This window comes from Papaver somniferum, chromosome 10 (assembly GCF_003573695.1).
Source record: "Papaver somniferum cultivar HN1 chromosome 10, ASM357369v1, whole genome shotgun sequence".
Taxonomy (NCBI): domain Eukaryota; kingdom Viridiplantae; phylum Streptophyta; class Magnoliopsida; order Ranunculales; family Papaveraceae; genus Papaver; species Papaver somniferum.
Genome location: NC_039367.1, coordinates 140,664,961 through 140,737,049, shown reverse-complemented (window position 1 = coordinate 140,737,049; position 72,089 = coordinate 140,664,961). Strand labels below are relative to the sequence as shown.

General features: G+C 37.7%; 1 protein-coding gene, 1 non-coding gene and 2 pseudogenes across 2 annotated transcripts; 2 read left to right on the top strand and 2 right to left on the bottom strand.

The window, feature by feature from the left end:
- The first annotated feature begins 24,654 nt into the window (after positions 1–24,654).
- Positions 24,655–37,282, top strand: LOC113316343 (annotated as a pseudogene).
- A 296-nt stretch (positions 37,283–37,578) lies between these two features.
- On the bottom strand, positions 37,579–37,650 carry TRNAM-CAU. The gene has a single exon. It is a non-coding gene; the product is annotated as a tRNA-Met (tRNA).
- Positions 37,651–37,956: 306 nt separating this feature from the next.
- On the top strand, positions 37,957–39,400 carry LOC113316342 (annotated as a pseudogene).
- A 1,813-nt stretch (positions 39,401–41,213) lies between these two features.
- On the bottom strand, positions 41,214–42,281 carry LOC113316341 (uncharacterized mitochondrial protein AtMg00810-like). Its single transcript, XM_026564544.1, has one exon. It carries the CDS (start codon positions 42,279–42,281, stop codon positions 41,214–41,216), a length of 1,068 nt encoding a protein of 355 aa, XP_026420329.1.
- Between the last annotated feature and the right edge of the window lie 29,808 nt (positions 42,282–72,089).

Sequence of the window (72,089 nt, the reverse complement as noted above, 5' to 3'; positions counted from 1 at the left end):
ATTTGGTAATTAAGAACAAGTTCAATTAAGAACTCTCCCCCATAAAATGTCATTCCAAAAGGAACTACAAGAGTGACCTTACTTTTACAAGAAAATAAGAATTTCTTTGGACATTAACAAATCTCATGAAATATGAATTTTGTATCAAAAATACTCAATCAAATTAACCACAAGAGAACCCATGATTAATTTAATCGGAAATGCTCACATAAGAAAACTTACGGAGTCGCACAGTATTGACACAAAGATGTGGATCAGGAAAAGACCAATACTGCAGAATATTCAAAGATTCTTTCTATTTTTCATCACTATTTGCATAGAGACATATAATAGCCTTAACTTTTGACCATGTATGGGACAATCATAGTTCACAGACGCAAACACACATATCCCATAACAAGTTGCAATATATAAAACCATAAAGATTAATACTGCAAAATCATCTTCCAAATAAACTTTAGAATTTAAATAAATAAATCTAAAAACATTGTAAGATGAAAATCGTTGGAAATAACTATGTGTACTCAAAATAATTGGTATTCCAAACCTTGGTTATCCTTCTTATAACACAAGAATAAATTCTCATAAGAAGTTTCCTAGACAAAATAGATAAGGTACGAAAATCTAATCATCATCTTCATCATCGGAGACCATAAATGTGGTACGAATCTTATCCATTTCCTCCTTGATTTCAGTAAACTTAGTTGCAATCACTTGTAATTGTTCTTTCAAACATCTTATCTTGGCTTTAATTTTGCAAACACCCTTGTGAATTTGATGAACAAGCTTCACGGATGAATAATCACATGAGTCACCTTTGTCTCTTGCAAGCATTTTTCTTCATAAGTTTGAAAGTACAAGGACGAACAAGCTTGGGAGTTCCAATAGAGTTTCCAATGGGAGCAATAGAGAAAGTGCGACAAATTCGCTCAATCAAGCAAGGATATCCTAAATTATTGTTGGAAGAAGTCATCGACAACATTTGATAAATGATAAACCCATAAATGTCGATACTTTGATTTCCAACTCAAGGAAATAGACCAATTCCGCAAACTCACGACTCCAACGAGAATCCTCAATCATGGAGGAACAAAAGTTTTCGAAAAGACATCATCAAGGAAAGACTAAGATGAGTAGTTGGAAATTTCCCTTCATTCCAAACAACACTCATACCAAAAAGACCATTAGAAATGGTTTCATATGATGGTCTTTCACAACTAGGTCTTCGAAGGCGAAAACTCCCTAGGGGAATTTTAGTGATACTTGAAATCAACTCTCTATTAACAAGAATCCTTTTTCTATTTATCATGGTCTTGAATTCCATGTCATCATGATTAACATCATAGATGTTAGCATAGACGATTCTTGTAAGAGTGTCAAAACCTTCACCAAGACCATCAAACATGTTTCCAAGATTAAACTTTTCAAAACATGCCAAATCTTCTTTATGTCCACTAAAAAAATCCAATATCTTTTCTAGAATAAACCCATTAGATGAAATTCTTTCAAAAACCTTTCCACATGAATCATTGACAAATCTAATCCTAATGGAATTTTGGTCTATAGGTAAGTTCATGCTAGAAGAAGATGAAGAACTCAAGATTTTTCAACCTTCTTTTGAAACCTTGAAATTCCTCATGAGATTTAGAAACTGAGAGAAAATAGAGGAAGAGAAGACTTACTTGATATGGCCCTTGAAAAAACCTTTTCACCTTATGATCTCCAATGAAGATCAAATGGAAAAAACGCATGAACCCTAAAAAGTTCACGTCCGCGGAAAAGAAAGGAGGAAGAAGAAGGGTACGCGTACCACTACTCTTATAAACCCAAAGATGGGCTTGGACGCGTTTCTGAACCACGACCCACAAAGGATAAATGTAGGATTTTAAGTGTTCAGTACCAAGGATCACAACCTTTATCCTCGGATGAACTGACTGAAAAGAAATCAGTCAAGGAGTTTTTTAAAAAAAGAAAAATAAACCCACTGTTCAAAACAAAATATACCGTTACTTGCCCCATCTCAAGATATATACAAATCGGGTAGATCCAAACTTGTTACCAAGAGGCAGTATGTGCAAAGACAGTCTCATGCACAGGTTCTGGTTGGTATTTGTGAACAGTACCAGTGATATAATCATAATAATGATGATAATCAGGGTTAATATAGCTTTTTAACTCCCTTTTCTTATGATTAGGAGGAAATGTTTTTTGACATTTAAAACCTGCATCAAACCGATAAGAATTCCGTTTCTTGAATTCGTATGGAGTGACTGTGTTTTTAGTGCGTACATCATGCTTGCATGATTTGACAGATGCAGAACTTTTATCAGAACAATTCCTTTCCTCAATCGAATTGAGTTTTTCTAAGAATTTGAAAACCCCTTCAAAAGCTTTAAATAGATATTTGTTAATAGATCCATCATGATAGTATTCCTCAAAAAGATTAAGAAGCAATCCAGTGAGATTCCATACCTTTGAGCTTCGACTTAGTTTTCTTGAGTGATTTTTCTTAGAAGAACTTTTAATTTTTCCTTTAGACTGTTTTTCATCATCTAGGATTTCCAATGTCTTAGATGAGGAAGAATTATCTAGGGAGACCAGAGGTCTAGTAGATAATAAGATTTGAACAATCTTTAAGGACTTCTGGCGTGTGTTACAGATGCTCAGAACGAGTTTCCCAAAGTAGTTTCCCTTAGGGACAAACTTTCAGGATCAAACAAACACAAATTAACTTATTAGGTTTATGGTGTTTGCCTGCTCTGATACCAAATGAAAAGGCGGGGGTCTAACAACCTCACCTAATATTTCGCTTAGAAATTTGTATGGACTAACTCCAATATACTTTCAATAAAATCAACTATACAGTCAGACTCAATCTTAAGAAAAAGTAGATTAAAGAGTTATATCTCAATTTCTCAATTCAATCCGCAATCAAGCAAATAGGAATTTTCTAGCTTGATTGAATATAAGAGAAATAACTTGAATGGTACCAAAGACCAATGTTCAAGGATCGATCAATTTCAATCAATAACCAAAGGTTGGATTTACCAATTGATCGATTCAACGCACAACCTGTGATATTTCAATTATATAACAAAATATAATGCGGAAAAGAAATAACACAGACACCAGAAGTTTTGTTAACGAGGAAACCGCAAGTGCAGAAAAACCCCAAGACCTAGTCCAGATTTGAACACCACACCATATTAAACCGCTACAGACACTAGCCTACTCCAAGTTAACTTCGGACTGGAATGTAGTTGAGCCCTAATGAATCTCACACTGATCAAGGTACAGTTGCATTCCTTGCGCCTCAAAAACCATGCCGAATTTTACGCACTTGATTCCCTTAGTTGATATCACCCACAACTAAGAGTTTCTACGAACCAAAGTCGAAGACTTGATAAACAAATTTGTATCACACAGAAAAGTCTATTGAATAGATAAATATGTCTCCCACAGAAATACCTACAAGTTTTGTTCTGTCTTTCGAAAAATCAAGGTGAAAAGGAACCAATTGATAAACCGGACTTACATTCCCGAAGAACAGCCTAGTACGTATTATCAATAAGCTCACAACAATCTTAATCGATTTTAACGAAACAAGATATTGTGGAATCACAAATGATGAGAAGATAGTGTTTGTGACTAATTTTCAATCTTGCCTATTGGAGATAAAATCTCGTGCAAATCTTAAAGAGATAGTACTTAATCACGATGGAAAACAGCAAGACAGAACACACAATTACAGAGAAAATAGTTGGGTCTGGCCTCAAAATCCCAATGAAGTCTTTAAGTCGTTAACCTACAGGGTTTCGTGATAAACCTAAGGTTAAAGGAGAATGGACTCTACCTTATGCGACTAGTATCACACAGAAGGTATGGGGATTAGGTTTCCCAGTTGCTAGAGTTCTCCTTTATATAGATTTCATATCAAAGTTTGCAATATAAGTTACCTTGGTAACAAAACATTCAATATTCATCGTTAGATGAAAACCGTATTAGATTCATGCTAATATCTTTCAACAGTTGGATCGCACTTGACTAGTTATACACAAATGAAATGTACTTTCATTTAGGTTTGAGTAACCATACCTAAATATGCACACTTAGTCGGTTCAACAATAGTTAACCGATGGTTAGCCATATGAGCAATTTCATATCAACCTTATTCATCTTCACCATAACTAGTTCAGATGACTCATATGAAACTAGTTAGAGAGTTGTTCAATTTCCTAGATCTAATAGAAGTATACAAGACACAGTTGAAGCAAAATCGATTTTGATTCACTCAAATCAATTCATGAACATCATAGCCACGGTTTGCAAAAGATTGCATTCCTTATTATAAATATATGTTTTAGTTCATGAACAAACTGATTTTCGAAAGTAACTGATAAGAACTTAATAGTTCTTACCCACGGCCAACAGAGTAGACTTTAAAAGAACACAGAAACTTAGAACAAACTTATAATTCTCATAGATAATCAAACTAATAACACTAGACCTTCTTATATAGGCCACTGAACTATAAAATTAAGGAAAGGTAACCTAGAAAGGAAACTACTTCTATAACTAGGAATCTAAAATAAAATTCTTAAAACAGAACAATTTCCAAAAATAAACTAATGCCTAAAACAAGAGAATTTAGGGATTTCTAACCCTAACCCTAATTTTAATTAAGAATTCTAAGAAATTGGGGATTTCTTATCATTCCCTCCCCTTAAGATTTTCCTTGACCTCAAGGATCAGTTCAACCATGGACATTACTGGATCAACCTCATTTTCTTCTTCTGGTATATTATCCTCAACAACTGTGTTAGGAAACAAAGCCTTCTTCAGAAACAATACATGAAATACCGAATGTATCTTTGACTCCTTAGGCAAGTCCAATAGATAAGACACATGTCCTATATGCTACAAAATCTTATCAGGTCCAAAATATCGTGGAGATAATTTCTGGTTCTTCCTTTACACATTAGAATTTTATCGATATGGCTGTAACTTCAGATACACATAATCCCCAACTTGATATACAACGTCCCGACGTCCTTCATCTGCCCTTAGCTTCATTTTATTCTGCACCACTTTAAGTTGATCCTTAAGCATTGATAAAACTTCATTCCTCTTGGTTATTGCCTCATCCAAAGTTGTGGTTTTCGCTTCTCCTGGTAAATAAGTTGCTAATACCGAAGGAGGAATGCCATACAAAGCCTCAAACGGTGTAGTATTAGTTGAAGTATGATAGGATGTATTATACCAATACTCTGCCCATGGTAACCAAGATGACCATCCTTTTGGTTTATTTCCAGCGAAACACCGTAAGTAACCTTCCAAACATCTGTTAACCACTTCAGTTTGACCGTCGGTTTGCGGATGATAGGAGGAACTCATTCTTAACTGAGTTCCATGTAGGCGAAACAACTCTTGCCAAAAATTACTTGTAAATACAACATCCCTATCAGAAACTATAGATTGAGGAAATCCATGAAGTTGGATGATTGTTTCTAAAAACTTCTGGGCTACCGATGTGGCTGTATATGGATGCTTTAATGCAAGAAAATGGGCATATTTAGTTAGTCGATCCACCACTACAAGAATCACAGTTTTCCCTTTAGACTTTGGCAACCCTTCAACAAATCCATGGATATATCTGTCCGTACTGTAGTAGGAATCAGCAATGGTTGAAGATATCCTGCTGGAGAAAGAGTACTATATTTTTTCCTTTGGCAAACATCACAGCAAGCAATGTAGTCTCTCACCTCTTTATGCAATCTAGACCAGTAGAACAACTTAGATAAACGTTTTACTGTCTTCAAATATCCGGCATGACCAGCAATTGGAGAGTCATGAAACTCAGCTAGTAGTAGTGCCTTCCACCTTGATGTAGGACTTATCACTAGTTGATGTTGTTTATAGTAAATTAAACCATCTCGTACGGTAAAGTTATTCTTGCCGAAAGAAGGCTGACTCACTTTAAAGATGAAATTTGTGATCCATGGATTTGTTTTTAGTTCAGCCAGTAGGTCTTCCATCCAAGAACAACTAACATAAGTTACGGAACAAATTTCACCGTTTTCAAATTTTCGAGAAAGTGCATCAGCAACCTTGTTAGACGATCCCTTCTTGTACTCAATCGCGTAGTCATAGCCTAATAATTTTGTTAACCATTTTTGTTGTGCCGGTGTTACATCTCTAGCATCCAAAAAATACTTCAAACTTTGTTGGTCTGCCCGAATAAGAAATCTTCTTCCAATTAGATAAGGTCGCCATTTAGTAACCGCATGAACTACTGCTAACAACTCTTTCTCATAAGTTGACAAACCCATATGACGAGGTCCAAGTGGCTTACTTGTGAAAGAAATTGTCCTACCTTCTTGCATCAAAACCGCACCTATTCCTACTCCACAAGCATCACTTTCAATAATGAAGGTCTTTGTAAAGTCAGGTAATGCTAGCACGGGTGTGGATGTCATTACACTTTTCAATTTAACAAATGCGTTTGTTGCTTCATCTGTCCACAAAAAACCGTTTCTTTTAGCAATTTTGTAAGTGGTGATGCAATATTAGCATAACCTTGTACAAATTTCCTATAATATCCTGTCAAACCTAGGAATCCTCGTAATGCCTTGACAGTTCTCGGTAACGGCCAGTCCAACATATCCCGTATCTTGCTAGGATCAGCTTCCACTCCTCCTCTTGAGATGATATGACCCAAATACTCAACCCTCTCAATACCAAAAGAACATTTACTTAATTTGACCTTAAGTTGATGGCTTTCTAATATCAGGAATACTTCACGAATGTGCAATAAATGTGCTTCCCAGGTAGGACTATATATCAGAATATCATCAAAGAAAACCAAAACAGATTTTCTTAATTGATTTCTAAACACATCATTCATAAGATGTTGAAATGTAAATGGAGCATTAGTTAATCCAAATGGAATCACTAGGAATTCATAGTGTCCGTCATGGGTTCGAAAAGCTGTTTTGTAGATATCTTGTTCATGCATCCTAATTTGATGATAACCCGATCTTAAATCTAGCTTTGAAAAAAATAAAGCTCCATGTAGTTCATCTAATAACTCATCAATGACTGGAATATGAAACTTATCCTTGACAGTAGCCTGGTTTAAAGCTCTATAATCAACACACATACGCCAAGTGCCATCTTTTTTCATAACTAACAAAACAGGAGAAGAGAAAGGACTCGTGCTTGGCCTAACTAATCCTGAGTCTAGCAACTCTTTAACAATATTTTCGATCTTACCTTTCTGGTAATGTGCGTAACTGTAAGGTCGTACATTGATTGGAGCACTCCCAGGTTGTAACGTTATGCGGTGAACATGGCTTCTCACAGGTGGCAGCATTGTGGGTACCGAGAACACCTCACCAAACACTTCAATTAATTCTTGTATCTCCCCTGGTGTTTCTTGACTAATTTGTGCTTCTGAACATTGGTTGATTTTGCAAAAGAACCCAGTTGATCCCTTATTTAAGAGTTTCTGGATGCTATTGATGTTGGCTAACTTTAGTTTATTTTTCTTGTCTCCTTCTAGTCGAATATGTTCACCATCCCTCTTAAAATCCATGGTTAAATGTTTGAAATTCCAAGTTATGGGACCCAACGTTTCTAACCATTGGACTCCCTGAACCACATCGCATCCCCCAAGTGGCAATACATAAAAAGTTCCTTTGAACCCATGTTTATTTAACTTATAATCCAGATCCAAGCATCTTCCTTCACAAGTAATTCTAGCACCATTAGCTACCAACACCTCAAAAGTCTCATCTTTAATTATCTTAATTCCCATTCTTTTAGGTATCGCATAATCAACAAAATTATGGGTACTTCCAGAATCGATAAATATGGTAACTTTAGCCTTCTTAATTTCTCCTTGTACCCGCATGGTTTGTGGAGCTAATGATCCATCCAGTGCATGTATAGAAATCTCGACGGTTTCTTTTTCAGATTCTTCTTTTATAACAACTTCATATGTACCTTCATCTTCATCCTGATTTTCATATCTATCAATTAAGAACAATATCTGATTTCTACAGCGATGACCTCGGTGCCACTTTTCATCACAGTTATAACATAGTTGTTGCTTTCTTCTTTCTTCAGCTTCAGCCTGAGTTAATCTTCTAACAACTGGAGTTTCTGTCATGGGTTTTGAAGATGATATAGGTGCTTTAGAATTAAAAGGTCTACTAGTATTAACAACACTAGGTGTCTTTGGTGCTATTCTATATGATTGTTTTCGCAATGTGAACTTCTCATCTTGTAACCTTCCAATTGCCATTGCATCATGTAAATTAATAGGAGTGTGGGATTGAGTTTCTAGTCTTACCTCGTCTTTTAATCCACTTAGAAAACAGCTCACTAAATTTTTTTCAGGTAAATTATCCACCAAATTTGATAATCGTTCAAATTCTTCACAATTTTCTACATATAAACTGACTGCTTAATTTTAGCGAGTTTTTCTCCTGCATCTTAATATGAAGTAATACCGAAACGGCTAATAATGGCTTTCTCAAATTCTCCCCAAGTAACTACAGGTTTAGTTCTCTTCAACCACCTATACCATTGTAAAGATTTACCATCTAAATTACATGTTGCCAACTTGATTTTCTGATTCGCAGGTGTTTCATAATACTCAAAATATTGTGCAGCCTTAAAGAGCCAACCTTCTACATCAGATCCATCAAACTTAGAAACATATAATCGCTCACCTCCTCTTTTTGATTGGTTTTGTCCCTCATTATTCCCAACTTCTTTGCTTTCCACAAGCTGGCCGATCCTCTCAATTAACAAAGCTTGATTTGATGTCATCTCAGCCATCTTCTCCATTCGCTCACCTAATTGCTTCTCCATAATTACTTGTTTTTGTTTTCGAGTTTTGGTCATAAACAGGATACTCCTGCTCTGATACCAATTTATAAGAACTTAATAGTTCTTACCCACGGCCAGCTGAGTAGACTTTAAAAGAACACAGAAACTTAGAACAAACTTATAATTCTCATAGATAATCAAACTAATAACACTAGACCTTCTTATATAGGCCACTGAACTATAAAATTAAGGAAAGGTAACCTAGAAAGGAAACTACTTCTATAACTAGGAATCTAAAATAAAATTCTTAAAACAAAACAACATCCAAAAATAAAATAATGCCTAAAACAAGAGAATTTAGGGATTTCTAACCCTAACCCTAATTTTAATTAATAATTCTAAGTAATTGGGGATTTCTTATCAGTAACCTACTTAAGTATGCAAACGGATACGCATACCTAAGGAGCCGGACCGAGTTTGTTTATGCCAGTACGCGTACGGGTAAACATACCAATTCACACTTCCAAACTCCAGCAGAAATTCACGGAACCCAAACTTCCGCCGGTACGCGTACGTGTACGCATACCTAGATTCCGGACTTCCAACAACCAACCAGTATGCGTACAGGTACGCATACTTAGGTTCCCGGTTTTGTATTTTTACACAAATGTGAATACACACTATGTTCATATGCAAACTTGGTTACTTGTTATGAACTCTCATTTCAATCATTGAAACTTTCTTAGAGGGATGACAATAGTTGTTATCCACAAACTATTAACATCAAAGCGATTTTCAAGTTATTGAAATAATCAATATGACTTTCGTCAAGAGTAGAGATGAACTTGGTTAAAGCGAAAGCTTACCAACACATATTTCGAGAAATAGATAAGTGAGTTAAACTCAGCTCGAAATAGCAAATGTGTATAAATGAAGTCTATATAGCAATACGACTTTTGTCTCAAATAGGAGATAAAATAGATAGACTTTTGAGTGATAGATAAGTTCAAGTCTCCACATACCTTTTGTTGATGAAGTTCCATAAGTTCCCTTGAGTAGTTCTTCGTCTTCATTCGATGAACAACGTGGAGTCTAAAGCTCAACTACACTTACTATCCTAATCTGAGACTTAATTATAAGTACACTAGAAATCAAGAATTATAGTTTTGGAACCTAAACTTGAAAAACAAGCTTGAGATAACAACGCTTGGGAGTTCGACCGAGCAGTGCTCTAACAATTACTATACATAGGCATGGGTTCTTTGGCGGTGGTTTCATCCAAGAGAAATGTGATTGTAGAGCCGTCCTTGCATGGTTGTAGTTTCATCAACATTTTAGTATTAGTTCTAGTTTTAGATAGATTAACAAGTTTGAAATTATCTATATGGTTTCTATCTTTCACTAATGTTTCTTATCTTTCACTATTTTTTTTTTTGAACATCTTCAAGCGTTTTAGTTTATCTTAAGATTCCACGTCTTTTCATTAATGTTTCTTCTTCTTGGTTCATCTCCTATTTGTATTGCATGTCATCAAATTTGGTTTTTATTATTCCTTTTCACTGAATAAGTTATTAATAAGGAGCAAGTAAAGAGGAACAATTCATATAATTTTTTTTAAACAACAACTATAATATTTTTATCTTGTTTAGTAAGTAATTTCTTTTTAACGCATCTCGAATACTTATTAGTTATTTAGTTTTTTATGGTTAGTATGGAATAGGGCGTTTGACGGTAAATTGTATAAAACTGAAAGCAGGACAAGTTTGTTAGTTTGTAGGTTTATTTTACTCATTTTTTTTTATGTGAAAAACTTGAAGTTGTATAAGAAAGTACTCGAGAAGTCACATCACAGACAAAGTCTAAAATGTTAAGAGATGTATGAAATTTAAAGATAGTGCATATAGTTATACACATTTAATAAAGCATGATATCATCTGAAAGTAATCTATAATGAAACAACAAACACTACCTGCGGTTTTGAACATGTAAAAGGTTCTCGAAGAAAGTTACAACCCTTGATGCATAAATTTTTATCTTACTAAAGCTATTCTGTTTCCATCTATACAAATGTCAGATTCTTTAGGAAATATATTTCAATATAAGAGGTTAGGATTATCAAGTATATTCCTAGTGAAACATAATCAAAAGTATAACCAAACTAATCTGCAGGTAGCCCAATAATTACTTCGGTCTAAGATTTATCGAGTTCTTCTTATTTCTGCCATCATCAAATAGTTAGAACTTAGGGGCCGGTGTAGCCATCCATTCCAATTTATCATTAATGAGATATTTGAAGGACAAAGGTTTGTGGAATTTCTTAGAGTCCTTGAATCTATACTTACAGTCTCCTATCGTATGACTATTTATCGACATGTTTTTCCAAGAGTTTATTGATTTCTTCTTGTTTCTAACATTAGAAAATTGCCATAACTTACGGGTTTAACCATCCTTTTGAATTTATTATTAACAATATGTTTGGATGACAAATGCTTAAAGAACTTTTTAGAGTCCTTAAAACTAGATTTATCATATGAATACATACTTGTTGAGATATCTTTCCAAAGAAGGATCAGCTGAAAAATATTTCAGGGTGAACACCATTATTAGCTTGGTGTTGCAAGAAGTATGAAATGCATAAGTTTTCTCACCAAAAAAATGCCCTGTTCATGCCAAAACCTATACCTTTAGTTATGTATATGTACCATTAATATCAAGATAAACCATAGGAACATGTAGACAATGTCTTGCACTACACAAGAGGGAAAAAAAGGATTTTCATTTAAAATAAAAATCTCAAAAGGGCTATAAGTATGTTTGAACAAAACACATTTTCTTGCTTCTTTTTATTAAACATAGCCATAGTCATAAGAAACTGAAAAAAATAATTATATAACTCAATTAATAAGGGGGCTCGTTTTCTTGTCTTCTTCCTTTATTTTTATATTGCTATGTTTATAAGTTAGTTAAATAATATTAGTGGTTATCCCTAGTTTTGTTTGAAACATCCGTTTTGTGATTTTACAAGATTTTGTATGTATAAATATAAGAAGAAAATCAATGCTCAAGATTATGTTTTGGTATTGATGCCGGTTTCTCAGGGTAAGTGAAGTAAAAAAAAATACACCTAAGCTTTGGGTATCAGGTGAAAATAAAAACAATAAGAACTCAAAAAGTTCTTGGACTGAGGTTATTATTCAGCTACCTTATGCTTTGGATGGAGATCGATGTGATTTTTCTTTTGATCCAGTTTCAGGGACAGAACAGATAATCCTAACCTCAAATGTGTAAACATACGATGGTGAAGTATCTGACTCTACGTGTCATTCATATAATTTGAAAAAAAAAGGATATCCCGTGCACTTGAATTCTGGGGGATAGTTTTTCCTCTTTTTCAAATATTTGAACCATCTTCGAGAGCATTTTGCTTGTGTAAAAGTGCAGGTAAGATGAAATTTTTGCTATCTATTTGATATATATATCAACAATCTAGACATTGCAACTTGCATACGTAAGAGTCATGTACCCTCATTAGGTTTTGTTTGTAATACAAGAAACACAATCATTTAGTATTAAACTTCACTGTAAGCTTTCAAGTGAATCTTATTCAGTTTAAAAAAAAAACATATTTTCCTTCTTAAAAGAAAAATAGTCGTAAGGTTAAAGGAAATGGGGAAACACTCTTGTGTTTTAAATATGTTTAACTTGTCTTCTGCTGATTATTATATATCTTTTTCTGAACTCTTGAATCAAAGTTGTCTGAGAGTGGATTCTCCTTGTTTTATTTTCATTTTCATTTTCAATTGCTTATGTGTGTCCCATCAGAACATTCCACCAAAGAAAGACATCTTATGTACGTAGTCAACTACACTGTATGTCTCTAGTTTTCCAATCACAAAATTGGTTAAAAAGACCAAAATCAACAATTCCTGGGTGAAATGGACAATTAGATTTTGATACTGTTTAAATGGACAAATGGAAAAATAGGCAGGATGTAACCAGTTTCATCGTGCCCATTTTCAAATCTTTTTTCTTATTTTTAATTTACACAGGATGTATCCAGTTTCATCCTTGCTATTTTTTAAATTTAACCTAGGATGAATGCAGTTTCATCCTTGCTATTTTTTTTTTGCCATTTCACCCAAACTATTTTTTACTCGTCCATTTGAACCGTGATTTAAAAATATTTGGACAAATGACCCATTTTCCGTTTTCCAATCCTCTACTTAATTATCTTCTGAAAGTTTCTAAGTAAGCCTAAAAAATATCACATATTGAATACCTATGCACACTCATTCAAGAAAAGATTTATTTGGGATATGAACAGATCTAAACTGCAAATGTTCTAGATTTGTTGTCCTAACAATTTTTAATCAGCGCTTGAAAATTGTATAACGATTTCTAGTCTTCAAAACTTATAGATATACCTAATCTTCAAACTACACAAGAATCGCAATTAGATCTTAATCTAAGATGTATTTTTATGGAAAACTCACAAACGAGATTTTAATATATAAGAGTTATAATCAATCGTGTCTGTAGTTTTCTTTCAAATCTGGATTTTATATTCAATTCTTAAACGACCTTATATCACAAGGGAAGGACGTATAAATCAATTTTCACATCATGAACAAAGAAGCAAGATATTTATGTTGGTTCTTTTCTGCCGAAAAAATCTTCCATCTCTACTACTGTTTATGGTTGCCCCAATTGATGTCCAATGAGTATTATTCATCTTCATTGAGATAATAGTATCCATAAAAATCAAAATCAATACGTACTTTAATTATGTCTCTAATTAAAATCAGATCGAATGACCAATTGCTTGTAACATTTAATCAATTAAGATCGTTCATAATAATTTTCAAATTAAAATGACAAAGAATCACAAGATTACAGTGAATGACGCTCACATATTGTAGGTACACATTTCATCTTCCGCCATGTGCCCACAAAGACACACGTGGAGGACATGCGGCTAAGGGCATCAAGATATAATATCACGCGTGGACATCCAAGAGTCACTTTATCCTATCCCTAGAAAGATTTAAGATCTACGGATGGGGATAGTCAGACTGACGCAGACAAGACAGGGGCAGAGGACAGCTGTCTACCGCGGACAGACATCTCAACTACCCGCATTAAATACCCTCAAACATCATACGTGTCAGTCAGCCTGTATAGGAAGCGCACATAATACTGCGTATCCAGACAGAACACGCAGATGCAGCCGAGAACACGAAGACTTCTGCGTGAGTGGCACAAAACACAAGAGGATAAGGTTATAACGGGCTTCAGAAGTGGACCCCACGTAACCTCCCTATAAATACCCCTCTCTCCCAAGTGAAGAGGAGGGCCGAAAAACATTGAGGGGATAATAGGATAGAGACAAAGATAGAGAGTGTAAGTGAAGTTCTTCCTGCTACGCAGGCTTATGTTGATCTCAAAGTCATTCGACTATTTCTGTAACCTTCATACCTATAATGAAAAACCCAAACCCGCAGACAGATATCTGAGTGATGAATCATATAAGTTAATCGTTTCATCTATATTCATGCATTTGTACTTTATGTTCAATTCGATACTTATGGTATATCATGGTCGTACATTTTATACCTCATCCACTATTTTATCTTATTGTATGAGTTAAGAACAATGATTGTAGTTGATGAGATGAGGAAGAGTATTAGAACTCTGAGTCAAGGATTCGACATAACCAATCCATTCCCCTCACGCAGCTTATTTACTGTATTATCACGAGTCTGCGCGCATTATTTGTGAATACTCAGATGACAATGATCTTTGTGTTCACAATCTGGCACTAGAAACAGGGATCTTCATCCCGGTAAAAGATTTATCTTCTCCTGTGTTTTGTTTCAGGCTTCGTTTTCTGAAAATAACGATGCATGAAACACTACGGTTTTTTCCGTTCATGACAAAAACCAAAATTATGAACAGATCCGCGTTTATCTAAGTAGATTTGATTTTTCATGCATTTTCACATCTTTGAAAACCAAAATTATGAACAGATCCGCGTTTATCTAAGTAGATATAATTCTTCATACATTTTCTAAGTTTTCACGGCTGTGAAAATCAAAACTTCGAACAAATCTGCGCTCCTCTATATAGATGGGCGCCTTTAGTATCTTCAAGATTTTACACTTTTGAGAACTCAAAACACTAATAGATATCACGTGGGTCCCATTGTCTTCATGATTTTTTCTCTCTCTTTCAGGAAAATATTAAAGATAGAGAAAAGAAAAGATGTCGGGAAGGCAAAAGCTTAGTCAAAAGAGATGCCAAGGACAACCCCGGTGATAACTAGGAGTAAGCAGAGAGGTGAAAAGCTGAAGGCAGCGGATAGGGCGCAGGATAATGCAGAAAGCACGACCCCCATCAATGCCAACATCATTGCCGCCAACGCAGTAAATGCCGCGACAGCCAAATCAGGAGCTTCAAGAGCTGGCGGATCCAAAGTTGGAGCTCCCAGAGTAACCAATGCTCAACTACATGAACATCAGGAAGTCATAGCGGAGTCAGGAATACAACAACCCCTCTATGGGATGCCCTTAACCAACGAACAGAACATACCTTTTCCGGCCAAGCAACCGCTTGTAATATCAGGTCAACCCTCACAACAACCGTCAGGGTCCCAAGGTGCACGGTTAGATCCACCATAACCAGCAATACAAATCGTGGATGAGGAACAAACCATAGCCGTTGATGAGCAATTGCGAGAAGGAACACCAAATCAAGGGTCGAATCATTCCGATCAGATGATGGCGGAGTTGACAGAATTAAGGAAGAACTAGAAGGCATACGCGGATGCTGTGGCGATATTAGCACAAGAGAACCAAACACTCAAGAAAAGAATCATTCATAGCGCAGAGGTAGAAAACCAACGCGACAAAGCTAACTCCAAGGTTGTAGCACCTAATCAAGATAGGATAATGGTGATTGCAAACAACCCACTTCCATTAAATCGAAGAGGAGCAAGGAGCAGCCAAAGATCAGACCCTGATTACAATCCCGAGAACTCGGACTACCACGACGGTACCACCCTCCTACGAGCAAAATCTACCATTCATGAAGAGCACCAGATTGCAATGGAAAATCTGCGTTCTGAGATGCTGGCAGAAATCAAGGAGCTAAAGACTAGGCAGGGAGGCGAAAGACTAGAGAAAGTGATGAAGGAAGAAAATACTACCCCGCTGACGCCACACTTGGCCAGGGATTCCATACCGCAGAAATGTTCGGTTCCTGCTTTCGATTGCTATGACAGATCAACTGATTCTGCGGCTCATCTTCGATATTATAATAGAATGATGGCCCGTTGTGATAACGAAGACTCCATACTGTGCAGATAATTCCCATCAAGTCTAAAAGGGTCCGAGTTATCATGGTTTGATAACCTGCCATCAAACTCCTACGACCAACTCACAGAAAAATTTCTAGCAACATACATGTACAACAAGGTTGTCAATACCGGCATGGACAAGCTATTCTCGCTGGAGATGAAATACAAAGAGACCATCAGAGAATATACTGATAGATGGCACAAGATTTTCCAAGCTATTGGCAAGGTTAGTATCAACTACTACAAATGGGGGATGGACAGGATGAGTCCTTTGTTTGTCGAGATCCACGGGACCATCCCTACCACCGAAGGAGATCTCCGGATAATCATAGAAAAGCATGCAAGGTTAGAAGAAATTCAGCGTGAAAATCCCAGAGCTCATACTCAACGTCCCACACGCACAAATTCTGTGGATTAAGCCAGCGGGTCCAAAAGAGGAATCACAGAAGAGCGTACCAACGCAGAAAGGAAAGAACGAAGGGATGATTGACGAAGAGATGATCGAAAATTTGAAGATCAAGTTTATACCAAGCTGAATACCAGTTATCCGCGCATCCTGAGGGAGATCAAAGGGAGGGAGAACTTCGATTGGCCATGGTCCAAGGGAAAGCAGCCTCCTAGTTCAGAAAAATCCAAGGAATACTGTGAATACCACTGTTTCAACGGTCATCAAACAGAAAAGTGCAAAAATCTCAAGATAATGATTCAAAAACTAATCGACGCAGGAGACCTGAAGCAATATATACAGAAGATTGATAACGAAGATAGAACCAAGAGAGGAAAGAAGGTTCAATTACCAGAAGGCAACCGCACCCTCAACACGATTTCATGTTCGGAGATTCAAGGACCATCCCTAACTGCCCAGATTGGGAAGAGATTGAGAAAACAATTCGAAGATTATTGTGACCTTTATAAGATCGATGGGAAAGAGGTAAACGAGCACGAACAATGGATGGACGTGATGTAACTCAAATGTTTGTTGTAGTGATAGTGGTAAAAAAATTCGTTTCGGACTTGTGAAGGAAATGGAATTTTAGATTTAATAAAAATATATATACACAAATATTAACAATGGGCAAGAGGTACTGGGACTAAGGATTTGGCCGAATTCACTACACAGGGTTCATTCATATATTCTTTGACAATTTAAAACTCAATAAAATTAACATGGACTCTGATTTTTCCAAGATAGATTCTCAAAACATCGATTGTAAGTCATAAGCATGATGTATCAAAACACCTAAGCTAAGCATACATCATCAAATTAAATAACAACCAATTAATTCAAATCATATTTCAATTTTAAATTAATGCAAAAGTCATAAAAAAGAATAAAATAAATTTACCCGTGTATGAAATTCACCCTCCTCCGTCGTCCCAGTGTTGGGTTTAGCTCATCATGATAAAAACACGCTCAAAATATTTATTTATTGCTCAAATGGTGTTTACAATGAAAAGATGAAGAGAAATGGTGTGAAACTGTAATCTGCGACGCACAAAAAGCGTCACAGAATGAACGATAAAACACAAGTGTTGCTGCTGTTTAGACTGCACTGCGACCCACGGCTGTGCGTCTTATACACTGTTGATAAACGACTGTGCTTGCGAGTCTGTTCTTCGTGTTCTTCATCAGCAGCAGCAGCAGAAACAGAGTTTCATCAACTCTTGATTTCTGCTTCTCTGGACCTCTTCTCGACCCCAAACTCTCGACACCCCTTTCTATGTGATACCAGAAATCTATTTATACTCCTCAGCCTCATTTAATCACGCCATAACTCAAGATAATTCTCTCTTTACTAGGCTTAAAGAGAAAATATTTTTTGGATATTTTCTTCCTTTAATTAGCTCTCCACGCGCTGAAATGATGTATAAACACTCCAAACATGATCTTACACGCTGTAGAATTGATTCAACACTCTCCAAACACATGAGTACACGTCTAAATTTGATGTGATCGTGTGATATTCATTTCTTGAACGTGCTTCCTGATTTCTTGATTGCGATAATTCCAGCCAATTGGATCCTAACACCCAAAATGTCTTCCTCTATCCATATCACAAATACCCATTGAAAATCATAGGTTTAATCGAACTCTAACCCCTCCAAAAATCGATCGACCCAACTGCCAGTGAGAAGAAATATTTTCCCGCCTTTTTCAAAAATTTGAATTATGAGAAGAAAAGTGTCCTCCCCCTAATCCTGTACGGGTGTCCCTTTAGCAATTGGGGTGGAAATACTAATTTTTCTGGGATCCTCCGGTACATTTATGGGACGCTTCCGGTGCATTTCTGAGGTGCCTCCGGTACATTATCCTGGGGTGTAAAACACTACTTTTCGAGCTCATTTCGCCGCAAAGGCTTATTTCTCTAAAAACATCTACAAAAACACAAAATAACACAATAAGTACTTAATCGAGTCTAACAATACAGAATATTGAGAACAAAATAGACACATAAATGCGTCTATCAAATACCCCCAAACTTATTATTTGCTAGTCCTCGAGCAAAAATAAAATCCTAACTCACTAGGTGTCCCTAGTGACCGAGTTAATCTCGGGAGGGTTTACCAGAGGTGTACCCACAAAACCTTTACTCAAGACCCTAGCTATCTATGTCGAACCTTGGAAGGCACTAAAGAATCTCCTTGGTTGGCTTACTTATTGATTATGGGAGGAAGAACCCTGATGCGAAATTCCAATTGTTGTACACGAGTTTGCACTCAAGCATACTAAAATTCATATAAAGTGACAGAGCTCTACTCAGATAGTTGCACTATGGACATCATATTCGGAGTCAAACTAATCATATGGATAGAAAAAGGAGATGGAAATAGAAAAATGTAGATGGTTTTGATGTTAACCAAATGATCGATGTTTCACATATCTGTCTGAAGGCCACTTCCAGAATGAACCTATCCTAATGGACTGAGATACCGGGCTGACTAATATCAACACAACTGGCATATACAAGGGAACCAGTGGTCAATAACTTAAATCTAGATCAACAAACTGGAAAATACAAGGGAACCAGCAGTTGACTACACAGAACAATAACCAATTTTTTTTAAACTTAACGACATGAATAGATCTTTTTGATCCAAGCGCATGCTTCTTGTCAGCAGATTACAGGATAGTTCCCACGGCTTCTGCATTCCACGCTTGGTTAGGCGACGAAAACAGGGAGAACACACGCATATTGCTATCCAAGTGTTAATATTTATTCCGATTGGTCTAATTGGTCCGGTCTCAACTTTTTTTTTTTTTTTTTTATATAGTAACTCAATCACTCTAATTCACCCTAGCAGTGGTAACAACTTGAATCGTGTGCCCCACCTAATCACTTAGAGAAACATAGTTTAAAATGAAAATAAAATAAAAATAGAAGTGAAAAGGACTCAACGAAATATGGTGAAACTATCATGTTATTTCTAACACCTGAGCTCTGTGCTTTTATGAATATACTCTTTAGATGTTTCCATCTATTCAGATTGGTTCCTCAACTCCTACGATCAAAATTCTTCCATCCACTTAGATTAGTTAGTGCAATCCTAAATAGGAATAAATTTCTAAGCTCTGGAGTTTATTTATTGCAACTAAAAAGTTTCTCCCATACCCCCAAACTTAAATCTAACATTGTCCTCAATGTTCTAAAGATGAAACTAAAAGCATGAACAAGGAGAAACTGTTGCCATTTGAAGCGAAAGAGTTAAGGAAAGATATTACCGTGTTGCATGAGCATGGGATACCTCCCAAGAAGTTATAAGTTTAAAGTTTTCAGCCAGACTTAGGAAAGGATTAGTCAACTCGAACCATAAAGTGACAGTCGAAATAACTGTGGGTCTTCAAAACTAAATAGAGCTGACCAAAGGAAACTGCAATGAACCAAGAAAGTGAACAAGACTAGCATGCCCTTACTTAGTTTCCTGATTAATAAATTTATATCTAATTGTGGTTCAGGTTCAGGTTCTATGAAAGGGTCTAAATAGAAAATATTCATTGGCTGCGTTTCTTCATAGGTGGGATCCGAATCATTAGGTCATAGAGTCTGGAAAAACTCAAATATGATCTTTGAAGCGCGCAATAATAACCTAAATAACTGAGGATCCTCTAAGTCAATAATATTTGACTTACGTAATTGACCACAATGAGAGTAGTGGTCATTCTTAAGCAAATGTGTTGATTCTAATTTCCTAAAGCATTTAGATTTAGTCTCACAACTTAATATTCGACACATTTGGAATATAAACGTTCCTACAGTTGGAAGAAAACTATTTGGTGGGAAAACAAAGTCAATCTGGGTATCATAGCCTGGGAAAACCACATCAACCACAGGATGGGTTTCTAACGACTGAACTTCTTCCTGGACATCATTAGGTTCGGGAAAACGAGTATGAAGGTAATCTTGTAAAATTGTCGAGGCAAAGATATCAAGTCCTAAGTGAAGGGACTTTCTAAGAGTTAAAGCACATGGAGAATGATAATCACCCCAAAACTTAGAGTTTTCTGTGTCTCTAGAAAGACTAGTCACAACTTCCCTAATTTCTAGGTCATCAGATTCCTGGAAATGGTCAATAGATTCTTCTAAGTTGGGTTCATCCTCACTCATTTCTACGAGTTCATCTTCTTTTTCTAAGTCTAATGTTTCTAAATTTCTAGACTCTAAAACAATATTCTTCGAATAAACTCGTTCCTCAAAACTATCATTGGCTTCGTAGACAGGAAATACTACATCCTCTAAAACGAGGGTATCTCTAGTCAAATCCTTGTCCTTTTGAATAGGTGAATAATTATTAAAATTATTTGGATTTGAAATAGAAATAATATTATCATTGTAAAGCTCAATTGGAGTATCCATTTCCTGATCACTATTCCTACATAAGTATGATTCTCCATCAACACTATCCTCATCATAATAACATGAAAAAGATCGAACCTCATCAAAACTAGTAGTGCTACCAATTCTATCCTTGTTATCTTGATTATGTAAATAACTATCTTCATTCTCAAGGGTATTATTGGATACACTATATTGACAATTCACGTAATTCCGAGCAATTCTTTCGTTCGTCTCAGCTATCCGCTTGAGGTGGTCTTCTAAAGAAGGTTCACTCATTATTGTAGTTCTTTCGTCTATAATTATACTATTCATCTCAGCTAACTTACGCGTCGACTCAGCTAATTTACGTGTTGACTCTAGTAAAGAGGAATTATCATAAGGATCATAAAAAGGACTACTTTTCAATAGTTTCATTGCATCCTCCAAAGACGAGGAACTAGTGCTATAGTCTTCTTGCTCGTATGACCGGTGCGCATGTGGATAGTAATTGGGCTCACCATGGTATGACCCGTAACCTTCAAAAGTTTCGCGTTCCCAACCACTATTCCCAACATGGTCATAGAAAGGATGATGTCCATATTCAAATTCAGGTCGATAATCATTGTATTGGCTTCTATCATACCAGTTCGACATTCTTAATTGCAAGGGAATTCTACACAATCACAAACAAGGCTGACTCGACCAAATCAAACCTATAAAATCCAGCAAACAACAAGCATGATGGCTCCACTTAAATTGTTTCTAGACCAGCTTCTAATCCTTCGAAAGGGAATTCGTTACAATTTAAGCAAACCCCTCTGGAATCAATCCGAGTCAAAGTAAGTTGAATTGAGGTGAGGGAAGCTCAGTGGAGCTTTGATACCCAAGGCCTCACCGCTATCACAAGGCGGCGCAGTCACGCATTCAACTCATAGAAACCATCATGAACTTCGAAGTATGCTAAAAAGAGTAACCAATATTTTTCAAAAGATTTTCCTACCAAGCTCGTTACCCTACCGGTCTCGTTCTAATCAAATTTTAAGCTTGGGTTCGCGTTAGGTTTCATTTTCCTAAGGCGGGCAAGAAGGGAGCGGTGATGAAATCCGAACCCTTATCTTGTATTGGCCAGGCCTTTCCCTTTACTAGGAATTTAAAAACAGTCCAAATTCTTCCTCAATCAATGAATCACCTTAAGGAATACAGTAACTCGCTTACAGGAGATTCGCGAGTGTTTCGATGGACTTACCTCCCGTACCAGACGGGGGATGAACCGTTGAAGTCGACTCGGGCCACGACTTCTATGTCATGTACGAACCCGAGGGGCCGAGACGATATAGTAATCGTCGTCCTTCCCTGCAAACAGTTTGTATTTAAGGGTATCCTTCCGTAGGGTTTAAATAAATAAAAATAATGTCTCGATTGTCCAGTCCAAAGAAAAGAAAAAAAAATAATATTAATAATTACAAAAAAAAATGGAAAGTCTCTTAAAAAAGATAAATAATTCTCTCTTTTTTTCTTTTTCTCTCTTTTTTTTTCTTTTTTCTTTTTTTTTTTGCTTCGTCTTTTTTCCTTCTCTTTTAGCTTTAAGCTTTGATTCCAAGGTCTTTAGTATCCAACTTCAAACCTGTAATACAAAGACATACCAAAGAGACGTAAAAAGAACAAATGGAATAATAAAAAAAATAATAAAAACCTAAAAATTCTACCTAAACACAAATCCCCGGCAGCGGCGCCAAAAATTTGATGTAACTCAAATGTTTGTGATAGTGGTAAAAAGATTCGTTTCGGACTTGTGAAGGAAATGGAATTTTAGATTTAATAAAAATATATATACAAAAATATTAACAATGGGAGAGAGGTACTGAGACTAAGGATTTGGCCGAATTCACTACACAGGGTTTATTCATATATTCTTTGACAATTTAAAACTCAATAAAATTAACATGGACTCTGATTTTTCCAAGATAGATTCTCAAAACATCGATTGTAAGTCCTAATCATGATGTATCAAAACACCTAAGCTAAGCATACATCATCAAATTAAATAACAACCAATTAATTCAAATCATATTTCAATTTTAAATTAATGCAAAAGTCATAAAAAAGAATAAAATAAATTTACCCGTGTATGAAATTCACCCTCCTCCGTCGTCCCAGTGTTGGGTTTAGCTCATCATGATAAAAACACGCTCAAAATATTTATTTATTGCTCAAATGGTGTTTACAATGAAAAGAAGAAGAGAAAATGGTGTGAAACTGTAATCTGCGACGCACAAAAAGCGTCACAGAATGAACGATAAAACACAAGTGCTGCTGCTGTTTAGACTGCACTGCGACCCACGGCTGTGCGTCTTAGACACTGTTGATAAACGACTGTGCTTGCGAGTCTGTTCTTCGTGTTCTTGGTGTTCTTCATCATCAGCAGCAGCAGAAACAGAGTTTCATCAACTCTTGATTTCTGCTTCTCTGGACCTCTTCTCGACCCCAAACTCTCGACACCCCTTCTCTGTGATACCAGAAATCTATTTATACTCCTCAGCATCATTTAATCACACCATAACTCAAGATAATTCTCTCTTTACTCGGCTTAAAGAGAAAATATTTTTTGGATATTTTCTTCCTTTAATTAGCTCTCCACGCGCTGTAATGATGTATAAACACTCCAAACATGATCTTACACGCTGTAGAATTGATTCAACACTCTCCAAACACATGAATACACGTCTAAATTTGATGTGATCGTGTGATATTCATTTCTTGAACGTGCTTCCTGATTTCTTGATTGCGATGATTCTAGCCAATTATGATCGATCCTAACACCCAAAATGTCTTCCTCTATCCATATCACAAATACCCATTGAAAATCAGAGGTTTAATCGAACTCTAACCCCTCCAAAAATCGATCGACCCAACTGCCAGTGAGAAGAAATATTTTCCCGCCTTTTTCCAAAATTTGAATTATGAGAAGAAAAGTGTCCTCCCCCTAATCTTGTACGGGTGTCCCTTTAGCAATTGGGGTGGAAATAGTAATTTTTCTGGGTTCCTCCGGTACATTTCTGAGGTGCCTCCGGTACATTATCCTGGGGTGTAAAACACTACTTTTCGAGCTCATTTCGCCGCAAAGGCTTATTTCTCTAAAAACATCTACAAAAATACAAAATAACACAATAAGTACTTAATCCAGTCTAACAATACAGAATATTGAGAACAAAATAGACACATAAATGCGTCTATCATGACGCCCCCATGAATTTCGATGTAGACGATGTGGAAGAAGACATGGAAGACCATAATGATCCCCTAGTCCTCACACTCCCAATAGCAGGGTGCAATGTCAAGAAAATTCTCATCGATGAAGGAAGCTCAGTCAACGTCCTGTTCTATGACACGTTCAAACGTATGGAACTCAACGACGAGCAACTGCTGTCATCTTACTACACCATCTACGGATTCAACGACGCAGCTACAAATCCCCTAGGGGACATTGTCTTACAAGTAGACGCAGGGCCCATGAAAGTGGACACTCGATTCAGCATCGTAGATGCACCTTCACCCTACAATGCCATCATCGGAAGGAGATGGGTTCACAAGCTCAAGGGAGTAGCTGCAACCTACCATCAATATCTCAGATTCCCAACACCCCTGGGAGTCATGGAAATTAAAGGAGATCAAGTAACTGCGCAGGAATGTCAGACCTTACAGAATCAGATCAATAATGAGCGGGAAGAAAAGCACCGGTCCCGAAGAGCCAGAAGTAAGGATATAACCATAGATACATATCTGGAAGAAATCTCCGGAAAAAGCCTTCTAAACGTAAGCTCCACTGGCAGCGCAGAAGCAAGCACCTCCGTGACAAAAGAAGATGGAGAGCCCACCAAATAACAATCAAAGAATGTTCTTCTCTTGGGGGAACCAAAACCCACGTTTACACCTGTCGAAGCAGCTAAAGAAGTCAACATAGGTACTGAGGAAAACCCGAAGATTATCAGAATAGGCACCTTGATGGATGAAGAAAGAGAAGCTGCGCTAATCAAACTTCTAAAGGAATACGCGGACATTTTTTCTTGGAAATTGGGGGACATGCCGGGAATTGACCCAAAATTAGTTCATCACGAACTTCGAATAAAACCAGGTACCCCCCCTTTTAGGCAGAAGGTGCGCAAAGTAGCTCCAGAATACCATCGAGCAGTTGAAGTGGAACTCCGCAAACTACTGGACGCTGGATTCATCAAAGAAGTTAAGTACCCAACATGGATCTCTAACATGGTCATCGTACCAAAGACAAATGGCGGAGTAAGGATATGCATCGACTTCACGAACCTCAATAAGGCTTGCCCTAAAGATAGCTATTCACTTCCAAGCATTGACCAACTTGTCGAGGCAGTCGAAGGATACGAATAAATGTCATTCATGGATGGATTCTCTGGATACAATCAATTATTTCTAGCAGAAGAAGATCAGCAACATACAACATTCTATACACCACACGGCCTCTATTGCTACGTAAGAATGCCCTTTGGACTACGAAACGCAGGGGAAACCTACCAAAGAATGGTGGATGCAATTTTCAAACCGTGGATTGGAAGTACATTGGAAGTATATGTGGATGATATGCTCGTCAAAAGCAAGATGCGCAAAGATCATCACCAAGACCTAAAAGATATTTTCCAAGCAATGAGAGTGCACAACATGAAGGTAAACCCAGAGAAGTGCACTTTGGTGTCACTTCCGGAAAGTTCCTCGGATATTTGGTGACGAAGAGGGGCATTGAAGTCGATCCCGCTAAAATTGAAGTCATCGTAAGAATGTCATCCCCAAAGAATTTAAAAGAGGTTCAGAAACTCAATGGTTCGTTGGCTGCGCTGGGGAGGTTCATATCCAGGTCCTCAGATAGATGTAAGCACTTTTTTAACATCCTCAAAAAAAGAAGCAAATTCGAATGGACGACAGAGTGCGAGGAAGCTTTTCGAAATATCAAAGAATACATGGCTGAGATCCCTATATTACAAAAACCAGACCCTGATGAAGTGTTGGCACTATACATAGCAGCAACAAAAGATGCAGTCAGCGCAGTATTGGTTAAAACCAACACGAAGATAGAGCATCCCATCTATTACATCAGCAAGACTCTGAACGCAGCAGAAAGGAACTACACGAAGATCGAGCATCTCATCTTGTCATTAGTATGGGCAACCCTGAAACTCAGAACTTACTTTTTGACTCACTACGTCTGCGTCCCATGCAAAGCTCCGCTAGAAGCAGACCTTAAAAACGTAGGGAAAGTAGGAAGAATTGCAAAATGGAATACTCACCTAGATTAATTCAATATCATCCATGAGCTACATCACTCTCTGAAGTCACAAGTATTAGCAGATTTCCTAGCAGACTTACCATTGGATAAATGCGAAGAAGTCATCATCGAAGGACGAAAGGCAGCAGGACTACCAGAAATGGACGAAGGTAAAGACCCTATAGACATCTTGGAACCAAAAAATCCTAGGCAATGGGAAGTATTCGTATATGGGTCGAAAAATAAACAAGCGGCAGGGATAGGCATCGTAATCACCACCCCAACAGGAGACATGATCATACATGCTTTCAGGTTAGAATTCAAGGGGCATACCAACAACATAGTTAAATATGAAGCAGTGGTGCATTCCCTTCAGTTGATAATAGAAATGGCCATAACTGACGTGCGTATGACAAGTGATTCACAGCTGGTCATCCGACAAATAGGGTTGCAATATAATGTTTATGACAGAACATTGTCAGCATACATGGAATTGGTGCAAACACTGGCATCACAAATTCCAAACATCAAATTCCGACACCTGGCACGGAAGGAACTCAGGCACGCGGATGCCCTGGCCTACATATCATCGATGCTCAGAAACGAGGACGTCAAAGCAATCAAAGTAACCAGAATTTACGAGCCTTCAATTGATATTCAAGAACTCTGCGCTGCACAACAGAGGAACCACGCAGAAGAAGATATTGCAGATGATGACGTGGGAGAATTCATCGCGGATGATTTCCAAGAAGACGACATCATGGCTAAGGCAGATCAATATGAAGACTTCAGCAAAGAAGAAGATTGGAGATCTAAGATTCATCTTTTCCTAAAAGAAGGAATACTACCCTCGGATCTAAAGCAAGCCAGAAAAATACAGTCAAAGGCAGGAAAATATGATCTGAGAAAACAAATTGTGTACAAAAAAATTTTCTCGGACCATTATTACGTTGCCTATCCAGATCCGAAGGACATTTGATTTTGAAATACATACACCGCGGCGACGCAGGCAATCACAGCGGAATGAGATCCCTAGCAGATAAGGCGAAAAATCAAGGTTATTACTAGACAACAATGATACGAGACGCTGCAAGAATGTCACGAAGATGTGAAGAATGTCAGCGTTTCGCCAAAAAAATCCACGCACCCGCAACAATTTTGAACCCAGTAGACATCCCTTGGCCATTCTCAAAATGGGGCATAGACATCGTGGGTCCCCTAATCGAAGGATCAGGGAAGAGAAGATTTTTGATAGTGGCCACAGACTATTTCAGCAAATGGGTAGAGGCTAAAGCCCTGTCAAGGATCCGAGACGCAGATGTCTTCACATTCATCTTTCAAAACATCATTTGCAGGTTTGGCATACCAGCTGAGATTGTATCCTACAATGGCAAGTAATTCTAGGGAAAGAACATCGACTTACTCTTCGATACTTTCAAAATTCGAAAGAACAAGTCAACACCAATTTACCCTCAAAGCAATGGTCAGGCAGAAGCCACAAACAAAACCCTCGCACTCATCCTCAAAAAGCAGTTTGACGAATACAAGAAGCGTTGGTGTGAGCAACTACACAACGTTTTGTGGGCTTATAGAACAACTCGAAGATCAGCCACGGGAGAATCCCCATTCTTACTCACCTATGGAGCCGAAGATATTATCCCAACAGAAATAATCATGCCAACTACGAAGACTGAAGCATGAAAGAAGAACCTCACAGCGTACATGATGTTGGAAAGGTTGGATGATCTAAAAGAGAGGAGGGAGGAAGCACTACAAAAAATGGAAAAATATCAAAGGAAAATAGCAAGGGAGTATAACAAGAGGGTTAATCTTAGAAATTTCGTAGAAGGGCAGTATGTGCTGAGGACCATTCCCTAATACCAATGAGAAAACAAGTGGGGCAAATTAGCACCAACATGGGGAGGACCCTTCGTCATACATGATGTTGCAGGAAATGGGTCTTATTATCTGCGCAACCTAAAAGGGGAGATCCTCAAACACCCATGGAATGCAAAATATCTCAAGCCATACTACCCGTAGAGGGAAACGCAGACCTGCATCTGCGTGAAGAGTGCCAGAAGAAGAAAACGACGCTTGCGATCGACATGTTTCTATCTCTGAGAGAGGAATAGCAAACCTCAACCTATCAATCAAGCAAACTTTTGGCAAAAAAAATAGTCACAATACATGGAGCAACATAGTAACAAGACAACCGCGTGTAAATACAACACCTCACGAGAACCCTACACCTGTAAATAAAGCCTCCGCGTCAATACTTCATCCTCCTGTTTTTTACTGTTTACTACCTCAGAGGTTCCATCAATGGAATTCTTCTAAATGTAACTCAACAAACTGAATAAACACTTTAACCCTCTTTCACCCGTGGACGTAGACACTCTGCTGTCGAACCACGTAAACACTTGTGTTAATTGTTGTTCTATTTTACTTGGGGAAAGTAGTCACCTACAATCTCTCGGGACTCCCCTATCAACGTCTATAAGTGTAGGACCATGGGGAAGGCATCCAGCTGAAAGATATACCCAACCAATCTTATGGCAGCGGGTTGACGGAATGAACGTACATTCCAAACAACTCATATCCTAGAACGCTTCCCCGACCCCCACCGTCTGGGAATACTCTGGCCCAGGATTAGCCAGCGGGGTGACACGTCTCAAGACGTTCACGAAGATACACATACTTCGGGTTCGCACTCAAATACTTCGCTATCCTTGATTACATTCAATTACATTCCAAATTAACCATAACAATAAAAGAAGTTGGACAACACAGATAAAAATTAAAACAATGATCAATTCATTAAAAGTTGATTACAGGCTTGGCAATGATACGCGGAAACAAGAAAATACAAAAGGAATCTCACGAAGCCTTATAATCAACAAAGATCAACTCTCTACAATAATCTACTCGGATGGTTCAACCCCAACAGCAGGTTTAGCAATCTTCCCCTTCTGCGTTGAAGGTACGCTCCCACCTGAGGAAGGCCCTGAAGAACCAGATGTAGGGGCGGGGGTTTCTCACGGCGCGGATAGCTCTTGATAAGGACATGGTCGGTCTTAAGATCATACTCGATGCTATCCAGAATTTTGTTAGTCTCTTCCACTAGTTGACACCGAGCCTTGTACGCAATAACAGTGTTCATCATCTCAGCCTTTGACAACAACGAGGAAAGGCGACTCACTTCCTTCGAAGCGGCTTGGGAAGACTCGTCCCTTGCTGTAGCTAAACCTTTGTGATAATTAATCTGGCTTTCCTGATGCACTAATTGAGATTGAGCCTTCACAAGCTCTTCATTTGCAGTGCGAAGCTGTCCCTGGAGCTCTGCAAGGAAAATAAAAATGCAGATGGTTAGGTCCAGGAAACTACAGAATCACACTCGATAATATAAGCATATACCTTCGACTCTCGCCGAAGCTATTTCATATTCGTTAACAACAGCATCACGGGCTTCATAAAGAAAATCATACTCATCTGACTTCTTATAATCCGCTTGAAGGGTTGAAAGGGCGTACTGACTCGCATCTAATTCTACTTGTTTCATTGAATCCAAGTGACGAAGATGGTTGAACTCATTGTTTAAACCCTCCATACCCTTTTTGAGCCGATACGTATTTATTTCAAGATTTCTCTCAGACTCAGCTTGGCATACCACATCAACCCTAGACGCAGCTAAAGTTTTGCTAAGAGCACCAGCCTCAGCCCTAGCGTCATCTCTCTCCCTAGCAAGACGCTGAATGTAATCTTTAACATCAGAAGACTGAGAAGAACGATCTTGACGCAATTCTTCTTCCAAGAGATTGATTTTAGCTTCCAATGATGATACCTGTTCTCGGGAGTCACGAAGATTATCACGCGTCCACAATAATGTTCCATTAAACAAACGACGATCATTGTTATATTTGTTCTGCATATCAATCATTTGGACTCGTCTGCCCCGCCACTCCTCTGCCAGAGCATTATGTTCATCGGCACGAGCATTCCACTTATCATCCTCGCTCTTTATCTTCTCTACCAACTCTGTGATGTGAGATTTCTGACGCTGCCGCTCTTTCTGAAGCCATACTAACTCAGGAACTCCACCCACTGAAGATAGGGTGGGGAGGGAGACTCAGACAGAACACTAATTACAGTAAAGGACAACAGCAAGGAAGAGAACAGATAATCAAACCTGTAACAGCCGAAGAATTCTTCTTGGCCTCTTCCAACTCACTACGAGCCATAGCAAGATCCAGGCTAAGCTTCTCCTCCTCCTTGCCTTGTTTCTCCTTAGCCTTGAGGAGACTCTTCAACTCACATATCTCCCTATCCCTATCATAAATGACAGTCTCAGCCGCAGTAAGCTCCTCTTCCCGAAGACGAAGCTTAGCCTCCAACTTAAGGGATTTGGCCTTAAAAAACGGGTACAACATGTGATTTCAATGCTCACTCCTCATCATCTGCAAATCAGAAGATTAGAACACCCTGACTCTAAAAATTGCTAAAAATTGATACAAGGAAAAATGATAAGAGAACTCACCTCTAACATCCGATGTTGGGGAAATCCATACTGATACCCATCAGCCAACGCCATCATATCAACAGCAGTCGAGGGAGCGTCGACCACTAGAGCAGCCTCCAAGGCCCGAATATTCTTATCCCACGCTTCTGCAACCTGGTCCTAGGGAGACAATTGCATCATCTTACGGGTATAGGTATCAGATTTCTTCTCACCCTCCACCACAAGAGCTGGATTGGGTATGAACATCAAGTTCTTCTTTTTAAACCAAGCTAAGATGGAATCATCACCATCAAGGATCAGTGACTGAGGAAAATCATCTCCAGAAGACCCAACCGAGGACTTACCCATGTCCGTGAATTTAGCACCCGAAGAGTTCGAGGCTACTCCCGCATCCAAATCTGGAAGGTCTCTAGCACCGCTCCCCTCTAGAACATCACTAGAATCCACGACTCCCTTGCCCTTTCCAACCGCCTTTCTAGAGTTACCAAGCGCATCCCAATCATCGTTTGGGGAAAGCAGTTTGAACTCAGAAGCCAGGCCCAGGGCAGCGTTTATGTCAAACCTATCCTCCGCAGAATAAATCCGACCAAAGGAAAACTCCTGAGACGTAGCAGGAATTTCACCACCAACAACACCCTGATCACCAAGGCCAGTGTTATCATCACCAGCATCACTGCAACCCGCAGGATTAGCTTCGGCACCAGCATCATGACAACCTGCTGGATTAATTTCACCACCAATACCGCTGCCACCAGCGGTAGTATTCCCTTCAACAAATTCCCCATCATCATTACCTGGAGAAGATGTATCAGTACGCTCTTCCATATCAGACATATCTTCATCCTCTCCAAGCTCAGTCACAGGACTGTTAACTTCTTCATAAACCTCCGCATCCTCGATTGTTGCGGTGGTGGACTGCTTGGGATTTATCCTCCTCTTCTTCGTCGCATAAAAATACAAGGCACAAGAATAAAAATCCCTGACTTTGAAAAGAATTAAAACTGCCTCAACTAAAGGACAAGGCATATGGAAATCTTACCTTGACAACCGCAGCATTCTTCGTTTGAAGATCAGCATCGGAACTCTCTTCGTCATCTCCATCACCAACATCGAGGGCATATTGGAAATTCATGCCCTCAAAATTCAAATGCCAAGGACGGAAATTCCCATAACGAGCAGGAGGATCTGCCCGTATCTGGCTATCTTCGGTAGGACGCCATCCTTGCGGACCTGGAACCCACCTCCAAGCCCAGGGACCAACAACCTCAATAACAGTTGCGTGCCATTCATAGTCATGATCACGCTTCATCCGATCACGAGTAGGAAACACCAATTTGTTAGTAGAATTCTCTGTACCCAGGACATACTTCACCTTAGCACCACTTACTTCACTCAGAAGGAGGATCTCACCTCGAGGAGCGGCAATATTCCGAAGACTCACACTCCACGGTTTACGATTCCTACTGTTAACATAGTCACCGAAAGACTTGTTAAAATTCTCAGGCGTATACCACTCCCTTTCCTCAGGATTGGGAACATAAAGAGTCATCATCGTCTCTCCTTTGCTACGAAGATAACACTCCCTCAGTGCACGAAGATAATTCTCATGAAGTTGGGAAATAGAGCGACAGTGTGTGTTCTTCGAAGAACCCTCTCGACCAGACATCACATCATAATAAAAAGAATCCCCAGACTTGTACAAAGGCAACATAAGACCCGCTTCAAAGGCCCCCACCGTGGTCAGCAGATGAAATTCATCAAACTTATATGTCGATATCATCTCATAAGTAATACCATCATCAGCAGCGTAAAAAAGAACATCGAATAGATGAAGACCATGCTTTTCCTTGAAAATCTCCAGATCAATGTTTGAAGGTCACTTTCTTCTCCCCAACAGCGACGCTACGTATTTCCTGAGAAATATCTTCCTCCTCTACGGGATCAGGCGCAGAACCCTTTGAAGGGTTTCTATCGGAAGCTTTCCTCTTAGGATGAACCTTAGATACATCAGTCTTCGAAACCACTTATTTCGAAGACCTCTCCTTGGGTTGAGAAACTGGAGGGGGAGGTAGAGGATGTTGATGAGACGCGGAAGGAGGCGCCACTTACCGAAGAGGTAGGACATCCCGCGTTCTCTTGGGATCATCACGCGTATTAACTAAGGGAATAGAAACAGCATACCGGGAGCCAGGAGACTCTTTTGGACGGTCCCCCTTCTGCGTATTCCCTCTCTGCGACTCACCCCTATTAGAAGTTAAGTGCCTCTGACCAGAAGAAGACGAAACCCTATGAACGCGGGCATCACCTTGGGAAGATTTAGACGAACCTCCACCAGGCGGAGAAACATCAGGATCCCTACGCGGAGGAGATCTACGCGGACTAGGCGGTGGAGTTTGATAAGACACCCGCGGACGGTCAGCCATGTCTGCGTAGTACACAAACAAGTTTCAGATTTCCGCGAAGACAAAACAGAAATTAAAAATCCCAATTTCATCCAGTTCTTCATAATCATGAACCAGATGGAAAATAAGAACAAACCCTAAATAAAAGGGGAAATAACAAATAGGGGCAAGCATATACGAAGGAAGAAATCATTACTGTTTGTAATAATGAACAGGGGCAATCATACACACACTTATATATATGTTCTTCATCACAAACACACAGCAACAGTTCATCAAAAGATAATCAAGAAACAGTAAAATCACCTACCTATAAACAAAAAATTAAGCAGAAAACCTCGACGAACAACAGTAGCAGCAGCAGAAAACCTTGACAAACAACAGTAGCAGCAGCAACAGAAAACATTGAGGAGCAACAGTAGCAGCAGCAGCAGTTAATAACAAGGATACAAAAGTAGAGAACAAAGAATGAAAATTCTGAACAAAGAGAATGAATGAAATTTATGATTAGAGAATTTTCACATTCCTTCTCATATATATATGCAAAGAGAAATAAAAACCGCCCCACTACCCAAGAAGAAGTTATTGCAAATAGTGGGGAACGTGCCCTAAAATCTAGGAAAATAATAAAGAGAAGATGAAGAGAGTAACACGTTTTTTCTTCCCACTTCGACTAACCGCCCAGTAGGAGGAAAAGGGGAAAATTGTAGGTACACATTTCATCTTCCGCCACGTGCCCACAAAGACACGCGTGGAGGACATGCGGCTAAGGGCATCAAGATATGATATCACGCGTGGACATCCAAGAGTCACTTTATCCTATCGCTAGAAAGATCTAAGATCTACAGCTGGGGATAGTCAGACTGACGCAGACAAGACAGGGGCAGAGGACAGCTGTCTACCGCGGACAGACATCTCAACTACCCGCATTAAATACCCTCAAACAGCATACGTGTCAGTCAGCCTGTATAAAAAACGCAGATAATATTGCGTATCCAGACGCAGATGCAGCCGAGAACACGAAGACTTCTGCGTGAGTGGCACAAAACACAAGAGGATAAGGTTATAATGGGCATCAGAAGTGGACCCCACGTAACCTCCCTATAAATACCCCTCTCTCCCAAGTGAAGAGGAGGGCCGAAAAACATTGAGGGGAGAATAGGAGAGAGACAGAGATAGAGAGTGTAAGTGAAGTTTTTCCTGCTACGCAGTCTTATGTTGATCTCAAAGTCATTCGACTATTTCTGTAACCTTCATACGTATAATGAAAAACCCAAACCCGCAGACAGAGATCTGAGTGATGAATCATATAAGTTAATCGTTTCATCTATATTCATGCATTTGTACTTTATGTTCAATTCGATACTTATGGTATATCATGGTCGTATATTTTATACCTCATCCACTATTTTATCTTATTGTATGAGTTAAGAACAATGATTGTAGTTTATGAGACGAGGAAGAGTATTAGAACTCTGAGTCAAGTATTCGACTTATCCAATCCATTCCCCTCAGGCGCAGCTTATTTACTGTATTGTCATGAGTCTGCGCGCATTATTTGTGAATACTCAGATGACAATGATCTTTGTGTTCACACATATTATCATATTACCGAACAACTACGGACAGTAAGGCTTTCAAAAATCGACCTTAGAATTAATATAAAAGAAATATAAGAATCAAAAATACAAACACAAGTTAAGAAACTATCTTTCTTTCAAGATTGGTGACCTTGTGCATCACGAATTCTAAATGAAGTTGTTCAAATTCGAACCTTCTATCACGAATATCCTTAGGTCTTTGATGGAAAAATTTGCAAAAAGATACACATGCATGCGTGTATGGATTAAGTTTTCTGTGTTGGTGATGTCTTTAAATTATAGTGATCAATCCAAAGCTGTATTTTTTAGGATGTAAGCAATGAATTTATTCAACCCACGTTAATTCTCAATCGCTAAATCAAAGTCGTTTCCAAGAAATACAAATTGTTTCTTTCAAAAGAAATAGACTTGCAATGAGGTTCTCTCCATTTTTTGAAGTTGTAGACAATTTTTTAGATAAAGTGAATTTTATGAAAAAAATTACTACCAAAAATAACTTAAAACTTTCAAGCAAAGAACTAGACTTTCTAACAAAGAAATTAGCTAAGAATTAGCAATTCGTGAGTGTGTAGAAAGTTTCTCTTTGAAATCCAAAGAAGAAGAATGGATGAGCCCAAAGATAATAAAGTTACACACCAACTCATTAATTTCAAGTTAGTGAACCTAATTAAGATAAAAAACAGAGAACTATGCTTTTGTAGGTTTCCGAACTCAAATAGGTAGGTTCACGAATTCAAATGCAAGAAGGCTAAACGAGAATATTATTCTTGTTAATTTTGCGTACTCACCTCTCTAAATATGCGAACTCAAATGTTCAAAACTCTTAGGACAACAAGACCTTGGTTCCCAAACTCAGCTCTCTAGGTTCACAAACTCAATGCTCTCAACTCATAGGGTTATTCTTTTAATAAGTGCACGAACTCGAGCCTATATAGGTTATTAATTACCGAGCTCAAATGACAATATAAATCTCGAGAAGTTTTTCTTTAATAGGATCGCGAACTCATTAGACAAAAAATCTCAGGGAAACTCTCTAGAGTAGGTTGCGAACTCACAATATTAGGTTCACAAGCTCAAAAACGTTGTTTGTCTTATACTTTGAGTGCTACAAACTTATCAAAAACTTTGTTCGTTAGTTTGTGAAATTCAAGTGATTGAAAATCATTAAACTACCAACTCCCGAAAATAGTTTCAATAGGATATAATGTGCAAAAGATAACAATTATCTAATGACTTAACCGTTGGAGTTTTGCACAAAACATCACAAACTCAAGAATGAATTCACAAGTCTTGAAATTCTCATTAACACTTGTGTTTTTCTCTCAATCTTAGTTTCGAGTTATAGACAAGCAAGTGTTTGAAAATCAAAATATCATTAGACTTAACAAGAAGCTATTCCGGGATATGATGTTCTTTGAATTATGTTCCTCTATCAAGTCCTCGCCCTAACACATGACATGTTAAGATTGTTTACGTGTGTGCATGGAATTGCCAAATCTTATGTGGCATATCTAAGTCGAAAGAAAATGCAATTTCCAGCTTAAAGGTCCCATCAACCCTGGACGAATGGGCCGGAAAAAATGTTGCACGATAAGTGACTGAGGTGCCATTCTGTCATACGAAACCGATGTTAATGACTGACATAGAGGAGGAAACCTTGGTGTGATAATGAGCTCCAAGAGTTGAGGAACAAATGGCCTAATTACCCTCTTGAACTAAGGTAACTTATACACACGGTTCTGAAACGAAATATCTAGGTTGTGATTAATGAGATTTTTATTTTATATCTCACTGGTTTATTCTATGGATCAGGGAAGTGTGCCAAGAGTATGCCAGTGCTGTTGAGAACTTGTCAATTAAGTTGCTGGAACTGGTGGCGCTGAGCTTGGGTTTACCAGAGAAGAGGCTGAACGATTACTTCAATCAGAACAACACGAGTTTTATCTTCCTGAAACACTATCCTGCACCTCACCTTGCCCTTGGGGTTGGTCGACACAAGGATGGTGGTGCACTGACTATTCATGCTCAGGACGATGTAGACGGCCTCGAAGTTAAGCGGAAAATATAAGGAGACTGGATCAGGGTTAATCCCATTCAAGGTTCTTTTGTTATCAATGTTGGCGACTAAATTCAGGTAATTCCTTCAGATTTAAATTCGCTTTTTTGCAGCAGCGGAGCCAATGTTTGAGTTAGTCTTGAAGTGCAACAGGTTTGGAAAAATGATAAGTACGAAAGTCCAGAGCACAGAGTGATGGTTAACTCAAAGAAGGATAGGTTTTCCATTCTTTTCTCCTTAAACCCTGCTCACGATGTGATGATTAAACCATTAGATGAGTTCATAAGCACACAGAATCCATCGAAATATAAAGAGTACAATTGGGGAAAGTTTCTGAAGACAAGGAGGCTAAACATTTTCAAGAAACTTGATGTTGAAAACCTTCAAATACACCATTTTAAACAATCTGGCTGATTATCTTCTGCATGTTAAGAGATCGATCATTCAGAACAATAACTTAGATATTCAGAACAATAACTTAGAATGTAGTAAGTTTGTTCAAAAGAATCAAAACTTAGATAGTGTCAAGGTTAATTCTGATAGTGCACGGGGACTACCATTTTTAAGGGAATACTGTATTGAACAATTGGGGGGTTGTAATGCATTAGTTTCAGTTTTTGCAAAATCTTGCCCTTTTTTTGAGTGGAAAAAGAAACAAATCTTGCCCTTTTTGAGTCGGAAAAAAAAACAAGTGTGGGAAGCCTTTTCTCTATCAGAGCGAGGTTTCGATCCTGGGACCTGTGGGTTATGGGCCCACCACGCTTCCGCTGCGCCACTCTGATTTGTTGTCAACTGTATAAGCCATTAATATAACGTTTGAAACATTTAATGGAGAAAAACTAGACGTACACGTGCTGCATTAGGTTTGCCATAAAAGAGATTCTCTCATTCTTTGTAGCTTTGCCAACTAAAGCTGCTCCAAAGGTGCAGTTTATCCTTTCACATGCACAATGACTTATTAAAAGTCGCAAAAGGCCAACGCATTTTAGGTCTGAGTTCCTGAATGCTACATTATCTTGAGGCTAAGAATTCAACTCCTCTTAACCGAGAGAAATGCATTTTCTTTTAAAGAAGGATAGAGAGATCAGATGGCTGAAGTTGATGTGGCTTTTGTCCAACCTCTAGAGCACAGGCCAAAGCCCAACAATTCTGCTGAGATAGTAGAAGGAATTCCAGTGATTGACCTCTTTTAATTAACACAGAATTATCAGAGTTCGGATTCAGTCGGTGTTCAAACTGAGATTGTTTCCAAGTCGTCAATCACGGCGTACCGTGTGAACTCCAACAAAGAGTCGATGCAACAGTGAAGAAATTCTTCCATCTGTCGCCTGAGGAAAGACGAAAAGTTAAGAGAGACGAGACTGATCCTTTGGGTTATTACGACACTGAGCATACCAAGAATGTTAGAGACTGGAAGGAAGTGTTCGACTTCACCGTGAAGGATCCCATGGTCTTACCTGCCTCATGTCAAGTTCATGACCAAAATTATGAACTCCATGAGTTGAGGAACCAATGGCCAAATTATCCTCCTTAATTCAGGTAAAACAGTTTTACAACAATCATTATCAGTGATTAATTACTATCAAAAGCGCAGCAGCTCATTGAGTCACTCATTTAATCAAATATGATACCAAATCAAGTGGCAGCGTGGTGGGCAACCCACAGGTCCCAGGATTGAAAGCTTGGCTCTGATAGAGAGAAAAGCTACCACATTTTCGTCTGTATTGACCAGTGATGGAACTGGGGAGTGGCTAGGGGTGCTCCAGTCAACCCCTGCAAAAAAAAAATTAAATGTATTTTCTGGGGAAAAAATTATAGCTCCCCTAGAAATTTGATTACTAGCCCATCCTACACTTGAAAAATATGCTAAAGCTATGGAAAAACTATCATTTAAGCTGCTAGAAATCATGGCCTTAAGCTTGGGCTTGCCAGAAAAGAGGTTAAATGGTTACTTCAATGATGAGCACACGAGTTTCATACGGTTAATCAACCACTACCCACCTTGTCCAGTACCACATTTGGCTCTTGGCGTGGGTCATCACAAAGATTCGGGTGCCTTGACTGTTCTAGCACAGGATGATGTTGGTGCCTTGGTGGTCTAGAAGTAAAGCGCAAAACAGATGGTGAGTGGATCAAGGTCATGCCTATTGCAGGTTCTTACATAATCAACGTTGGCGATATAATTCAGGTACATAAACTACATAACACATCGTGTGTCATCTTTTTTGGGGAGGACCTAGCTGATTAAGTTACTGTTATGACATTTTGATGTAACTATAGGTCTGGAGCAACGATGAGTACGAGAGTGCAGAACATAGGGTGGTGGTTAATTCTGAGAGGGCAAGATTTTCAATCCCTTTCTTTTTCAACCCTTCACATACTGTAATGGTAAAGCCATTAGACGAGCTGATAAACGACCAGAATCCAGCCAAATACAAGGAATATAATTGGGGTAAGTTTTTTAAGACTTGAAAAATAAGTGATTTCAAGTCCATCACTTCAAAGAATCCGACAATTTATGTATTCTTCTAGTCAAGCATGTATCTTTGTTTTCCATGTTTTTAAGTAATTTGTGGATCAGTTCGTGGTGACATATATTCAATTAAAACTACTTCGGCTTAGTTAATGCACTTTCTAGATTTCATAAACAACTCTTGATCAATTTGGACTTGTGTTGGAGATGTTGACTAAGAGGAATCTACTCGAACGAAAAGCCGATTATAGTTACAAACCCATATCTTTGTTCTTAAGGACTTTTAAATGGACGTTCTTCTTCATAAGACTAAACAAAACTTTTAACAGACTGCAATAAATAAACATATTCAGGTAATAAAACACTTTTACCGAAGAATTTGTTGGAGTTATTTGTTCGGAAGAAACTAAACTTGATCCGAAACTGCTAGCAGATGAATCTTAAATTGCAACTTGCTTAATTAACTGGTGTTTGTTTGTGGAATTCTTAGTTCTTTCGATGAATTATGTTTGTGTGGAACAGGAGATAGATAGAATCATATTGCGGCAAAAGAAATCTCAACTTAAAATGAGCTGCAAAACTTGTACAATTAAGAAAAAACAACAATTCTTAAATCAACAGTATTTTCACCTTTCGTTCATCTATATATACCAAAAACATTTATACTTCTTTTCCAGGTAATCACTATCAATTATTTCTCGCATATGCAAATCAAGTGATTAAAAATTGTGTAACAAGTACCACAATCATTGCTTTTGGTGTTGTATATTATCGGTTCCGTTGCTGCATCAAGGTCTGATCAATGCACGCATTTAAGGTAGAAAACCAACAAGAGGTACATATGTAGTGAGATGAGCAGGTATAGGTACTGATGTAGCATTTTCCCTAAGAGCACATCCCACAGCTTCAACAAAGATTACAACAAACTCGATTGCAAACTTCACCATTCTTATACATAATTCTATTCTCTGAATCACCATAACTTGATCTAACTTTTGTATATACGTTTCAAATTCTTTTCACTTTGAACCTTGCTTAGTAATTCTCACTTTCTTTTCTCTCTGTAACTCTGTTTACTAAGAACTTTAAAGCTTAAATCGTAGAATTGTTGCACTTTTCCTCCGAGAAAGTTTAAACTTGTTCTTGTCCCCGCGTGTAATGTTTTCTCTCTACTGCTATAATTTATTAGTAGCTTTATGCTTATATACTCTTCCAGAAACCTGTATAAAATGGCCTTTGGGACACCTTAATAGCCAGAGCCGTTTATTCTTCTCACTCGTTCTATCTCGAAATCTATATGCACCCACCAAATTTTTGTGGATAGGATTGCATAAATAGTACAATAGCTAGTAATAATAGAGAAATATGTTTGTTGGCTGTCATAGTAGAGATATATAAAATTCATTCATGACATTCATATCTCACCTTTCACGTATAGTTTTTGCAGTACATGTTGATTAGTTTTATATCAGGACAATTTGGCTAGTGTTCGCCATGCATATCCATCTTAGTCATTTGACTTCTTCTTACTAATGTTACTTAATTACTCATCACAATGAGATTTCTAGACAAACACGAGACCCATGCCAAAACTAAATGATATCAAGGAGAGTCCGTGAAATCTAAGAAAGTTGTAGAGAGGAAAAGTTTTGTATAAAGTTTTGTTTTTCTCAATACACAGCCATACTCTTTTCAGCCACAATAAAGAGTATTTATTACAAACTTAAGTCATCTAGACTATGACTTGACTTGACCAATAATCTTGACAAAGACTCATACTGACTTTGACTAATATTCCTAATAGCCCCCTGAAGTTGATACTGGCAGGCACAATAATGAACTTGATAAAAAAAAAGAAGCTAGAACAAGTATTTAAGATACAGTAGAAGACTGAGAAGCAAAGCCTGTAAAGTGAACACCATCTTCAGTAACTGGTGGAACAACCTCTGCAGCGGCATCATCATCAACAGTAGAAAATTGTGAAGGTGAAATGCCCAACAGTTGTTGTAACAAAGTAGAGAATGCAGGAAAACAGAGCCCCTTTGTGAATAAATTTGAAAGCTGACTTTCTGAAGCAACATGCTGAACTTTCAAGAATCCAGACAACACCAAATCCCTTACCACATGATATTGGACTTCTATGTGTTTTTCCCTGGCATGAAACACTGGATTAAATGCTAGGCAAATAGCAGAAGTTTTGTCACAATTTACAGTTGTTGGATAAGTAACTGAAATATGTAGTTCTTTAAACAGATTTGATAACCATTCTAACTCAGAAGCCACAACTGACAAAGACTCATATTCTGCCTCTGCAGATGATCTTGACACTGTAGGTTGCTTTTTGCTTGACCATGATATTAATGAATTTCCCATAAAAACTGCATAACCTGAAGTAGACCTTCTTGTATCAGGGCATCCAGCCCAATCAGAGTCAGTAAAAGTTGTAATTGCACTTGTATCCCCTTTTCTTAAAACAAGTCCTAAACCAAGTGATCCTTTTAAATACCTCAAAATCCTTTTAACTAAAAGCAGATGAATGTCTGTATGAGCATGCATGAACTGAGATACACAATTGACACCATAAGCTATGTCAGGTCTTGTAAGAGTTAGATATTTTAAGCTACCAACTATAGTTTTGTATTCTGATGGATTATCCAATAAGATTCCATCATGAATAGAGGCTCTGAATTCCTTTACTACAGGTGTATTACAAGGCTTACAATGAAGCATATTAGCTTTCGTTAATAACTCTAGGATATACTTTTTCTGTGTTGAAAGTATAGAATCATCAGTTCTAGCATCCTCTATTCCCAAAAAATAATTCAAGCCACCCAACTGCTTCATTGCAAATTCAGCACTTAATTTTTGAATAAAAGTACTCATAAGATCATCTGAACTACCAGTAAGTATTATATCATCCACATAAAGTAAGAGAATCATCACAGCAGTTGAAGAAGTATTCTAAAGTAATGAAGAATCACCAGTCATATGTGCAGATGCACCAGAATCAGAAAGCCATTGAGTTGAGATGGAAGGATCATCATTTGTTGCCATCACACTCATATTAAAACCAGAAAAATCCTGTGAAGTACTAGCATTGCCATTTTCACTATTATTTTCATTTTGCTGTTGAAGAGAAGAATCAGAAACTCCCACAAAACCAGTAGCTGGTAGTGGATAATAGCTAAAGTGACATCTACTAGCATAATGGTCTTTCTTTCTACAAATTTGACATTCTACATGAGAGAAATCCCATTGACCTCTTCTGGAATCACCATTAGATGAAGAAGCATCTCTTGTATCACCATTAATAGTATGTGGAAATTGCACATTTTGCTTAGGACCATTAGCATTCTTGTAATTTCCATAATTTGAAGCAGACCCATTTTTTTTCTTGTTCCCATTACTTTGATTATACCCTGAACCATTTGTGTTTCTACCATAAAAAGCAGCAGGATTTTGAGAATCAAAGATAACAGTACTATCTCTACGTTGATCACTAATCCATTGCTCATGAGCAATAAGTCTTTCCTTCAATTCACCAAAAGAATAAGGAGTATCCCTATTTTGAGCAGAAATTACAAAATTGTCATATTCCCTTCCTAATCCATTTAGAGCATGCATCAACAAATCAAAATCACTTACTTTTTCTCCAATAGCAGCCAAAGAATATGCAATCTCCGTTATCTTTTGTAAATAAACCATGAGAGTCATATTTCCTTTCTTGAGTCCAAATAATTGAGCTCTCAACATATTTTTCCTTGCAAGATTTTGAGATCTAGAACTTGATTCAAGGTAATTCCAAATTTCCCTAGCATAAGTTAATCCAAACACATCACCAGAAATAGTTGAAGTAAAAATTGTTTTCAAACAACTAACAACAAATCTATCCATTTTTCTCCAATGAACCCATCTTGGATTCAGAGTACGAACTCCATCAACTAGAATTATTTCTTGAGGTTCTTGAATTTCCCGAGTAAGATGTCCATACAAATCCGTTGTAATCAAGATAGACTCAAATTGATCTCGCCAAAGGAGAAAATTTGAACCATCCAATTTTAATGAAACAAAATTTGTGATATTTGTAAACGGGAGTTGAAAATTCAGAGAGTTACCAGATGTATCAGCGGAAGCCATTGTTTCTGTGTTGATGTTGTTGTTGTCGTGATTAACTCTCTTGTTACACCTCTCATAAACAAGCATAGTAATCTAAAGACCCATATCAAAGATATTGTAAGAACTCAGATGTTCTTGATAAAAAATTCTTGAAAAATTTGTTGTAATTTATGGGTGATCAACGAAAAAGGTATTTGAAAAGATGTTAAGCTTGATTGATGAAAGAAATTTTGTTGAAAAAAAAATAGGGTTTGGATCAGAACTGCTCTGATACCATGTGAAATCTAAGAAAGTTGTAGAGAAGAAAAGTTTTGTATAAAGTTTTGTTTTTCTCAATACACATTCATACTCTTTTCGGACACAATAAAGAGTATTTATTACAAACTTAAGTCATTTAGACTATGACTTGACTTGACCAATAATCTTGACAAAGACTCAGACTGACTTTGACTGATATTCCTAAACGTGTTGCATTGATATGGTTAAGTTTTATGCGCAGTGTGAATTACTCGCCGCGTATGATGACCGTTCTGCCAATAATTAAGGACTTGACACGTTAAGAAACAAAGCAATTCCTCCGAGCTACCTTACCATTTAATAGTACCGTCGGAAATTAGATGGTCGGTAGATTGCATTGAGCAGTGAGATATGATCTTGATTAGATGTCTCTTTCGTTTATTATCTTCTTGTCTATTCCATTGGTCTTAAGATAGATCTTTGTTCTTTAATCAACAAGAACCAAAGAAGAATATGCTATCAATTAGTGTCCATTGAATGTCAATATTATGCAAATTAGGTGGTGATAATTAAACTATAGTTACATTATATTATTGTCCATCAAACTAAGAACAGGACTAAGATGGTGTTAGGTATGTTGGAGACACCCGGAATTTAAACTCTTTTTAATTAATCTTTATTGATAAAACTAGCAAAAAATGAATAACATTTTATGTTGAACTAGGCTATGGGATGTTTTTGTTTATACTGCAGCTCCTTTGTTTCTGTGAACTTGGCTAATTCTAGGCCACTTATACAAGTAAAACCAATGTGATTATATAGATAGGTGACCGACCAAATATTTGCAAATATAAGTGATATAGATGCGCACATTCGATGAGTTAATACAGTTAAAGTTTGCTGCCTAGCAGTGTGTCACATCCGCAAGCCGCAAATGCACCTTGTAAAATTCGGGCACGAGTGTAATCCTGCAGTAACGTGGTTCGGTGAATCAAGTTTGGCCCACAATTATTTCATCATTATAAGTTTTTTTGTTCATCTACTGCTCCTAGATATTGTAAATTCTTCCTTCTGATTTCATTTTTAGGCTGAGATTCATGTTGTATAGACGTGTAAAAGGAAACAGGCACAAAATATCTATAACAACCATCACAAACGAATGAAGACCGTCAGTAAAACAATTTTAATATCTTTGCTTTATATAGTTCACAAAATTTGTTAAAAAGACCAAAATCAATAATTTCTGGGTGAAAAGGATGTTTAGATTTTGATATTGTTTAAATGGACAAAAATGTAAAAATAGCCAGGATGTAAACAGTTTCATCCTACCCATTTTCAAATATTTTTTCTTATTTTTAATTTACATAAGGATGCATCCAGTTTCATCCTTGCTGTTTTTTAAGTTTAAGTCAGGATGAATCCAATTTATCTTTGCTATTTTTTTGGTGTCCATTTCACCCATATAAATTTTTACTCGTCCATTTAAATCATGTTTTAAATATATTTGGACAAATGACCCATTTTCCGTATATAGTTCAAATAAATATCTTCGCATTGAGCATACAAAGAGAAATTACCTACGCCTGTAGAGATATCCTTGCTTGAAGAACTGTAACTCTGATTTAAATATTAAAATATTCCATCCTATCTTTGAACAAAGCAAAGATATTTGTGGATCTCGATCAAAGTTTCTTTCATGAATGATTATCATTATATTAGTTTCCACGAACATCACTTTCTCATATTTAAGCTTATCGTCGCGGTTTTGCAGCTTAATTGACTATTAACTAAACATTATATGTTTTATAGTTGAGTCTCAACTAAAAAATTTTGATTGATTAATTAAAGCCTAATTATACACTAAGCTTTCTCAGTTCCAACAACTTGGCAAATATTAGGAATTCAAAAATGAAAAGTAAGCGTCAAACAGTACGAATATTAACTTTTTATTTGTTAGATATTTATTAACAGTGGCTTAAGGCGATGGGAACAGACCCAGATCCTAGTTAGCAATTCGGGGTACGGAGGGGAGTTCGGGACGGCATACTTACGGAAATTATACGGATTCGGATAGATCGGATTCGGTCAAAAATGCGGTCAACAGTTCGTTGTTCGGCAATAGTTCGGAACGGCATACGTACGTGTATAATTCGTTTTAAAAATATAAATTCGGTATCGAAAATTCGGCACACACTAAATTATTGGAAAATGTATTCTAGTGTAGAATCACATAGAAATATGATTTAATCTGAATATATCAAAGTTATCTAATTCAAAATCATCAATCAACATGTGGTTCGGTGGTTGGAACCCTAGTTAGCAATTCGGGATTCGGTAAACGTACGGAACGGCAAACGTACGAGTATTATACGGTTTTGTAAAATCCAGATTCGGTCCAAAATTCGATCAACGGGACGTGATTCGTCATTAATTCGGAACGGCATACGTACGTGTATAATTCGATTTATAAATGTGAGTTCGGCTCTGAAAATTCGGTATCTATATATAACAAATAATTTGTATTTATAAGGTCATAGACCAATTTTTATGCATATGTGTGAGTTATTTAAGGAAAAAATAAACTCAATATGATGATATTAATAATATATACAACATTAGTTATCCAAAAGGACGTCGTATGGTGGTTTAGATGCTTGGTTAGTGAGTTTGAGATCTCTCTCACCTTCACCTTCAAATCTCTTCAGTCTTTTTTGTTTCATAAAAATTACAACACGTCTAATATTCGATCGTGTATGTTCGGGAGGCAGTAAAGCCCAAAAAGTGGAGTCTTTGAAAAATAAAAGCTAAAGAATTTATGGCGAATTAAGCGGACGTATCACTCGGGATACGTAAAATTCGTGAACGATTCGCGAATAATCCGGGAATGACACATAATACGCTACTTGGGTTCGGAGTTGCAAACGTACGCGAATAAGACGGTAAAATTCGTGATACGGAAAAATTCGCGAATGATTCACGAATCATTCGCGAACTTACTAACTAGGGTTGGAACCTCATTTAACACCCTTCAGGTCAGGGGTTCCGAACCCAAACTTCTACATTTTTTAGAAAACCTTAAAATAAAGTGGTTCTAACCGACTCAGCCCAACTAACTCACTTAATCGGCCTAACTAACTCACCCAACCCAACGTCCGAATTACTTGGATACGCGCCCAACTAACTCACCGAACCCAACGTCCGAATTAGTCGGATACGCGAATTATTCACGACAAATTCGGGTGACCCATATTATACGCGCACTGGATTCCGAATTTAAGTAATTCGGAAGTATCATTCAAATTTGTAAATTATTCGGGAATAATTCGCCGAATTGCTAACTAGGGTCCAGATGGCCAGATGGGCATTATCCAGAGAAAACGTCTATATGCATTTCAAAATTGAATAATGTGTATACATGTGGTTAGATTAATTAGTACGTAGAAAAGGACATTCAAGATTACAATCATAGAGGACACTATACATGGTGGTCCATTACTTTGATCTTGAATCCACCATGTTCTGTAAGAACCATTATTTGGGCACTACTCAAAAATGACGTGGATTATTAAGTGATAAAATATCAACCTATAATTATAAGGGGTATCATAAAATGTGAAAATGACTAATGTATCCTTTACCTATATATATTCGGCTTTGCTACATGCACAGCGAAGTGTATGCACCGAGAGGATCTAACGGTAGAAAGGTCACCCTCTCTGCATTGGGATAGGGGTGAGGTATGAGTGGGCCCCACCCCCTCTCACATGGTGCATACACTTCGCTGTGTATAAATCTTTTTCGATATATATTTAACCACCTCCTCCCATCACCACCACATATATATAATAACCATCTCATCCCATCACCATCGCTGCTCACCACCACCTACCACCACCGACCACCACCACCACCGACCATCTCGAACCACCACCACAGCCACCTCTATATATAACTTAATTCAAATCATTAACAAAACAAAATCAAAATCAAAATCAAAATTATAATAAACCCATTAATTGTCATTCGTTTTTGGTTTAAAAAATGAGAAGTAATCATTAAAATGAGTTGAAAATGGAAGTTGTAGAGAGAAGTTCGGCTAGGAATTATCTGAAAAACTTTGTCGAACTAGCCGAACTCAACTTTAATGGAGGTTTTTCTTTCAGAGAAAAGTTCGGTTACGTCGGAATTTTTTTCTCCTAACCGAACTTTTCTCTGAAAACCTATATATTGAGTCCGGTTGCGTCGCAAATTTTTTCATTTTATTTTCCCAGACCAACTTTTAGTTCGGTTACGTCGCAATTTTTTCTGCTAACCGAACTTTTCTCTGAAAGAAAAAAATCCATTAAAGCTGAGTACGACTAGCTGTGTTTTTAGAAACATTGACCGAACTACACTTGCAGATGAGTTCGGCTACCTGTTCTTCAAATGCCGTAGCCGAACTTTGTTAACCAAACCGAAATCAATTTGTAAATTGTTCATTTTTAGGAATGTTTTGGCCAATTCAAGCACCATTAACTAAATTTGAAGTATTCGTGAGTACCCAGAACATCATACTCTTGTTGTGGCTCTTAAAGAAAAAGATCTAACTTTTTTTCTTCCAAAACCCTCATCTTCATTATCACCTTCATTTTCTTCTTCTCCCTGTCAATAATCCTTTTTTTGAAAAAAATCAAATTATTAATTTAATCTCACTATTCATTAATTAACTCACTAATTAATACACTAACAACTATTATTATCAAGGGCGAGTTTGGTATTAAAAAAAATAGATAAGGGGTGACTCAAAATTACTTCAAATACACCCAAAAAAATGAAGAGTATTCCCCCTCCATTTTTGAGTAGTGCCCAAAAAATCATTCTTCTTTAATGAAATGAAATTTTTTAAACCAAGCCCAAATAGGGAGCTTTTGATGTGCATCAAGAGCTGAAGAAAAAGGGAAGGGTAATTTGAGGATAAAGCCATGTAAAAAAGAACGAAAATTTGTAATAGTAGTCAAGGATCTATAGGTAGGGCTGTTCATGGTCGGTTTTGGTTCGGTTTCTAGCCAAACCAAAACCGAAACCAATACTATTGGTTTCTAAAAATCTAAACCAAACCAATCCATTAACCATTGGTTCGGTTTCCAAATGGTTCCAGTTGGTTTCGGTTTGTCCCAGTGGTTTTTGGTTAACCAATACACAAATTTATAGATAAAAGAATCGTAGTTGTCGATAGTATTGCTTTGCACAAATTTACAGACAAAAAAAAAATCAAGAATAGTTAAAGCTTACTCTAATTCTAGAGATCAAAAGAAAATATATAATATATCTTAATTTAGTTATTGAAAAATAAAAAAGAAGGAAGACGGAAGAAAAAAGTCGAGTAGCAGCAGCTGTAGTTGGGGGTGGAGAAGGGAGGCGACTGAGAGAAGGAGAAAGAGAAAGAGGGAGAGTATCATAATGAATTATTAGATTTAGGCTTTCTATTTATCCTCTAAATCAATGGGTAGAATCTAATACTTGTAAATCGACGGTAGAAACTAAGTTTAAAAATTAATCAGTTTTCCAATGGTTTTTGGTTCGGTTTTAGAGGTCAAACCAAACCAAAACCAACACTATCGGTTTCCCACTTTCTACACCGTAACCAATCCATTAGTAAATGGTTCGGTTTGGTTTCTTCCTAATTGGTCTGGTTTGGTCCGGTTCCAGCGGAAAACCGAAACCATGTTCAGAGCTATCTATAGGCAATTTCTCCCCTTCCCTGGCAGCTCCATCATGGCTATATTGGATCTAAGATTTTTTTCCCCTGAAGGAACATCGACAGTGCTGGCAATTACGGATCAGAATGGGATTGCTAAATATGCATATTTTGTCAACCTCAATTGCCATCTGGAAGTGTTAAATATGACAAGTTTATACTAATAGCTAGGTAAATATAGCTATATGCAACTTCAAGTCCCGTCTCGTGCTATTCTGGGTTAAAAAATGAATCACTACGAACTCATTCTGAAGCAAGCAGAGAACCAATCCCTACTACCTATTTAACGAGTCTCAAGCTCGTCAACGCTATTAGAGCGGTCAGGAGACCATTTAGCCGATAAGGACCCGATTAATTAGAGACGAACGTTAATTAACAAAAATTAATCTAACAACGATCTACATACGAAACTAGTATCACTAGATAGGTCTCGAAAAGTTATGCGATCTGGATTACTCGAACGCGTCATTCGGATACAGGACGAAGAAGATTTCCTCTGAATACTCGAAGGGAAAAATAATCATTTTTTTCATTTAAACCGCTTGGCTCCCGTTATCAATTCAATGGGTTCCTTTATAAGTTTTACTGGTCTTATCATCACAAAGACGTGTTGAAGAGATTCATTTCTCTTTTTTCCTTTCTTCTTTCTTCTTATCTTTTTTTCTTCTTCTCCGCCTCTCTTTCGATCTCAGTCTCTGAGATTCGAGTGTTTATTTGTATGAGAATTCTTGTAGACCTTTTTTCCTTGATAACTGAGTGAGGAGGTGTTTTGACTGAAGCTGATTTACTGCTGGAAAAGCAGAGATTTGGGTAAGTTAAATTAGGGTTTTGTAATTGATTGAAATTTCTTTATGAAATCGTTTTGTTTTGATCGGTTTTAGTTGGGTTTGTGTTTATTTGAAGTTTAGATGATTCTACAAGGTTTAATTTCAGTTTCTTAGTTGTTTGAATTAGATATTAGGGTTTGAGTTTTAATTAGGAATTGAATGAATAGTTTTCAAAGGAAGATGAATTGGGTAATTAGAGCTGTTGGTGATGGTTTGGGATTAGAGTTCTGTGACAAGAAGATGTTGAAGATTGTTTTGGTGGTTTGTGAAGTTGAGAAGTTAAAGTTGTAAGCTGAATTACAGGGGATGAAGAAGAATTAGAGAGTGGTCTTGTAAATAGTATAGTATTGAAATCTGAAGAAGTTTGCAGTTTTATGGGTTGTGGTTTTATGGGCTATGGCAGTTTTATTGAACTGGCAGGGGACATGAAGAACTGATGATGAAACTGATTGGAGATAGATAAATGGGTTAGGGGAGATGAAGTTACAGATATTTTGATTGGCTTGGGAAGTTATGGAACTGGAATTGGATTTGAGTGAATATCCTAGATGTATATTAAGACTGGTGTTGTATTGAATCTGCAGTTGAAGATAGATTGGCGTGGTAGTGTTGCTGATGTTGAATTGAGTTTGAGACTGCAGTTAGTAGTGAAGATATTTTTGGTTGCAACTCACATGTACTTGGGTTGAACTTAGTTAGATGAATGAAGTGTTGCATCTGGAATTGCAAGTGATAGTGAATTCAGGGACTGGATATGGGAAGGCAGTGGTGATGCCGTTGTTGCTGATATGAGGTATGAAGGGTGGTTGGATATTGATTTGGTGTTACAAGTGAAGCTGTTAGTGCTGAATTGGTGAGAACAATGAAGAGCTGTGGTGATAATTAATGAATTACAAGACTTTAGAAATGGTCTTGTAGTTGAGGATGTTGTGTATGATAGTGTTGTTGTTGAATCTAAGATGGACGTTTTGATAGAGTTCAAGAGATTTTAATGAGTTGAAGTTGTATTAGGTTTAGTGATTTACTAGATTGCTGGAGGTAATGAAATTGTTGAGATGAAATGTTGAACTAGTGGTGTTGGTGGTCTAGATGAGTTGTACATGATTTGTGATTGCTAGCTGAGGATGTTGAGTCATGAGATAGACCTGCTGGTGGTGATTTCTGAGAAAGGGTGAAGATGGTTACATATGTGGCTGTTGAGGTTGGATCGAGGATTCATACATGGAGTTGAAATTAAAAGAATTAAGTAAGTGTCCTTATGTGTATCTAAGAGCTGAGTTAGTCTGGAATTGGTGTGGTGATGCTGTTCTGGTTAGTTGTGTTGGGACGAGTTGTGGATGTAGTTGTTGGTGCTTGATGTGATTTTCAATTGAGTTGTAGTAAGAAGATTCGTTCACTCATATTTGTTAAGAATTTGTTTTAAGACTTAATAAAGAAAATAAGAAAAAATATATATACACAATTTGTCACAAGATGAAGAGTCGTTGAGACGCGGGATTCCACTACTTTTCATATTGTTATGGTTCAGTCATTAACTCTAGACAATATAGCTCAAACAAAAGAAGTTGTGACTCTAGTTCTTTGCCAAAAATAGATTTCGTAAAATATTATTTGTAAGTTAAAAGCATGACGCATCTACATTATTTAGAACTAAGCATGCGGCATCTAACAAAATAACAAATAATTAATAGAAACTATAAAGCAATTAAATCTATGCAAAAAGTCAATAAACGAATTAATTCATTTACCACAATCATGAAAAGTTGCTTCCTCCGTTGTCCCAGTGATGGGGTCTATCTCCGCATGGTGAAAACACACTCAGAGGAATTTTTTATTGCTCAAAAAGGTGTTTACAAGGAGAAAATGGATAAATAATTCAAAATCGGGTTTGTAACAATTATATTTGTTACAAACCAGAGAATTCTACTGTTGCTCTAAGCCTGTCTCCTGAATTACGACCCTCGGCTGTGGGTCGTTACCACTGTACATAAACGACTGTCCTTAGGCGTCCAATGAGTGGGTCGATGTTCTTCGTTTTCTTCACAGCAGCAGAAATGGTGGTTTTCTGCCACTTGATTATCTCGACTTTTTGATGCTCTGCAACTCTCCCAAACTCTTCATCCCCCTTGCTGACTTCTCAACTCCTCATTTATATACGCCAGAACTAAATATCTTCCCCTTAATTCCCAAATCTTCTCGCCATTAAAAATAATATCCGGGGAATATCTTTACGAATTTGCAGTTCATATAGTTTCCCATTTTATCTCCATCACGTGTCCTCTGGCAGCTAAGAACATGTAAACATGTTTAGAGAGAGTCAAACACCCTAACTGCGCACACCAGCTCATAAAAATCCCGTGGATGTACTCCTGCAAAACTCTTGCTTCACTGTTTTCTTCTCGCGGAATATCCAGCCAAATTGGATCGAACCAAAGGCCCATACCAAGCCTTTTAGGCTATATCACGTCCACCCATGAAGTTTCAGCGATTTAGTCTACCTCTAACGCATCCAAAATCCGATCGAGAAAACTGCCAGGAGTGAACACTTCTTCCCGCCAAAACAATGAATTTGAAATGAAGAAGAAGGGTTGCCCCCTATCCGGTCCTGGGGTGCGATTAGCAGCTGCCTAGAAATGGGGTGCCCCTTAGTAATTAGGTTACCCCTTATCAAAAGTGAGGGTCTGTATAGCAAATGTCCTCTGGGGGTGCCCTGAGTAACTTTTCGAGCCGATTTTTCCAAGAATGTTTATTTCCCCTACAAACACAGAAAACACCATAATAAGTACGAAATAGAGTACTAACAATACGGAACATTGAGGACACATTAGACACATAAATGCGTCTATCAGTGCTGATAAAGAAGGTTGCAGGTGGTTGACTATGTTGTGTATGATTTTGTGTAAGAGATTGACATGGAGAACAATTGCAGGTACAAGTGGGTTACGCCCAGATTATGAAGCTATGTATAGATGTGAAGAGTATGTTACTTAGAGTTAGGAATCAAAGTGTAGTGTTTGATGAAAACAAGACTTTGGTATGGAAGTTAGTTTGTAACTTAGAGAACTGGGTTTAGTTAGAACGTTATTGAGATTGTTTGTTCGCTTTTGTGTTTTGATTATGCGTTAAAGTGTTTGACTCTATTCTGCTCTTTGTTAGCTGAGCTAGATGTCCGACTTAGATCTTGTTCTGTCTGACTCGGTTTGTCAGACTAAGTCGACTCACCTGAATCAGTCTATATGACTGAGTTGAACCATTGACCCGACCTTTGACCGTTGACTTAATTTGACTGGACTTTGACCTTGACATTAGACGTTGACTGTTATTAGACCTCTTTGACCCGACGTGGACTGTTAGTTGACCCATTTGGGTCAGCACTTGTGTATTTGGCCGAGTTTAGTGGACTTGCGCTTAGCGCAATGTATTCTTAGTTTGATGTTTTGGACCTTGTGGTCTGAATTAGCCTTTGGTTCCTTCTAAAAAGTTGTAGATATTCATAAGACATATCTAGTGGACTATTAAACCAACCTAATTGAATTAGTAAACCTTTAGTTGTACTAAAGATAGATAATGAAGATGTATAGAACCATAAATGGGCTTAGAACCATTAGATAGTTCACTTAGCCTATAGCTAGATAATTATATGATATTGTGTTATGAGCCTTGTATGAGCCTTTTGGATAATATTTAGAGTGCTTGTGTGATTAACACTTAGTCGTTATTAACAACGATTGATTCAAAGGATGATCCAGTGGATTGAACATCTCGAGGTAGGCGAGGCTTGTCATCAAAAGAGGTGGGAATCAATAACGAACTCTCTTGTATTCATTATTGTTTTAAAAATCTATCTTTTATGAAATGCATGCATGTCTTTGTTACTATATGATATGCGTACGCATGTATTTACTTATCTTCCAAAATGTGATTCTTTCCATTGATTGGAAAGTGGTTACAATCTTTATTTGTTGTTAGCATGAAAGGGAGAAGGTTTCCTTTTGATTGGTGTGAAATGTGTGCTCCTAAATGTTATTTCTATTTATTGCAAACCTAGATAGGCCTCGTTGGGATGAATATTATATAGGTCTGGTTTTAATTTGGCCATTATATTTTCACTATTTCTGTACGGGGGCAACGCATGTCTCATACATGGATGTTTACTGTTCTTTTAAATTACTTTAAAAAGCTATTATATTATGTTCGTGGTGTTTAGAGAAAGTGATGTTTATTATATAAGATTGTTGGATTTACGCGGTGTATATGGCTCTGCACTGTGTAAGCACTTTGGTAGGATATAATGTTGTTACCATTAGTTTCTTTGGATACTTGCTACGTAGAGTGCGCGTAGAACAAGGTACTGGTACGGTACATATAGTTTATGACTTGAGGAAGGAAAACTCATGGGCGCTTTAATGATCATTGAATAATCCGCAACAGTCATGCCTTGCTACTCCGAAGGAAGACGTCGCTCAACTACTATTTATGTTGTGAGTGTGTGCTGGTTTATTGGTTGGTAGAATTTTATAATTTCAGTATTACTATTATTTTAATACGCTTTATATGTTTTCCGAGTTTCATCGGTTTTCAGTAAAACCTGCATCGTCTTTAAATCATTCTAGTGATTACTTGAAAGTTAGTTGTTATTTCTACGGGGCACCCCTTTTAGGGATGATGTTCTCACCTATTCCCACTTTCAGTTTCAGAGATAGATCAAGTTGTGCACGTGGCGATGAAAGCTTTGAGGAGTTGGTTTCGTAAGTTGGTTAGCTTCCGCTATGTTTATTTTGTGTTTATATTCTATTTGTAAATCAACTCACTATTAAATATGTAACACTTGAGAGGATTATTTCAGAGAGGGTTTAGATTCGGGTTAATCTTTGTTTAGAACTTCTTTCTTAATGTTTAAATAGATGTTTTAGATCGTTAGTGCCTCATTTTATAGTTAATCTCTTGGATTAGCCAGTTGGTAGCTTAGGGGGCGCTACAACCTAACAGCTTGGTGATCCATTGTCTTAGATAGTTAACCATGTATCACTTAAAGTTTTGAGTTTTTTTATAAAGTTGGGTATGACACACGCAACGCCACACTCATTTTCAGAGTGAGTGCGGCATGAAACCAATTTTACAATCCCTTTTTCCATTCAGTAACTTGGAAGTCAGTACCGAGATTTGGTACGGCCCTAAACTCGTATTGCAAACGATTTATTTAATGTCACAACCAGTTTCAATGATTGTATGAAATATTTAGAAATATTGATCAGCGTGTATCGGTCGCATCCACCTCGGCGACTATGGTGTATTTTAAGTAACGGTTGTGTTTCTTGAAACCTATCTTATCGACTGTCCAAGCTTTGATACACATTTTTCAAGCAGTTGTTTTGGTAAATCATAGGTACATAAAAGCATGGAAGAACAAATACCGGATATTTTAGAGTTGATCTATTGTGATGGATGTCGTAGATGTGGCTTTCATTCAACCCATCGAGCATAGACCTGAGCCAAATTTTATTGTTGAGGCAGTAGAAAGTACACTAATTGACCTCTCTCCATTACTACATCCAGATGAGTTGACAGAAGCTAAGCCGTAATGAACTAGCAACCAAAGTAGGCAGCGCCTGCAGGCAATGGGGTTTCTTTCATGTTATCAATCATGGTGTGTCGTTCAATCTTCAGCACAGAGTTGAGGTAGGTTTGAAGAAGTTCTTTGGTCTACCATCTGAGGAGAAGCGAAAAGTGCAGAGGGATGAGGAGAATCCATTGGGTTATTATGATATTGAGTATACGAAAACATAAGAGACTGGAAAGAAGTATTTGATTTTATGGTAAAGGATCCAACCACAATACCTGCATATTAGTGCATAAGAAGGATTTCTGGTGCCACATCATGGTTTTCTAGAAAATTAAACTTCGAAACAGCAAAAAACTGGCTTCAAGACTTGTGAAGAAATAAAAACTCTTGGTTGCCAAATAGACTCTTAATTAGCCAATATCCAGTGGCAACAGCCTCCAAGGCTCCAACTATAGTGCTAGCACCTCTAGGCGCTGGCTTTACATTCGATACGAGTATTGTATACAAACACTTTTCTCCAGAAAAATGCAGTAAGTCCGGTTATAAATCCCGGACAAAATGCTAAACAAAATTGTTGTTGGCTGATGAGAACTTTTTATCAAAAAAAGAATAGATTTTATTGATTGATTATAAATACGCAAACTACTAAGAAGAAAACATACAGAGTATTCTCCATTACCATAAAAATTAAACCTAAAAAAAATAAAACACAATTCGAAAAAACTAATTAAGCCCTTTCATCACGAATACGCCTTGCTAACTGAATATCTTTAGGCATGATTGTAACTCTCTTGGCGTGAATTGCGCACAAGTTGGTATCCTCGAAAAATTCAACCAAATAAGCTTCAGCAGCCTCCTGAAGTGCAAGAACGGCATGGCTCTGGAATAAAGGTATGATCATGATCTTCTTATTTGAGCAAAAATAGATTGTGTTAAACCTATTCAAACACCACTTAGTAATTCTGGTGACATATCTTTTGATCGTATTACCTTATTAACTGATGCTACTGAATATCATAGCATTGTTGGAGCCTTACAGTATTTGACTTTTACTCGTCCCGATTTGGCGTATGCTGTTAATAAGGTATGTAAATTTATGCATGCACCCACTGTTTTCCACTGGAGTCTGGTAAAGCGTATACTTCGTTATATTAAAAACACGTTTACCTTTGGTATACTTCTTAAGCCATCTCCTTCTCTGCAATTATCTTTCAGTGCATATGCTGATTCGTAGTGGGATGGTTCTCTTGAAGATCGACGTTCTACTAGTGGTTATTGTATTTTCTTGGGTGGTAATATTATTTCTTGGAGTGCTCGTAAGCAAAAAAAACAGTATCTCGTTCCAGTACTGAAGCAGAATATAGGAGATGGCTTCTCTTACTGTGGAAGATTTTCTTACTTTTCTTCTCACCTTTGAAATGCGTATTGAAAGTCAATCGAAAGCATTAAACACTCATCCTGTGGCGAATATTGTTGTACCGTATTTCAATACTACGTCGAGTTCATCTCGTTTCTCTGGCGGATACAGTTACTATTCTACTCAGTTCGCTGCTGCATCAAATCGGCTCAATACTGCGTCAAAGTCCTCCAGCTCGTCCCGGTTTCCTGTTTCTACTCGTCCTCCAGCACAACGTAGCCATTTGGAACTCCCATGTCAGCTCTATGGCCGTCCAAACCATGAAGCGTCGGATTATTGGAACATATTTGATCGAAGTTTTCGTCCTCCGCGTCGCCAACCACCAGCTTCTGCACCACGTTCCTATACTGCTCATACTGGATTGCTTCCAACTCCTCCATGGACTCCTGACAGTGGTGCTAAAGATCATCTAACGAATGATCTTTCTCGTCTTCAGTTTTCAACCAAGTACATTGGTCCTGATCAAATTAATATGGGTAATGGCTCTTCTATTCCAATTTCTAATGTTGGATCTTCTGTTTTGGGAACTCCCAACCGTAAGTTGCAGCTTTGTAATGTACTCTTTGCACCACAAATTTTTTATAATCTCTTATCAGTTTCTCGTCTCACTACGGATAATAATGTCTTATTTGAATTTCACTCGAATTTTTGTCTTATGAAGGATCGATGTACCGGGAAGAATCTTCTTCGCGGAAGTAAGAGGGGTGGTCTCTATCAACTTGATGATTCGTCTAAGTCGCCTAAAGTTTGCATAGGCGAACATGCTAGTTTACAAGACTGACACTCTAGATTGGGACATCCAATGATGCGCACAGTTCGTAAAGTCGTTTCCCAGTTTTCACTTCCGGTTTCCAGTCAGACTATTAAGTTTATTTCATCTTGTCATGAACATAGGAGTCATAAGTTACCTTTCAATCCTAGTAAAACTGCTTATTTGAATCCATTAGATTTAATTGTCTCAGATATATGGGGACCCTCTCATATTTTATCTAATGAAGGATATAAATATTATATTATTTTTATTGATGTGTTTAGTCATTTTACTTGGATGTTCCTATGTCTCAAAAGTCTGATATCTTTTCTATATTTTTTTTGTTTCAAAAGCATGTTGAAAATATATTTAATCTAAAAATCATAAATTTTCAATATGATAATGCACTCGAGTATCGCAAACTTACTCCGCATCTTCAACAACTTGGTATTTTTCATAGATTTTCATGTCCACACACTTCTGAACAAAACGGTTTAGTGGAACGCCGTCATCGTCATATTCGTGAAACTGGTCTTACAATTTTAAACATGGATTATGTGCCATTCTCGTATTGGTATGATTCGCTTTACACTGCTTGCTATTTAATGAATCGTGTTCCTTCTACTTCTATTAATAATTCATCTCCATATGAAGCTCTTTTTGGTCTTCCACCGGATTACACCTCTCTTCGTGTTTTTGGTTGTTTATGTTATCCTCACCTTCGTCCATATAGGTCTCACAAAATGGAACCTCTTTCCTCTCCATGTGTGTTCATTGATTATAGTCTATCTCAAAAAGGATACAAGTGTCTTCATATTCCTACTGGTCGTGTTTATGTAAGTCGTCATGTTGTTTTTGATGAGACTACCTTTCCCTTTGCGTCCGCATCACCACCTTCACCGGCATCAGCTCCTTCTCAGGTAAATTCTACTTCACCTTTAATTGTTTCATCTCCACTTGTCTCGGTTACTCGCTCCATTATTACTCCCTTGCGATCAGTTTCTACGCTCCTATTGGTTCAACTATTGTTCCCCACACTGCAACTATACACCAGTCGTCGTCAGGATTGGATTCTTCCTCTTTATCTGAGATCAACTAATCATCAGTTCCTTCAATGAGAAGCCAACAACGTTTTCATAGTACTTCCACAACAGACAGCGTTTTGTTGTCAGCCAATGAGATATCCCCAACACCAGTCGCTGCATCTCCGTGTACTATATTCGACTCCAGCAGATAACAGAACTCAGCTCAACCTTCCACCTCATCCAATGAAATATCTACAGCACCAGCTACATCATCTTCGTCTGTTTTGTTAGACTCCACTTCGACAGTAACTGTCACTTCAGTTGCCGGCCCTGCTGTTGCGACGCATCCAATGGTGACTCGGGCTAAGGACGGGATTTTTAACCCAACTCTAAATATGCTCTGGTATGTGATTCTCTTTGTGAACCAACTTGTATTTCAGAAGCTCATAAAGATCCAGATTGGCGTGTCTCCTCGGACGATGAGATTAATGCATTGCTCTGTAATGGTACTTGGACATTAGTACCTTTCCATCCTTCTATGAATGTTATTGGATGTAAATGGGTATTTCGTATCAAACGCAAGTTTAATGTTGAAATTGAACGTCGTAAGTCTCGCTTAGTTGCAAAAGGATACAATTAACAAGAGTGGATAGATTTTTCAGAAACGTTTAGCCCGGTTGTTAAACCATGCACTATTCGTATTGTTCTTATATTGGCCATGTCTTCCAATTGTCCTATTCATCATCTTTACGTACATAATGCTTTCTTACATGGTGAACTTCAAGAAGAGGTGTACATGAAACAACCTCCAGGTTATGTTGATTCTCTATTTCTTACACATGTTTGCAAGTTGCATCGTTCCCTCTATGGCCTTAAACAAGATCCTCGTGCGTGGTACCACCGACTCAGTACCTTTTTATTACAAATTGGGTTTGTCACTTCAAAATGTGACTCATCTTTATTTATCTACAATGGATCATATGGCACTGTTTATCTATTTGTGTATGTGGATGATATTATAGTTACCGCTTCCAATTCCGCTGGTATTAAATCCACTTTTGATCCTATGCAACAAGAATTTGCAATTAAAGATCTTGGTTTCTTGTCTTATTTTCTTGGAATTGAAGCAATTCGTACTTCCTCAGGATTGTTTCTTTCTCAACAAAGGTATAATCATGATCTTCTTATTCGAGCAAAAATGGATTGTGTTAAACCTATTCAAACACCACTTAGTAATTCTGGTGACATATCTTCTGATTGTAGTACCTTATTAACTGATGCTACTGAATATCGTAGCATTGTTGGAGCCTTACAATATTTGACTTTTACTCGTCCCGATTTGGCGTATGCTGTTAATAAGGTATGTAACTTTATGCATCCACCCAATGTTTTCCACTGGAGTCTGGTAAAGCGTATACTTCGTTATCTTAAAAACACGTTTACCTTTGGTATACTTCTTAAGCCATTTCCTTCTCTGCAATTATCTTTCAGTGCATATACTGATTCATAGTGGGCTGGTTCTCTTGAAGATCGATGTTCTACTAGTGGTTATTGTATTTTATTGGGTGGTAATATTATTTCTTGGAGTGCTCGTAAGCAAAAAACAGTATCTCGTTCCAGTACTGAAGCAGAATATAGGGGACTTGCAATTGCTACTACTGAAATTATGTGGATTCAATCACTTCTTTCAGAACTTAGTGTTTCTACTCAATCACCCCTTGTTCTATGGTGTGACAATCTTGGTGCTACTTATCTCACTGTCAATCCTATATTTCATGCAAGAACAAAACATATTGAGATTGATTATCATTTTGTTCGTGATCAAGTTTCTTTAAAACTTCTTGATATCGGGTTTATATCATCTAAAGATCAGATTGCGGATATCTTCACAAAACCATTATCCAGAGACAGATTTTCTCTTTTAAGGTTCAAGATAACCCGTTGCGCTTGCGGGAGGGTGTTAACACAGTATCCGGTACAAGTATAACGTGACCCATGTTACTCTATTATGAGTTTGTTTATTTTGGAATTCTTGTATGTTAGGAAACACTTCTCTTTAGGAAATACTTTAGCCTCAAGTATAAGCAAAGTCTATATATATATCATGTATATTCACGGTTCCATTGTACACAATAACTTAGTCTATTATCTTCTATCTAAACCTAAACCTATGTAGTTCTAACTACGCGGTTTAGATTTAGAAGTATACCGACGTGGGATAGGTTCCTCGACTTTTCTGCAGAGAGCAAGCGAAGCCCTTTCACGCATACACTATTGGTTTTCTTTCGCTTTAGCAATTCTAGATCCATTGAACTCACCTGCAACATTCAACATGTTTCAACATCTACAAAGGCGTTATACCATTCCTTTTTAGAATATGTACCAGTACCAATAACAAGCCTTGTAAGATACGAGAATACTAGAAACTTCAACAGATAGCACAACGGCACTTCCATCAAGCGTCACTATACTTACTACAGATTTTTATTTGAAGTACAAATTAAGTTCATAGTTTTCCTCCTTTCCACCCCAGGAAAAAAAGACTCTCTTTGTCACTGTATCTATTTATCTGGGTGCTTTCTTAAAAATTGCCGAAAACATGAAGTGTTAATCTAACAACTTCTAAAGACTTAAAGGCCTAGACAAGCGAAGGTCTCACGTTGGATGGTGATGAAACCATCGCTTCCTATTGGTCGAGATAGGCCTTTTTTGAGTTTTGTGAAAGAGTGTTCTGGTGTGGACACTGGCAACGTATAACTGGTTTAAAAACAATAACACGTTGAAATTATAAAAAGAAAATCAAAAAAAGGGAAACGTGACCGACCGTGTTTGGAATTCTATCCAAATTTAGTTTGGAAATCGAAATTGTTAACCTATCGTATTAGCCTATTAGGACTCAAAACTACATTAGAAAACCAAAAATTTTATCAGCAAGGCTGGCGATGTACGTTTAACCATCCTTATAAAGCTATGGTTTCATCAATGAGTGCTTTAATCTTTTCTTATATGTTCCTCCACCGTTGAATCATCCTGCACTGTTTTCTTCGTCTCTTGAATAGTATCCGCAGCCGTTAGAGCTTCTCAACCAATAGAGGTAATACTATTTACATTTACACTATTTGAACGTCCATGGTACTTTTTTTCTGTCAGATTTAGTGCATGAATTTCAGAATTTGGTTCTTCTCTTATTCATGAATCAAGAGGATAGATGTATTTTACATCTTAATACAACTGATAATATGCGATAGCTTGGAAGAAAAAGGCCGACTGCCAGAAATCCCCATAGAATCAAAAATTAGAAGAAAAATCGAAAATTAAGACTGTTAACTCTAGGGTTACATTTGATGTATTTTGTATTTTCGTATTTATAGCTTTTTTCTTATGAGAATTCGGTAACCACCATAAAATTTTGGTAACCTTAGTTACATGCTAATCCACCTAGCTTTGACAGCCCACAGAAACTTTGCAGAACACTCTTAGACACCGAGATTACCATTACATTCTTTTGTCCATCTGCACCCATTCCGGGGCTATAAATGATAGCCATTGTCTCAGCAACAATTAGTCTGACTCTGACTGGCAACCCAAACCAGCACAGTAACTTTGAGAAATTTATTTTACTTTCTCAACCCAACAAGCGCTGTACTAGCTTCCAGGGCCCTCTCACTACTGGATGCAGAGAGTAAAATGAATGCAATCGGAGTAGGTAATAATGTAATTGCAAACTTCCCCGTCCTTCTAAAATGAGTCCTATCGCGCAAGAAGTCAGGGGCAGCAGAGAGCAACCGACCGAAGAAGGAGCATGCAGAATAAAGCATAAGGGGCTCTGTAGTTTTAGAAGCAAACCCAAGGGCAAGGGACTGCGAGTTTTTTTTTTTTTTACTGCGAAACTTGGCTTAGATTATTAGTGTAAACTAATCCAATTGTACCTCCGCAAAAGTAAGCAACATATTATCACCAAAAATCCAATCTGCTAACAAGGTCTCTGGCAGGGTGTTCTTCTCTCGGAACCAACAGCCGATTCTTTACAGTCACCTTGGTTTGTGATTGATATCTCATTATTCACTCGATCAAAACTTATCCGATTTGTGCCATTGATTAGAAAGAATAATTACAGTATATCATGTTTTGGGTAGTAAAAGTTCGTAGTATTGTTTTATTTAAATAAAATAGGGTACATGTAATTAATGAGTATTGTCACATACCATCAAATGTGAATTGCACAATTTGTAATTGTTGCTTATTGTTTAACATCATTGTGCATCTTTATATTTTCTGAGGTAAAATCCATGTCTCGCAAAGCACTTAGTGCTTCTGGATGTGCACCAGGTAATGAGTCTAGACCTGCTGTCGGTGACGATTTGGTGCTATGAGAAGATGTCACATGCAAGTAAGGAGTTTAAGATGTCTTGATATGGGTCATCCAACAGATTACATATATCTTATGTCAAAGAAGGTGGTATTGTTATGAAAGGGATGCCTTATCTACCATGGACCTAGGTCGACTGCCTTGGATTATCTCTCTTCACTTGAACTTTCCACTTCTGATCTCTCAAATGGTAGATAATCTTAAGCACATTTGCAGTTGAGTTATTAATCCGTTTTGTTGGATGGATTTATAACAGTAGGTGCGAGAAGAATTATAGAGTTGCACCTGATTTGAAGAGAAAATGAGGATGAACAACGTGAATAATTTAATTATGAGAGTCGTAGAAGTACAGAAAAATGAGCAAAGAATTGATCAGGGGAGCTCTCATCTCTGCTTGAACACAGCAACAAGTTTGAAGGCTAAACTGATGGACGCGTGCATCCACTACAACAACTTGAAAGCCGCAACTCAACCAAGTCTGATTTCGAAGGAGAGTATGGACGCGATCAGGCAATATGTAATATGGGCCAATATATCTTCTTTTATTTTATGTAATCTCTCTCTCTCTATGATTTTGGCTTACTAACTTCTTTTTGGCTCTGAGTACTAGGTATAAATTTACTGCGAAAGCTGTTTACTCTCAACTTGCCAAGAAATTACTATTGAACAATATGCTGGTAATTCTGTTTATAAGATATAGTGTCGAATACTTGAAGTTATAGATTACTTATCCCAAGCAGTATAATCAGTTTCCAGTTCTTTAGTTCTCGGGTATATGGTATGAACTCTTATAGTATCATATATATATATCCTAGAACATCCTGTTAATTAGTGTTCATTGTGCCTTGAGCCATTGCATTATGGACACTTTGATCTAACATAACATATTCGTGTGTGTTAGATGAATGTAGTTACAACATGCCCGATACGTAGCACGGGCACAAATCTAGTAATTAGTTTATAGAAAGATAAAAGAAGCTTTCAGATGGAAAACTAACTAGTTTTGTGCAAGGAGCAAACTTGATTGGCCGGGTTATCTTGGTTTCTTGACAGCACATAGAGAGATTCATTGCAGTCTACATGGAGTATATGGACATGAGAATATCCTAATCAATCACACCATCTCAAAAATAAGTATCATATAGGAAATTCAAGCATCCCATGATATTCTACATAACTACAATGACATACATTCTTCATGTGCCTGAAAGACGAAACAATTTTCATCTCCGAAAAAAATAAAACAAGCAATAAAACTAAAACGTTAAAGGAGAGGCATTGACTAAACAGAAAAGGAGGAAAGACATCGTACCGGCAAAGCGTATTGATCATCTCTTCAAATCTTTCATTTCAGAAGTAGTTAGTTGCTATTCAACTGATCGTGGAACGCATTCAATATTCAGGAGCTTTTTGCTCAAATGGTTTGACAAACCTTTCCAAAAAGGCCTTATCTGTCATTCTTGAGAGCAGCGGCAGAGGTAGTTTTTCTTTAATCAGACTTTGAGACTAAAATTCCGATAAAAGAGCACTGAGGGATAATCCTCTCCTAAACTATTATTGAAAATCACTAGGGCCTCAGCAATATGGGAAAAATCGTAACCCATTTCGTTCACAAGGAAATCCATAACTTCGATAATCTTCTTCTCGGATTGTGTCATACACTAAGGACTTTTCCTGAATGCTGACTGAATTTGATACTTAGCCGAACCCCATCTCTTGTAAACATCCATTTTTTTTCCTCCAATTGGCTTCACCTGTCAACCCCTTTATAGCCATAATATAGGAGTACCTTGAGATGATCAAAATCTGCTACCTCAATTCCATGTAGCCCTTTAGAATCCAAAAAATATCCAATTTGGGTTTTATGGTTTTAAGAGGATCACAACATAAACGAAAATGACAGGATTACCAAGTCTTTGTCCCAACTCAAATTCCGCAATAAACAACACATGGGACTCATATTCACCCATTGATAATCCAAATGCAGAAAGGGCTTCCTTGTGATCCACTATCGGGAGATTTTACGGGAGCAAAAATCCATAGGTGCACTCCTCAAAAATGATGGAGGCTTAGTGATGATTTTTGGAAAAGTGAGGTCTAGTGAAACCATAGTTTTTGAGTAATGTTTAAAACTAAATCAGGTTCAACATTGGTAGTGTCTCAAATTATTGTCACTTTTTTATCCGGGTAACTCTTCGTAAAAGAAGAAGAAGAAGTATTCCCGTAATTCTGCGAAGATGATGGTCAATGAATAGAAACAAGTGGTAAAACAATCAATTAGAACGGTCCATATATACAGACCAGTAGAAAAGTTCATAATCTTTTCCAATAATCGTGTTTATCACCGGGTAGATATCCAAAGGATGATAGGAAATGACCCTAGAAGCCAAGAAATTAGATTGGTTTTAAAATTCAGAAAACGGGTCATTTGTCCAAATATTTTTAAATCACGGTTCAAATGGACGAGTAAAAAATAGTTTGGGTGAAATGGCAAAAGGAAAATAGTAAAAAATAGCAAGGATGAAACTGGATATATCCCGTGTAAATTAAAAATAAGAAAAAATATTTGAAAATGGGCACGATGAAACTGGTTACATCCTGCCTATTTTTATATTTTTGTCCATTTAAACAGTATCAAAATCTAACTGTCCATTTCATCCAGGTATTGTTGATTTTGGTCTTTTTAACCAACTTTGTGTTTAAAATTCCATAACAATTAAGAACAAAAGTGTCACTTTTTGTAAAACAAAGTATCTTTGTTGAGGAACGAAATATCTTTTTCTCGAGTATGTTTATCCATCGGGAAATAGTCGGCTGGCAAATGCTTTTTAACATCATTTAGTTCTACCACCATGGGCCCAAAAAATATGCAGATATTGGAGTTTGACAGCGGAAGTGATAGACTCACCGCATGCTGAATCTCATGGTGTGTCCTATAAGATATAAAAGTGAAATTTTCTTACGACCCGACGGTTTAGCAGGGGTGGATTCGCTCTCACATTCTCACCAATAGGATGGTTTAGGGGATCTAACTCGCGGGATATAAATCATTTCCGGTTTGACAGCCCTTAGCAGCTTGGGTTTTTTAAATTTTAATACACGAACTTGAAAATGAAGCCTAATTAAAAATCTAGAAATCCGCTGGATAAGGCGATGTACCAATGCCTAGAATTGTTGTTTGGTTTTCTGAAGCAGCCTATTATTCTTATTGAGTCTAGGGTTTGAAAGTGACAGTACTTTTCTTTTTTGGCTATGAAACTAGTAGGAAGGCTATTTCTTTAAGAGCAACTGCAGTGGACGAGTAAACCCAAATATTTGGTCCAGTGGGCTGGCGCAGTGGGATGGACTATCGATCAAAATTTGATCAAAGAGTAAAACCAGACCAAATTTGGTCGGCGACCAAGACCAAACCAAAATATAGTCAGGCGTTTATATAATCTCCGCCTACACCACGGACGTTGATATAGTCTACGCCACTCATCAGGCACTCGTATAGTTAACGCCCAACGAACAGGCGTTGGTAAAATGTACGCCTGGATAGGGCGTTGGTTAAATGTACGCCCCGTCGGGCGTACGTAAAGTTAACGCGGGCAACAAGCGTTTATATTCTTAACGCCTAAAGAGAGGCGTTTATATAGTCAACGCCTAAAGTTTTAAAACTTTAGGAAATTTGCTTGGGGCGTTGTCTTTATCAACGCCCCATTTTTTTTTTTTTTTTTTATTTTTGAACCCGGGCGAACGTATAATCTCCGTCCCACACACCAGGCGTTGCTATAGTTCACGCCCCATACCAGCCGTTATCTTTATCAACACCCCATACCAGGCGTTATCTTTATCAACGCCTCATACCAGGCGTAATCTTTATCTATGCTGGACGATGAAGCGGACTTTATATCAACGCGCGACCAAATTTACTCGTCACCCGCTACGCCACAGGACGGAGTAAACCCAAAAATTTGGTCTTTTTTTTTAATCTTTGGTCTTTAGTTATACTCGCACCACTGTGGACGCTCTAAGGGAACTCATAGAGCTATACCGAGCAGAGAATCCAGCAGAATCGGTGGCCTTTCACAAATCTGCGTGGCCCTCATCCACTAGAGCTGAGCAAGGGGTACAGTTTTGTGGTGGGACCCACATATTTGTAATAGCCACCCATTTTAGGGATTCTCTGCTCCGTAAGTTTATCATTTTCGTTTTTTAAACCAATTTGGTAGTAGATACTATCTAGTAATAATAATGTTCACTGATATTAGGCACTACCTTTCTCTAGATTTGTTGTGGTCTGGGTTGCACAGACGCGGATACGACGCGGGCATTATAAAATTTTCAAAATACTAGGACGCGAACACGTATATATATATTTTATTTATATATACAATCATGTATTTATACAACAAAGTCAGGTGTTTCGATTTTAAAAATTAGAAAATGATGCTACATGTGAATAAATTTCAAAAGAAAATTAGAGATAGTTTGTTTATACACGACGAAGGTCAAGCAATCAATCACTATTAAACACATGGGACAATCAACATGCATTCTTAGAACAACACATGCCCAACCAAGAGTATACGTGATGTCATTTCCAATTAAAAAATCCTGATAAAGACCTAAATGATTGATCTCAATGTTTATCTTTCTTCATTTAGTTAATAGTTAATAATAATAAAAATAAAAGAAGAAATTTAAAAATGAAAAAAGAAAAAAGCAGTGCGTCCAAACCAATCGGGCGTGGGACGGACACATTGGTGCGTCGAACACGCATCTTGTCAGTGTCCCATATTCGACGTGGACAAGGATCAAAAAATGCAGTGTCCGTGCAACACAGGTTGCGGTGGAATCATTGTTGTCATGCTCAATCTGTAGGACTCTCGACATGCCACCAGTATGCCAACTGTGCTAATCACCCAGTCACACTAAAATACAGTGCACTAGCTCTGCTATGTACTTGAAATTTTGTATATCCCTCGCGGGTCCTTCGTGTCCTCGACTATATATATACGGTCTCTTCCAAGTGTAAAATGGAAGGACCATACTGTAGCCGATAGTGTGCTAACTGTGGATAAAAATAATTTTTTTTTCTTTTGTTATAATTGTTACTATTTTTAATTGGATGCGCACACCTTCGACCATAGTTTTATGAATGGTGAATCAATCCGAGAATGAAGAGTGTATTACAAAAGCTAGGTACAAACAATGGCTGAATACCATACATTGAAACATACTATATTATGGTCTGTTATTGGTGTTCAGGCATATATAAACTCTCTTGTAATGGGTATATAGATCTTGTGAAACCTAAACGCTATCCTATCACAAAAACACTCTAGGGTTAAATTAAATGTATAATTATGCATTTCTCAAGCGAATATTATAAGTTTATCGGGTTTAATCCCGCGATAATCTGACGCTCGGAAAATTTTGATACAACCCCTAGTCTCGTACTATAACAGAGATGAAAGTGACGCATAATGATTACACCTTACAGAATTGCAGGCCAAGTTAGTGTGCAGTCAGGATGACGCGACACTGCGTAGACTGTCAAGTGCTAAGAATGGCATAACCCCGCAGGGCCAATGAAGTGCCAGAGTAGCACTACATTGTAAATACATTTGGCTAAGTAATGAAGCTTATTGGCAGACACAATGAAGCTTCATATATGAAAGGCAAGACAAAGCCAAAGTGGCAAGTTGCAAGATGCAACAAGAGATGTTGACATGTTGGCATGTTGGCATATTGGTAATCCAGAGTTGGCCCAGTTCAAGGAATGGATTAAAGATGCAATATAAGTCATCAGATGACTTATGCATTGTCCTAAGGCTTAACCAAGGCCTGGCCAATGCGAATGTAACAGTAGCGTTGCCAAATGCGACATTGTTTGCCATTGCTCAGTAAAAAGAATGCAAGTGATGCACTTAACCTATGGAGCTAAACCAAGCAGCAGAACAAGACATGATTGGCATGACGTTACTCAGATGTTGGCATCAAAAGAGTTAAGTGCATGGCCTAAATAAATGTAGCGCGAAGATGGCTGCACATTAGCTCGGGCTAAGTTGCATGTAGCGCGATGTTGGCTGGATGTTGGCTAAAGCTGTCAGTTACGAGTGGCATGTGCATCACACGCATGCTGGAGCAAGGGAATTGGTTGATATAGTTATAAAGAGGCTTTATAACTAAGTTTGGCATGTTCTAACCGTTCAAGACAAGTATGGATTCAATCTGCATGACAACACAAAAGGTGGCAGTTGAAAAGCAGATTGGCGGTTAGGAAAAATACTTTTGGACATGTGGCTATATGTAGGATGTGCAAGCGGTTGCACACAAGTTTGTCTAGTGAAGTGGGAAATCGTTAGGCTTACATAGAGAGAGTTTTGTAGACATGTAGTCTCATACTTGAGAGAATAAAGGCATCACCAAGAGGGTGATGGCCTGTTTTGGTCCATGTGATGCACTGTTTTGTATAATCTTCCTTAATGCAATGAAATGGGTTTATTGTTTTAGTTCCTTGTGTTCATTATGTTGTTGATCTTGTATGAGAAGTATTGAAGTGCATGGCAGAACCTCTTATGCTTATGGGGGCATGAAGAGTTAGAGAGAAAGAAGAAAAGACTTCCGTTGCGCATTGCCTTATGAGTGAAGGCAGATGCATACTTTGGTGCGAGTATGCAAGGATGAGTACTCTTGGGTGAATATGATTCACTAAACCACATAGTATTGCCGGTTGTGTCCCATGAAAATTTTAGGCGATTAAATGTGCGTGTGACAGCAGGTATCATAGCCAGGTTTAGGGCCACAGTTGCTGATTTTTCTCTCTTTTACTCAAGTTGGTGTCATTTGTTTGTCAAATTCAGTGAAGAATTGTTTGGGTTTCGTTAGTGTGGAGACTAGAATAAGTTGTTATTGTGTGGAAAGCTCGACTGGAATGAACTTTGAAGATTGAAGTAGCAACAGGCCATGAAATTTTATGACAAAGGTGTCAAAATTCCAGCCCAAAGTGTAAGACGAACGCGCAAGAGTCATTGAAAACCGGGTTTTCAAGTGATGGCATGAAAAAACTAAGGAGTATGCTGACTTCTATGGTGCAAGTCAAGTGTTAAAGTCCATGTTTCTCACAAGTATGCGAAGATTATGAATTTGGAATGCATTCTTTCGTAGTGTTATCAGTAACAATTACACTGCAAGTTGTAATGGGAATTTAGGGGAAATTCCTGAATACAAAGAAGTTGATGGCCTTTGCAGTGGCAAAGTAGATGAAGAACATGTATATGTGATAGATTGAAGGTGTTTTCATCGTATCCAGTTGATGGAAGATTTTAGTTATCTCTCTTGAATGTATGTACCTTAGTGGTAATGCAAAGTCTGGTTGCGAACCAGCATTTTTGTGGCAATGTGATGCCATTAAAGAAGAATTGGATGACCAATTCTTATCTAGCATAAAGCTTATGGAAAGGTTGAAGATAGAACCGCAAGTTAAGGGAAAACTGATACACCACGGTCTTGTGTTTGCAAAGAGTTTTTCGTTGATGCTAGATGCGCACAAGGAGTGTGCTTGCACCTGGTTTATGAGTGAGATCAATATGCTTGGACAAGGGTGTCCGAATACCTGCTTTTGATCATAACCACAAGCGGATGTTCTTGTCGACTGCAAATCAACAATTGTTGCTACTATAGTTGATTTTGGAGAAGGGGAAAGACAAGATTAACTAGTTGTGCATGGGCAGTAAAAATGAGTTCCAAGTTTGAAGAAGAATGCGGCATTCTTGCTTCATGGAACGTAGGCAGTGGCGCCTCATTTACAAGGAATGTGGCCTTATTTGCAACTGTCCAAAGTGTTTATCCGCGGAATTCATTGAGTGATATGACTTTGCTGAGCTCTATGGTGATGCTCAGAATTACCAAGTTAAGTTCGTTCCGTTTGTGCAAAGGTGCACAAGTTTGTGTCAAGATTTGGATGTTAATTGGCATAGCATGTATGCAACAGTAGCATGCGCCATATAAGATTTGGGCATGGTAAAAATGCATAATGCGTGAAGAAATGCAAGTTAGGCGAATTGTAGATGCGTAGAGAAGAAGGACAAAGTAGTGGTGATACATAAAAATAGCATGGGGTCATTTTTGTAGAAATCTTCATGAAATCTAAAGCAAAATGATAGCATCAGTCTAAAAGGAGTATTCAACTAAGTGTCAATTATATTGTGCTTCGTTATGGGAGTTGCATAAGAACGTTGATAGTTGGAAGAGTGCATGTGGCAAAGTGAATTGCTACATTGGGGACAGTAGGTGCTGTCTCGCTCCCTTTGTTGCTTAGAAGCAAAGATGAAGTCAGTATTGCAAGGCTTGTTAGGTCTTACAAGTTGCAATCAGTTGGCGCGAGTATTTGCTCAAGTTTGAGTATACTTTCAGTTTAGTTCGAGTGGACCTTGATGATGGAAATGAAGTCTCTCTATGTCAGGTAGTAGTGAATGAGGGTATTTGAAGTGAAAGATCTTGCCTATTTCATTCAAAGTAAAGCTAGTTCGCGTGGAAGATGCTACATAGCATATTAAGCCAAAATATGCAATAGAAGACGCTGAAAGTGAAAGAAGAAAATATAGGAGTTATTGGCATAGTCGAGTTTGATGTTGATATTTATGTGGAAGTGCGAAATCATTTGGCAGAGAATGCATGGACTAACGCAGCAATAATGAAGATGTAAGTCCATCAAGT

What these genes read in the sequence shown, in the direction of transcription:
- LOC113316341 (XM_026564544.1), bottom strand. Translation starts at nt 42,281, where the DNA reads ATGATTCTCTTACTTTATGTGGATGATATAATACTTACTGGTAGTTCA.